This window comes from Pyrus communis, chromosome 9 (assembly GCF_041283825.1).
Source record: "Pyrus communis isolate YQ-2024b chromosome 9, ASM4128382v1, whole genome shotgun sequence".
Taxonomy (NCBI): domain Eukaryota; kingdom Viridiplantae; phylum Streptophyta; class Magnoliopsida; order Rosales; family Rosaceae; genus Pyrus; species Pyrus communis.
In genome coordinates, this window is record NC_142573.1 from 22,356,782 (window position 1) to 22,418,606 (window position 61,825).

Below are 61,825 nucleotides of genomic sequence, written 5' to 3' on the forward strand. Positions count from 1 at the left end.
GCAATCCACCACTTGCATGGGAAGAAATGCTTAATGAAGGTTGAAATTCCAAATATGAGCCGTACGAATATTCTAACTCCTATATTCTATACATATTTTACCTAGATGCATGTACATACGGACTCATCAGGCAGACCAAGAGTCATTGGATGTACATATGAAGATTTACTTTGACCTTCAAACAATTTACATTAGTAAAAATAAATTTATCCGTTTTTATTAACCAAAGTTGAAAATATAAAACATTAATGTACTGACCTATATACATTTAAATTAGGGTAAATTATATAAAATTACCTTAATTATTGGGTCAGTCACAGTTTCATACCCTATCTTTAAAAAATGTTAATGTCATACCTCATCTACGAATTTATTACAATTTCATACCTTTCTTCGGTTATCTGTCAATTCTTTCGTTAAATGTTGATGTGGCTTAAGGCGGGACTCACTTTTTATTAAAAAATTAATTAAATATTAAAAAATTTAAAAATATTATGTTGATGTACAAAATCGGTGAGGACTTTGATACAACAGAAAGTGTCAAGTTTGTGACCTTCGCTAGGTTGCTCTGGTCATTGGTGTGGATAAGTATGTAAATGAATAGAAACAGGGAAGCAAATAACACAAGATGTACGTGGTTCACCTAGATTGGCTACGTCCATGGAGTAGAGGAGTTCTCATTAGTTGTGAAGGGTTTACACAAATACATAGGTTCAAGCTCTCTTTTTGTGAGTTCTAGTGAATAGTTTAGTACAAATGACATTAGGGATTATTGTGGGAGAATGATCCCCTTTTATAGAAGAGAGTTTCTAGTTTTGTTGTGACATTGACACGTGTTGTGTTGTGATTGGCCTCTGATATAGACACGTGTCGCGCTGTGATTGGCCTCTGATACCGACACGTGTCACGTTGTGATTGGCTTCCTAGTTGGAGGAAAAGTCTTGTGGGTCCTTGACGGTATGCTGTTGACTGGTGCTTAGTAGTTTCAGAATTGGTCAAGTATGGTACAAACAGTGCTCCCCTAAGTTCCCGAGTGAGGGAAGCTCCTCGGTTGGGGACTTGCAAGATCCAAGCCATTGAGTAATCACGAAACTCCCAAGTACCGAAGTGTGGTGTCGCCTTCACTTGCCTTCTCTGTCCTGTAAGTAGATGTGGCATCTTCTCTTGAAAGTACTTTTCCTTTATCCAGGAGTGGTATCTTTGGTTGGCGTTGACGCACAAGGTAATGTATCATTTTCATTTGAAGCTTACTTGTAGTTTCGAGTTTGGTCAAGTGCGATACAAACCGTATAGTCGGAGTCCCCCAAGTCTCTAAGCGAGGAGATCTGCCGAAGGAGGTGACAGACAAGGTAAGCAATCAGTCTCAGATCGGTAGGTTGATCTTGGGTTTCGGCTGATTGTAATCATTCTCCCTGTCTCTCATTCAGCAATAAGGATAAAGAGAAGAAACAGGGAGAAAAGATGATATGAGATACTCTTGTTTTTGGAGAAGACGGACGAATTGGCACGTGCTTTATTGTACTTGACTTTCCACAGGTGTATTCTTGAACTGGGCTAGAAGGTTTTCTGGTTTCCTCCAAAGGAGCGAGCCGACTCCAGAATTTGAGGGTCAAAACAAGTCCGTCAAACCTGGAGTATGTTCGATCCTGATGATATGGGATACTTTTGCTGTTTGATAAAGTAGTAGATGTGGTATGGCGAAGCTTTGTTCTTCGACGACGGTGCTAGCAAAAGGCTGTTGAGACTTTTCGATCTCTTCAATTAGAGCAATGATGCCGAGCTTGGATTTGACTTAGACTCTTCCGTCTGGATTGTATGGTTCCACAAGAAAGGGCGTCGTGCTGTAGTGATCTGTTCTAACTCGCCGTTGAACCTTCTACTTCAATCTTTTGTATAGCAGAAATGGTGCGCAACCTTTGCATTTAAATGGTCCTTCAGAGCACTACTTCTCAGTGACTCGTCCACGCTTGGCAGCTTCAGTGTAAAGAGCCAATGTCGTACCAACTGTTCTGAGGTATTTGCCGAAGGAATTCATGACCTTGACAATAGTTGAGGATGAGTACTTGAGAGCAATGCTAGGCAAGCGACCAGGCAAAGGTTCCAGGCAATCAGCTCTAGATCGTAAGTTTGATTTCAGGTTCCGACTAATTGCATTCTTTCTCCTTGTCCTGTAGGTAAGAGCAAGGGCAAAGGAAAAGAAAGGGAAAAAGCATGATATGGGATACTCTTGCTTTCAACCCTGATGATATGAGATATTCTTGCTCTGATGTGGCTGGTTGGCATGGGTATTATCGAAGGAGAAGAAAACGGAGTATTTCGAGAGGCTAGATTGGGAGTGCCATTTCGGATGTGGGGAAGGGTTGAGCATTTTTTTTTTGTTTGGCAGGTCTGCCTAGCTGTGGAGGATGAAGGTCGACATATATAGGAATTGTCCCAACAGCGAGTGGTAATGCTGTTCTTTTACCCTTCTCGGTCAGAGCAATGTAGTGGTCGTTGCAAGGTTCACGTGTTTTAACTTTGTCAGAGCACTTTGAAAAAGTGGTCTGTGGTATCCAGAAAGTTGATGTTGCGTGTGAGAATTGTGGACAAATTTTATCCAATGAAATCTGACTTCTCGAAGTTCGGGGAACGGTGCCTTTTCGATTTCTGAGCAGACAATCTTGTTGGGGATATGGTTCTCGAGATTCGGAGAGCGGTGCCTCTTCGATTTCTGGGCAAGCAATCCTGTTGGGAGTGTTTTTTCAGATGTGAAGAAAGGTTGGGCATTTTTGCAAGTCTGCTTTGCCACGGAGCACAGAGGTTGACACACATAAGGATTTTCCAATAATCAAGCAGTGGTGCTGTTCCTTTATCCTTGTGGGTAAATAGTAGGGTAACTGGGCCTTCAATATTTACCTGTCTTAACTTTGTCAGAGTTCTTTGGCAAAGTTGTCCTTGGTATCCGAGGAACTGATGTCGCGTATGGAGATTGCTAATAAATTTTAACCCAGGAAATCCGCTTCTCGAAATTTGGAGAGTGGTGCCTCTTCGATTTTTGAACAAGCAGCCCTATTGAAGATCTGACTCTTTCTTTTATAGGAGCACCAATTAAGTTCAAGGAGTCCGTTCTGAAAGTTATTGCTTGTAGGAATTTTTCCCTTATCTTCGTACTTCTGAGACTTACTGTACTTCATTTTTTTCTTCATCTTTTCTAAGAATATCTGGCCCCTCCGACCGTCGTTTAGACTTGAATGTTGTAGAAGAGGTAGCCATGTCTCCTCAAGATAACATATGACGCCCATCCTTCTTATCTCCTACTGGTCCCCTTACTATTGGGGACTCTGTGATGAAGAATGATATGACTGTTGCGGTGGTGGCCAAGAATCTTCTTACTCCCAAAGACAACAGACTACTTTCCAAACGATCCGATGAGTTGGCTGTTAAGGATTCTCTGGCTTTCAGTGTTCAATGTGCAGGTTCTGTTTCTATTATGGCCCAACACCTATTTGCTCGAACCCGCCAAGTTGAATCGTTGGCGGCTGAAGTGATAAGTCTTAAACAGGAGATCAGAGGGCTTAAGCACGAGAATAGACAGTTGCACATGCTCGCACATAGCTATGCTACAACCATGAAGAGAAAGCTTAACCAGTTACAGGAATCCAAGGGTCAGATTTTAAATGATCATCAGAGGTTTGTGAGTTTGTTCACAAGGCATTTGTTGCCTTCGTCTTCTGGGGCTGTACCACATACTGAAGCTCCAAATGATCAACCTCTGGTGCCTCCTCTTTCTAGGGTTCTGCCTAGTACTGAGGTTCCAAATAATCACCCTCCAGTGCCTCTTATTTCTGGGACTTTGCCGAGTGTTGAGACTTCTCCTGAGCAGCCTTTGCGAAGGCGCCCTCCTATTAGTTTGTTTTGATTCGTGTGTATGCACGTATTTGTAATTTATCAAAGATATCAATAAATAAGCTTTACTTCATTCAACGTGTTGTGTTAAATACACTAAGGTATCCTTCACTAAATTCTTTGAATTTTTTATTTTGTTAAAGTTTACATGTTGAAACTTCGTGGGTGGACCCTGTAGGTTGAAGTAGTGCTCCCTTAATTTCTTGAGTGAGGAAAGCTTCTCGGTTGGGGACTTGAAAAATCCAAGGCACTGAGTAGTCGTGAAATTTCTGAGTACCAAGGTGTAGTAGTATATGGTAAGAGTCCCCCAAGTCTCCGGTTGAGGGAGTTGACGAGGGAGGTGTCTTGCTAGTAGGCAATTTTCCAAACAAAACTTCACCATTTTCCTTTCTAAGTGGTTGCCTAAAACTCCTCATTCATATATATTTGGTATGAAAGTTGTTAGGCCCAAAGAAAAGGAGGCCTAGGCTCAATTTTTTTTTTTTTGTTTTTTTTTTTTTTTTGAATTTTCGAAATTATTTATTTTTTTATTTTTATTTTTATTTTTTTTATTTTTGAATGGGTGAAGCTTTGATGTTGAAGTTTTGTAGGTGAAGTTTTGGTGTTGAAGCTTTTGTGTTGAAGCTTTGGTGTTGAAGCTTTTGTGTTGAAGCTTTGTAGGTGAAGCTTTTGTGTTGAAGCTTTGGTGTTGAAGCTTTGTAGTTGAGAGTTAAACCTTTGTAGTGAAGTTTTGGTGTTGAAGATTTTGTGTTGAAGTTTTGTAGGTGAAGTTTTGGTGTTGAAGCTTTGTAGGTGAAGTTTTGGTGTTGAAGCTTTTGTGTTGAAGTTTTGTAGGTGAAGTTTTGGTGTTGAAGCTTTGGTGTTGAAGCTTTTGTGTTGAAGCTTTGTAGTTGAGAGTTGAACCTTTGTAGGTGAAACTTTGGTGTTGAAGCTTTTGTGTTGAAGTTTTGTAGGTGAAGTTTTGGTGTTGAAGCTTTGTGTTGAAGTTTTGTAGGTGAAGTTTTGGTGTTGAAGCTTTGGTGTTGAAGCTTTGTAGTTGAGAGTTGAACCTTTGTAGGTGAAACTTTGGTGTTGAAGCTTTTGTGTTGAAGCTTTGTAGTTGAAGCTTTGTAGGTGAAGCTCTATTGTTGAAACTTTGTAGGTGAAGTTTTTGTGTTGAAGTTTTGTTAGGCACCATAAATTGATTTTGCTTCACACTAACTTAGACTTTACTTAGACTTTATTTCATGTTGTAAGCATTCGTGTTGAAGCTTTGAACCTGAGCGTTTCGGTGACAGGGATGTAAAGGAGTTAGGACCAAGTTGTCTCAATCACCTCTTTATTGAATTGATGCCAAATGGCCTTCATTACATAGGATGCCAAATGGTCGTAGCTCAACACTTGTACAGTGTGAGTCTACTTGTAATAGTACTTCAAGTGATCAGCGTTCCATGGATGGCCAAGAGTCTTGCCATCGAGCTCCTAAGCTTGTAAGAACCAGGGCGACTGATGCCAATAACTTCAAACGGTCAATCCCAATTTGGGCTAAGCGTGCCTTCACTCGGGACTCTGTCATAAAGTAGTCTTTTCTTCAATACCCAGTCCCCCACTTTGAAAGAGCGAGGTTTGACTCTTGAGTCATAGTAGTTGGAGATGCACTACTTGTAGGCGACATTCCTCAAGTGAGCCTGGTTTCTGTGTTCCTCGACTAGATCCAAGTTGAGGGTGAGTTGTTTGTCATTTTCACTTTGCATGTAGTTCTGGACTCGGAACGTTGCTTGCTCAAGCTCAACTGGGACAACAGCCTCTGTACCAAAGGCAAGTAAGAATGGAGTTTCTCCTGTTGAAGTCCGATATGAAGTGCGGTATGATCAAAGAACTTGGGGTACAAATTCTGGCCAACAACCTTTAGCCTTGTCCAAGCTGGTTTTCAAAGTGCGCTTGATTATTTTGTTGATAGCTTCAACTTGTCCGTTAGACTGGGGATGAGCTGGGGAGGCAAAAGATAAGTTGATGTTGAACTTAGAACAGAACATCTTGAACTTCTTGTTGTCGAACTGTTGCCCATTGTCCGTGATTATCGCATTAAGAATGCCAAATCTGCAAAGGATGTTCTTCCATACGAAGTTTTCTATTTTTGCCTCAGTAATGGTTGCCAAGGGTTTTACTTCGGCCCACTTTGTGAAGTAGTCAACTGCAACGATTGCATAGCGGACCTTGCCCTTTCCTGCAGGCATTGCGCCGATCAAATCAAGTCCCCATTGGGCGAAAGGCCAAGGGCTGATCATAGGAGTAAGAGGCTCGGGAGGGGAGTGATGAATAGTTACGTAGCGTTGACACTTATCACATGAGCGGGATATTCTAATGGCATCTTGGTGGAGTGTTGGCCAGTAATATCCTTGGCGAAAAGCCTTGTGTGCTAGGGATCGAGATCCAGCATGATCTCTGCAGACTTCTTCATGTATTTCTCGAAGGACAATTTCCGCTTCTGCAGGTGTAAGGCACCATAAGTATGGTAGGTTGAAACCTCGCTTGTAGAGTTGGTCATTAATGATCAGGTAGTGGGTAGACTTATATCGAATCTGTTTAGCTTGGACTTTATCGTTTGGGAGAGTGCCATGAACAAGGAATTTATAAATTGGGGTGATCCAGCTATCCCCCTGTTGCAAGTTGCACACTTCTGTGACCATGGTGCTTAGTGTTGCCAACAATTCGACATGAATTTTTCTCCCAATCTTGTCTTCCACTGCTAAGGCGAGGCGAGCCAAAGCGTCTACATGACTGTTTGCCTCTCGAGGGACTTGGGTGATCTAGTAGTGGAAGTGCTTGAGCAAAAGCTGCGTTTGCGCAAGATACGCTGTCATGGAATTATCCTTAGCATCAAAGTTGTTCGTGACCTGGTTAACCACCAATTGGGAGTCACTGAAGATATTAATTTGTTTAACTCCAAGGTGTTTGGCCAAACGTAAGCTGCTAAAACAGCCTCATACTCGGCTTCATTATTTGACGCCTTGAATTTGAAACGGAGAGCATACTCCATTGCCACTTTGTCGGGGGTAGTCAGGACTAGTCCTGCTCCACAACCCTATTACTTGGATGAGCCATCAACATATAGAGTCCATACTAGGAGTGTTGGTTCTACCTTCCAGGTTTCCAGGGGTGATGATGCCGCTGCCTCAGGTGTAGGAGAAATGTCAACGGGATAAGTGAATTCCGCAATGAAATCTGCAACTGCTTGGCCCTTTTCAACTAGCTTTGGGTGGTTAGAGATGTCAAACTCTCCCAGTGTTATGGCCCATTTGATCATTCGCCCCGAAGTGTCAGGATTCTGAAGCATTTGTCGGAGGGGATGATTGGTAAGCACGATGATGGAGTGTGCTTGGAAGTAGGGGTGAAGTTTTCGAGCAGACATGACTAATGCTAGAGCTAATTTCTCAATGTTGGAGTATCGTATCTCCGCATCTTGTAGAGCCTTGCTAATGTAGTAGACAGGTCGTTCGATACTATTATCCCTACGAATGAGGACGAAACTGACTGCTGAAGCTGAGACAGATAGATAGACAATTAGGGTGTCACCAACTTTAGGTTTGGAAAGCAGAGGGGCTTTACTCATGTACTTCTTGAGGTTCTTAAATGCTTCGGCACATTCATCGGTCCACGTAATATACTTCTTACTTCCCTTAAGTGCTTTGAAAAAAGGAGCACATTTGTCTATGGCCTTAGAGATGAACTTGGTCAAGGCTGCCACCTTGCCAGTAAGGCTCTGGATGTCTTTTGAGGTTACTGGTTCTTTCATGTCCATCATTGCTTTGATCTTCTCAGGGTTAGCTTCAATGCCTCGTTGGCTAATCATGAAGCCCAAGAATTTTCTAGAGCCCACACCGAAAGTGCATTTGTTGGGGTTCAACCTCATTCGATACTTCTTCAGGATGGAGAAGGTTTCAGACAAGTTGGCAATGTGTTGGTCAGCATGTTTGCTTTTGACTAACATATCATCAACATAAACTTCCATGTTTTTCCCAATCTGTTCAGCGACCATGGAATCGATTAATCTTTGATAAGTCGCCCCTGCATTCTTTAGGCCGAATAGCATAACTTTATAGCAATATAGTCCTCTATCAGTGGTGAAAGCCGCGTGTTCTTGGTCCGAAGGGTTCATGAGGATTTGATTGTACCCTGAGTAAGCATCCATGAAGCTCAAGAGTTCACACCCTGCTGTAGAGTCTACAAGTCTATCAATGAGAGGAAGGGGAAAGTTATCCTTCGGGCATCCTTTGTTTAAGTCGGTGTAGTTGACACACATTCTCCACAAGATCTTTTGAAGCAAGAGACTTTCCTTGGTCGGATTTTTCTTAACAAGGACCACATTTGCTACCCACGTTGGATAATTGACTTCACAGATGAAGCCTATGCTTTTAAGTTTTTCAACTTCTGCCTTCATTGCTTCATATCGTTCAGCATCATAAGATCTTCGCTTCAGTCTCACCGACTTGGTCTTGGGATCAATACTCAAGGATGACAAATGATATTGGGAGAGATGCCTGGCATGTCCTCGTATGACCAGGCGAAGACTTCAGTGTTCTCTTGCAAAAAAGAAATCAATGCCAACCGAATGGGTGGTGACAAAGTGGTGCCAATCTTCACTATGCGATCTGGATAATCTTTTGAGATAGAGACCTTCTCCAACTCTTCAGCAGGTTGTGCTTGCTGGGTGAATATTCAAGTGGTGCCAATCTTCACTATGCGATCTGGATCGTCGGGTTGATTGTTACCATCGTGAATATTCAAGTTAGCTTTGTCCGAGCTGGTCTTGATAACTTGGTCATGTATAGAAAGTGTTTCTTTGGGTACATGCAAGTGTTGTTGCTTGACTGAAGTGTTGTAACATGATCGTGCACTAAGTTGATCTCCTCTGATGTAACCATTGCCATAAGGGGTTGGAAATTTCATCAACAGCATATGCGTGGATACCATGGCCTTGAGATCATTAATGTATGTGCGCCCAAAGATGACATTGTATGCCGTTGGGCAGTCGACCACCAAGAAGTTAGTGGTGATGGTGGCTGTGTACGAGCCTGTACCGATGGTGAAGGGTAAATGTACGTTCCCTAAAGGTTGCACAACATCACCAGAGAAGCTTATCAGAGGAGAAACCGAGTGATCGAGCAAGTGTTCAGCTACATTAAGTGTTTTGAAAGCTTCAGCAAACATGATATTGACCGACGCCCCCGTGTCTACCATGATTCGTCGTACATCAAAGTTGGCTACGTGAGCCTCCACAATCAGTGGGTCGTTGTGAGGATAGATGATACCTCTTTCTTCTTCAGGGTAGAAACATATTGGATCCCAGTTAGGCTTTTGATACTTGCCTCCCCTGATGTCTTCCACGTGAAACACTTGGTGGCTAGGCTTCAACGTTCGTTCATTGTTTTTCATGGCCCTGTTGGAAGATTCAGATATGGGTGTGCCACCGCTTATGGAATATATCACATTCACTTGGCGTTGGTTGTGGTTATCCCTTGGAGGGTGAATGAGGAACTGGTCAATTTTTCCTTCACGTGCCAAAGCTTCAATATGATCACGGAGGGTGATACATTTCTCGCCGTCATGGCCATTATACTCGTGGTAACCACAAAACATGCCTGTCTTCTTCGTGGATTTGAAATCTGGCTCCCTCTGCCTTGGCTTTGGTATCAAGTGACCTATACTGGGGTAAATGGCCGTGCATGTGGCGTTCAAAGGTGTGTATGTCTCATACCTCGAGGTAGGACCATTCTTGACACGTGTTTGGCCCACTACATTGACCGCCTGAGGGTGGGTATTATCGTGGTGATACTTTTGGTTATCGTGATAGTGCCCCTTACTCTTTTTATTAAAGTGAGACTGGTGAGGATGGAGTCTTTCCTCTTGCCCTGAGAATGATACGCCTGTTGACTTGACGAGGTATTAGGTAGGGCAAGGGGAAGCGTCGCTGCTGTTTGGAAGGTTGAGGTCTTCTCATTCGGTTGGATTTGGCTTCCACTCCCCATTTGCTGATAAAGGATGGCTATAGGGGGTTTCCCTTGATATGTCCTTGCCTCGGTGGAGGCATGGTTATAAGCATGTGCCATTACCTCAGAGTAAGTCTTCCAAGTGTTAACATTGATCATGTACTTGAAGAAACAGTCGCGTAGGCCTGCCGTGAAGGCTTTAAGGGCGGCTTTGTCATCTGCCTCAGCGCAGCGAGAATACTCATGGCTGAAGCGGCCAGCATACTTTCGTAGTGACTCATCCGGCTTCTGGCGAATAGTGTACAAGTCATTTGCAGAATGTAAGCGATCTATCTAGAAGATGTGTTGAGAGACAAATAGTTTCCTCAGTTCCTCAAATGAGTCTACTGTCTTAGGTGGAAGACAACAATACCAATTCAGAGCTCCGCCAGAGAGGAAAAGGGGAAGAGAAGACATCGTTCTTCGTCAGTGTGCATCCGGTATGCCATGGTGGACTCAAAAAGGTTAAGGTGCTCAATCGGGTCCTCCCTTCCAGTGTAAAGTTGTAAGCCAAGCTTCTGCTTTGTCTTTGCCTGGAGGGGGTGTCGAGGATCCTCCTTGTAAGAGGGCCAGGCCTAAGTTGGTTCCAGTCAGGTATTTCAGCCTGACGTTAGGCCTTCAACTTGTTTACTTCCTCAAGGAGTTATAGGAAAAGGGGGTCCTAAGTGGAGTCAGGTACTGCTGGATCCTTCTTCCGTAAGTTTCCATCTTCTCTTGGAAGTAGGAAAGCTTGGTCAAGGGCATAAGATTTTTCTTTGGACTCATCGTACTGACTTCCAAGACGAGCCTGTCGAAACGCCTCCGAGTCCTCCGTACCTTCATATTCATCTAGGACATGTCGCTCATTCTCTAGATTGGCAATTGGCTTGGGGCATGGTAGAGGACTGAACCTTTCATAAACCCTTGGATCATTGACCTTTGAGCTTATGTGGATGGGGTTCTCTCGACGTTGCCTCAGGAAGTCCCGGCAGTCGCGATACGGCTTTTGATCCTTCTACTCCTTCTGCAAGAAGGTGCCTTCCTCCACTTCTCCTGCTTCGGGTCGAAGCAGCTGGGTCGAGAGAGGTCTCATGTTGATCAACACCTTGATGAGTAACTCGCTCCCCATTACGGATATCCATGTTGAAGGCAGGTGATCCCCCGTGTTGGGGGGCACCCAGGTGGTGGTTGACTTCCCCGGGGGCGATGAGTTCGTGTGTTTGAGTATGCCTAGCTTCATGGAGCATTCCGAAGAGCTTCTCATACTGCTCCTGGAGGATCTCATTCTTTATCGATATCTTGTTGTTCTGAGCCTCTAGCTCATCGACTTTAGCCTGAAGAGCAAACCTTTTTCGTTCCTTCTTTCGTTGCTTTGCACTAAGTGCGAGGGAGGTGTCGTTCTGCGTGCTGTGGCTCCCTTCACTCCCCATGTTGGAGAAGGGTGCCTGGTTGAAAGAAAGTGTGCGAATGGTGGAAACCAGCCTGACAAAGCTGGAGAGAGTAGGAATAAGTGCGATTCCCACAGACGGCGCCAAATGTTGATGCACAAAATCGGCGAGGACTTTGGTACAACAAAAAGTGTCAAATTTGTGACCTTCGCTAGGTTGCTCTGGTCATTAGTGTGGATAAGTATGTAAATGAATAGAGACAGGGAAGCAAATAACACAAGATGTACGTGGTTCACCCAGATTGGCTACGTCCACGGAGTAGAGGAGTTCTCATTAGTTGTGAAGGGTTTACACAAATACATAGGTTCAAGCTCTCTTTTTGTGAGTTCTAGTGAATAGTTTAGTACAAATGACATTAGGGATTATTGTGGGAGAATGATCCCTTTTTATAGAAGAGAGTTTCTAGTTTTGTTGTGACATTGACACATGTCGTGTTGTGATTGGCCTCTGATATCGACACGTGTTGCACTATGATTGGCCTCTGATACCGACACGTGTCGCGTTGTGATTGGCCTCCTCGTTGGAGGAAAAGTCTTGTGGGTCCTTGACGGTATGCTGTTGACCAGTGCTTAGTAGTTTCGGGATTGATCAAGTATGGTACAAACATATTATATATTATATATTGCTTTTCGGATCCACAAAACATGTATGTACTTCTATTATGTACGTATATACAACTTCTAATAATTTATGAAGCCAAAACAATATATATGTATATATATATATATATATATATGTGTGTGTGTGTGTGTGTGCGTATTATATAATCTCTAACGTACGTTTGTTGCCTTCCGGTATGAAGCCACCAGTTCCATGTATCAAAGACCAAGACGTCAAAGCTTCTGCAAAAATTTCCACTTTGAATTGATCGAGCACTTGAACACGCTGGCTTCCCTCGAGGACGATATCTACTAGAAAGGCATTGTGCGAGAGCATGATCGAGACGTCATATTCCTTCAAAGTGGGAGTGTGATAGCAATGCGTTAGGATTAAAATAGGTCATCAATTTGATCCCACTTGGCTTAATAGAAAATTGACGAGAGACAAGAGGAAAAGCTATATATCTGGCTAGCTAAGTCTTACTGGAAATTTGAGTTCAGATAGGCCTCCAATCTTAACTAGATTGTACTTGGCTTCTGGTAGTGATTTGTGAATTATACATGCGAGAGACTGCCATTGATTCAAGCTCAGCGAGTCTCCTACAAAAAGGACGCACTTCCCTCTAAATCTTTGAAGAAAACTTCTGTAATCGATCCTACACGTACAAATGATGATAAAGCAAACATAGTAATAAGTTGCATGTAATGTTTCATTAAGTAATCTGACTTGCAGTTACGGTATAGGCTTTTGATATTTTCTGTTGAGAGACCTTAGATGCACTTAAAAATAATTGGATTACTCTTTATATTGTCAATGGTTTAACGATAGATCCCCAACTCTCTTCAAGATAGGTCTCCAGTCGTACTAGCTAGACGATTATTTGTATTAGAATTGGAGGCAGCGCATGCAATGAAATTACCGCGCGCCAAGACTTCACAGAAGATCAACAGAGATCAAAGAAGCTACCATCTGTATTTTTCATACTCATGTCTGGTCGTCCATTGTTTTGGCAATTAAACTCCTTCTGTACATTCAGTTGAAGTGTAGAGAGGATAAGACCTATCATAAACCCATTTCCCCTGGAAAATGTCACAGCTACCAATCCTACCAAAGGCAATTTTCCCTTGGATTTGATACAAAAGACAGAAAACCAATACTGCTACAACAGTTGCAGAAATGGAAGTCCCCATGTGTTAGAACTGATCAATTGATTTTCCATGTCAGTATAAATAGTGGTTCCTGTTCTGGGTTCGCTCTTATTTTAAGTAATAAATTTGTATATTAGTCTTGCCTAATTACTTTCTTAACTTTAAAAGCTTGAATTTAATAACCAAAGAAACTCCTCCCAACTCAAATTAAACTCCTATCGCACAGGTGCCTTTGTTTTTTTCTCTTAAAGCATGGATAATGACGTACTAAATGTCAAAAACTGTTAGCCTGTAACCTTCGTACTAATGAAGTGAGTAACGGCTAGGTGTCAATAATACTACATTTAGACCCTAATTAACCAATAAAATGTAGTACAAACAGTTTAGTTGCATAAAAGTAATACTGCGCCTACCATGGAGATCACCAGAAATATATTCTCATGAAAATAAATATATTTATTTTCATTAGACCTTACTTTGATCTTTACAAGGGTAAAAGATATTGGCAGAGTGGTATTAGAGCAACTCCAGCGTTGGAGCCCTCCCCCCTGGCAATACACTATTCAATCCACCTAATGAACAGTAACTGCCCTTAATGAACAGTAAGTAGCCCTGGCAATAGAATTTGCATCTCCACCGTTACACTTCAATAGCCCTGGCAACAGGCAATAAAATATTAGTATTTTTTTTTTATAAAATAATACAAAATAATTTTAATTGTAATATCGGATAAGATTTTTAATCGTTCTCGTTGCGCCACGTGTCATTATCCGAAGTATTATTAAATAATACAAAATAATACAATTATTGGTGATGGATTTCTGATAAGATTATTAACCAATCACGTCGCGCCACGTATCATAATCGGTTCACAATCTTTGAGGATAGATTTCCATCAGATTTTTAACGAATGACGGCATGCCATGTGTCATAATCTGTTCACAATCTTTGAGGATAGATTTCCATCAGATTTGTAACGAATGACGGCATGCCACGTGGCATTATGCAGAACCTAATCCTTTCTGAATCCTCTATATAATCCACCATCCATCCTCACAAATCTCACACCAAAATTCTTAAGATCTCTATCATTATTCATAGTTTCTGCTTCCTTATTCACAAAAATTTGTATCATTATTCATAGTTTCTGTTTCTTTCTTTCAATGTCGTCTTCTTCTTCCTCAAGGATGATGTGGGAATACAATCAGGAAGAGGAAGAATTGTTTAACGAATCTGAAGCAATCTTCAATCACCAGAGGGTAAGAAATGAGAGGGAAGAGGATGAGGAGCGTCAAATGAGAAATGACGAAGTAAGAAGGGGCAGAGCCTCACATTCCCGTCGAGTCATCCAAGATGCGGCTCAGATCTGCAAGCCCAGCCGTTCCGTAAACCTTGATAGAAGCAGGCAACGACGAGGTATGGAACTCTTGGATGATTATTTTGTTCCTAATAGTGCATTCCCTGATACGTACTTTAGATGTCGTTTTAGAATGGAACGACATTTGTTCAACAAAATCATGATTGCTGTTTGCAACCATGATTCTTATTTTGTGCAAAAAAAAGATGCTTTTGGTGCTATGGGTCTACTGCCTGAGCAAAAAATTACTGCTGCCTTGCGGATGCTTGCATATGGAGCATCTGTAGACCAAGTGGATGAGATAACGAGGATGGGGCAATCAACCATTCTTGAGTCCCTGATGAGGTTTTGCGGAGCAATCGAATCTATCTACACCGCTGAGTACCTCCGCAAACCTACACACATGGACTTGGAGCGGCTGTTGAAGAAGGCGGAGATGCATGGCTTTCCTGGGATGATTGGAAGCATTGATTGTATGCACTGGACGTGGAAAAATTGTCCAAGTGCATGGCAAGGCGCTTACGGGGACAGAAAAGGAGCAAAAAGTATCCTTCTGGAGGCGGTGGCATCTTTTGATACATGGATTTGGCACTCCTTTTTCGGGGTCCCGGGAGCTCAAAATGACATCAACGTCCTTGCCCAATCCCCAGTGTTCAACGATGTCCTGCAAGGAAAGGCACCAAAAGTTACGTATGAGGTCAACGGACGTATGTACGACGGGCCATACTACCTAGCCGACGGCATCTACCCGCGCTGGTCAACCTTTGTCAAAACAGTGCCACGTCCGCGGAGTGCAAAGGAAAAACACTTTGCAAGCTGTCAAGAGGGGTGCAGGAAGGATGTGGAAGTTGTTTCGGTATCCTCCAAGCTCGCTGGGCCATCGTCAGGGGTGCTGCCAGATTGTTTGATGTAGAGTCGCTTCGATCCATCATGATGACGTGCATTATTCTTCACAACATGATTGTGGAAGATGAGTACGATTATGAAGCTGTTGATGAATATGAGCCAGACCCGATGAACAATTCAAGAACACGTATATATTGTGCTCATGACGCCACCGATGAGCCCGTGCAACATGAGCCATTACAAAGGGATGGACGTTACAATGAAAGGCTCATTCAACGATATACTGCATTTCAAATGCCAGACATGCACAATGCCCGACAAATTGACTTGATAGAGCACCAGTGGGCATTGAAACAAGCTGAAGATAATTAAGTTCATTTAGTGTGTTTTTTTTAATTTGGTATGTTTATGTTATTTTATTTGGTGTGTTTTATTATTTGGTATGTTTATGTAATTTTTTTATGTTTATGTTTATGTAATTCTTAGTATATGTAATTCTTAGTATGTTTATGTAAAGGACTTTTAATTAGAACGATGGACTTTTAATTATTTTATACAAGGACTTTTAATTTGAACAATGGACTTTTAATAAATAACTTACCAAATTAATTTGAATAAATATTCAAGAAATTGGAAACAACATAAATAATACAAACAATAAATAATAAATTACAACCCAAAGTGATTGGAAAATTATGGGCTCCGATTACAAAAAGTACTCTATTCATCATCACTTAACCAATTTGTGGTGCTAGGATGATCTTCTCTTGCGGTGCTAGAACCACCTTGGCTTGCTATTGCTTCTCTTGCACGCTTCCTTCGCACAACGTCCGCTTTCTCTGACTTCCAAAAAAATTTAGAATTTGGAGACTTCCCTTCTAAAGACATGTTCATAATCTCACGATCTTGTTGAGCCCGTTTTTCTTCTCTAACATGTTCCCTTTCTTGCCTAAGTAGCTCTCTTTCTCTCTCATTAGCATAAAATTCTCTCTCAACAGCTGCTTGTTTTGATGCCTCTCTAGCCTTATCAGCCTCATCTTTCGCCAGGTCCCTCGCCAAAGTCAATTCACCTTGGCGAGTAAGTTCTTCCATGAACTTTGCATAATCGTTCTTCGAAGCACTCCCTTTTCTCTTTGAAGGCTTCTTACCTTGAGGCCTAATTGGAAAACGGGTCGAACCCGACGCGCGTTCAGGGAGGGGTGTTTCGGGCACTTCTTCTGCATCATCTTCATGAACATGATCGGGTGTAGAGTGTTGAGGGGTGTTGTTCATGTGCACTTCTGGACCGACTGACACAACTCTAAATTTAGGACAATCTTTGACAATATTCCAACATTCCCACCGGTTGAATGATTTATTTTTGCTTTTGGTTTTGGCAGCGTACCAAGCTTGTGCTTGAAGTTCCTACACAATAAAAATAAGTAACAAATAAATAATTATAATGAAAATAAGTAACTAGCAAATATATACATATATATATAAGTAACAAATATAATGAAAATAAGTAAGAAGGCTTCAAGTTTAGTAAATAATGAAAATAAGTAACAAATAAATAATTATAATGAAAATAAGTAACTAGCAAATATATACATATATATATATATATATATAAGTAACAAATATAATGAAAATAAGTAAGAAGGCTTCAAGTTTAGTAAATATTGAAAATAAGTAACAAATAAATAATTATAATGAAAATAAGTAACTAGCAAATATATACATATATATATATAAGTAACAAATATAATGAAAATAAGTAAGAAGGCTTCAAGTTTAGTAAATAATGAAAATAAGTAACAAATAAATAATTATAATGAAAATAAGTAACTAGCAAATATATACATATATATAAAAGTAACAAATATAATGAAAATAAGTAAGAAGGCTTCAAGTTTAGTAAATAATGAAAATAAGTAACTAGCAAATATATATATATATATATATGTCATGTTAATCATAACATGGGGCTAGAGTTCCAAGTTTAGTAAATAAATAATACAAACAAACAAATAAATAAATAATACAAACAACATAATTATAATGTAACAAATAAATAATACAAACAAATAATTATAATGTAAGTATGTAACAAATAAATAATTCAAACAAATAATTATAATGTAAATTTGGGTATCAAATAAATAATATATTGTTACCTGATCCGAGTAATTTTCCCCACTTCGAATATTACTACTAGCTTGTGCCAAAGCGTCTCTCCACGTACTAAACGATTGGCTAAGTAATTTCCAACGACTGGACATCGATTCTTTGGTTCTTTTCCCACCAATTTTCTCAAGAAAATTGGTATGAATAAGACTCCACATTTCTTGCAACTGCATCTCATTACCCGTAAGCGAACTATGAGTAACTTCAACCCAGCTAGTACACAACGCAACATCTTCAATAAGCGACCAATTCGTACCTGCACCAGTGGTCATTTTGTTGAAAAAAAAATGGATTCAAACTTTGAGACAAAGAAAGGAATGTGATTGAAAGTAGTTGAGAAAATATGAAATTGTTGTGTAAGGTAGATGATAATGAGAAGGTATTTATAGAAAAGTAAAAACAATTTTTTTTACAATTTTTTTCAGATTTTTCAGATATTTTTTTGAATTTTTTTGAATTTTTTACAATTTTTTTTAAATTTTTATTCAATTAATTAATCTCTGCTGTTAGATATAAAAAAATTTGAATTCCAACGCTCCAGATTGTGCCACGTGTCACAACGGTAACTTTTCAAATTTTTAAAACTATTTTTTCATTTATTGTTTAATTTATAAAGCATTTTAATATCCACCGTTGATCTCAGATCGAACGGTGGATATTAAATCTGATTTTTTTTTTTTTTTTTTTACCGTTGAGATCTAACGGTCCACATTAAGTGACCGTTAGGATCTAACGCACCGTGGGAAGCCACGTGGCTTCCCAACGGTAACTGACAATTGCTTTTTTAAATTTTTTTTGTGTCGGCGACGCGCCCCCACGCGCGGGTGGGGTGCACGCGCCTGACACAAAAAAAATAAAATAATGCGCTGACGCCACCCTGGCGTCAGCCTTGCGTCAGCCCCACCTCGGGCTCAAGGCCTGGCAATCCCTCACGAGCCTGGCCCTCGAGCCTCCCCCTACCTTCGGCCTCCCGCACGCTGGAGCATCTCCACCGGCCCTCGGGCCATTGTTTTGGAGCCCGACCCCCGAGCAAAACCCCACGCTGGGGATGCTCTTAGGGTGAGTTCTTTTTTTTTCCCTTTTTTTTTATTTCTTTTTTTTGTCAAAACTTGAAATAAAAAAACAAAAAATCAGTATTCTGCTGGTATGATATCATAACGCTTTGACTTGAGATTAACCGAACTAATCAAATATTCAAATTTGATTTCATTTCTGCCAACATCACAAGCCCATTATTTTTTTTTTTTTTTTTAACAAACTATACACTAGACAATGGGGGAATGAGCTAAGTCTTACAATGAGCTTGCCATAATAATGTGGTTCAACTTCGTCTTTGGCGATAATCGAACCCAAGACCTCTCACTTAGAAGAATACCACTAGACCATATATAGTACTAAGTGGCATCACAAGTCCACCATAACTACATCTTTTCAAATTCATTTCAAGACCCTCCCTCTATAAACTAAGATTACTTGAACTTGACGGCCTAATAGCAAAACAATAGTTCACTTTTCTGGTACTTATAGTATCCCATTAACTGCAATACAGCTAAACAACGAGAGGATTGTTCATTTCTTCATCGGGGCTTCCTGCTTCTTCAACATCCTTTTTGGACTTCCATTCATCAATGTGCGCAACGACATGACAATGTGATAGTTTTCGTAACCTACATGGAACGGCAAAATCGCAAACATAGCACGAGCACTACATGCAATTAATCTCCAAGCCCGATCATAAGAATCCAAGATACTAGAAGGTACAAAACCATACAATAAATCCTACAAGAAACAAAACCAAAAAAAGGTTTTAATCAAAAGAGCTTCTCCAAACTTTTTATTAACTAAAAATCTTTTACTAACTTTTTTTTAATTAAAAAAAACTTAAATTTTAATGTAAAGGACTTAAACTTTAATGAAAAAGGACAAAAACTAAAAGAAAACAGCCCAACAATAAAACCCCACGTGCAAATAGAATAATTTAGAATTAAACTTTCATTTATTTACGATTATGCCATTCCTCATTGAAGCCCAAAAATCACGTAAAATTTTTAAATAAAGTTAAACATTTTCTTAAGGATACGAATCACCACCCACTGTAATTAATTAATTAGCGTCTAATGGTAAACCAGTTGAAACCAACGGAAAGGGTCTGTTTGTGAAAATTAACATGGATGGAGTCCATGTTCCTCTTCAAGTTTTCTGTCATCTAAAGACTCCTCTGCCTTGGAAACTATCTTGAGAGTTAGAGCTAACGGCACCTTACAATTACATAGACATAAACCTCTTGTATAATTATAGCAAATAGTAAACACAATCATGTATAAATTGTAACTTTTACCATATCTTTTTTTCTTTCTTCTACTATAGATATTGAGTGACAAGCTCCAGATTCCGAGAATAAATGTGAAATGCTTTTAACCAACTGAATTACAAATCTTTGTTATTTTAGCCATATTTAAAAGGACGAACTTAGTAAAATCCAGGGTATATGTATACTAGTAGGATGTCTAAATGCTTATGTTGTCAAATTGTCAAATGGTACCATTACTGACTATATATTATTTTTTTTATTAGAGTATGTCATTCTAATTCTCCTTAAAATAAGGAGACACTATATATGAAATTGGATCAATAAGTAGACACTATTTATGAAACCAAATCAATAATGATGCACTATTTCTAAAACTAAACCAATAGGTGGAAACTATTTATGAAATTAGACCAAGAAAAAAACATTATTTATGAAAATAGACCAAGAAAAATATACTATTTATGAAACTGTATCAATTGTTATACACTATTTATGAAATGGGACAAATAACTAGGCATTATTTATGAAATCAGACCAAGAACTAAGCCACTGTTATGAAAGTGGACCAAGAACTAAGCCACTGTTATGAAAGTGGACCAAGAACTATTTATGAAAGTGAACCAAAAACTAGATATTATTTATGAAAGTGGACCAAGAACTAGACACTATTTATGAAACTGGACCAATAAGGAGACGCTATTTCTAAAACAAAACCGATAGGTGAAAATTATTTATGAAACTAGATCAAGAATGAAGCACAATTTATGAAACTGAACCAAGAATTAAGCATTATTTATGAAACTGGACCAAGAACTAAACATTATTTATGAAACTGGACCAATAAGTAAACACTATTTATGAAACTGGATGAACAAATAGACACTATTTATGAAACCAAACAAAAATTAGGCACTATTTCTAAAACTGAACCACTAGATGAATATGCATCACATTACAGAGGATCTAAGAGGAGTGATTTATGGTTTTTTGTGTCTTAAGATGTGGTACTATTCGAGAAATGTCATAAATTCTGGAATTTCTCTCATAAAACACCAAATAAATGTCGGATATAGTACAGCTCCGTAAGTAATCAACTAACCTCTTTTGGCTTTTTGATCTGGAATTTCTCTCATAAAACACCAAATGTGCCAAGAATAAAGATACCATATTTTACGAATGGGGACTTTTTTGCAAGCTTTCGAAATTAGTATAATCCAAAGTTGTCGAGACAAGCAAATGTATGATAAAAATATTATCAGATTTACAATCTTGGAACTGGGCCATCCCATGGCACAAAATAAAAATAAAAGGCACAGGTAACTCAAATCAGAAGTTAGAACACTGGATATGCATATGACGTTTGAGACTAAACAATGCTACAAAATATCCAAAAGACATTGATAAGTCATCGTAATCAAATTATTCACTTTCATCTTCGTTTCAAACTTTTAAGCTCATAACAAAATGTGGCTAAAGCAACTATTAGCATCATCACATCTTTTTTGATATCCTTCAACCTCGAATCTTTTCCCCGTTGATACGACTTTGGAAAACCCATTTTACAATCAGCCTAAATCCCAAAATGGTATTCCAAAAACACAAAATTGAACTCAATTTCCACAAGAAAACAGTAAAACCCATTTTTCACAAAATATAGGAAGAAAGATTCGACCCGGGACTGCAACTTTTTGACGAAGGCTATCTCGGTCGACTGCAATGCCATCGATCGAATCCCCGCCGACGACGGCAGGAAGTTGAACTTGAAGAGGCTCTCGAGCTCGCGGTCGAACGACGTCGCTAGGTTCTTGAACTTGTTTGGCCGGTGCTTCATCGATAGAAGATCCGCGTCGGCCGAGTGCTTCACTTCCCTCCACCCTTTCGACATGAAGGAGAAGGCGTTGGAGGAGGCCGAAGCTTAGCCTTCCCTTCCATGGCGAATGAAGAGTTGGATCTTGATTTAGTTTGAAGAGATATTACCTGGTCAATCGCAGAGCCATAGAATCAAGTGAGATGGGATCTCATTGATTTAACGGAGAAGAAGATTGGCGACTGGGGTGATGAAATGGGAAAATTGCATAGAGAAAAGGAATATGAGATCTGTACAAAATGGGATCTCAGTGCTTGGGCAAATTTTATTGGGTTGATTTTACGGCGGATTTGTCCTAATTATTAAATAAAATTAGTAGATGATTTTTTTGTTAAAATTTAAAATTTTGAAGTCATTTTTATTAATTTTCTTAAAAAAAAAATTTTAAAAACCCTTAAAAAAACAAGTGTGGAGTGCACAAAAAATAATTCAGAAAATTCGGGAGCTAAAACGAGGACTACAATCTTTTCAAGCTCTTCTGCTCATGACAAGGAAATTAAAGGTATAATTAATAACTAATTCCTACCTTTAACCTTCCTACTTGAAGACATATTCCTTTATTCAAGGAAATGCAATCAAATCCAATAAGGGTGCGTTTGTTGCACCAGATTGTCTTGAACTGGATTAGCTGCAGGGACTAAGTTGGACTAGCTTAAGCTAGATTAAGCTGGACTAATTTAGTGAAGCGTTTGGTGCAGTATCGGACTAAATAACTAAAATAATAATTAAATCTTATCTTTTACATTTTTTTTTCTTTTTTTGCCCTTTTCTAGAAAACTCTCCCACTCCCGAAAGCTCTCCATCTTTTTCTCATGCCCATCCAACTCCATCTCACTCTCGCTCTACTTTCCCCTTCTTCATCAAACTCCATTCATTTTCACTATTATCAGAAAAAGCCATCTTTTGGATGTTGAAATTGCAAATCATCAAACTCCATTCCTTTTCACTATTATCATCAAACTCCACCCTTTTCACAACTCAAGCACTTTTGAAGAATATAATATGGGTTTTGCAATTGATTTTTGTTTTCTGGGTTTTGGTGGGAGTCAAAGATTTTGGCGACGGTGTCGTGGTGGATGAAGGCGCGATCGAGCGGAGGTCGAGCAAGCCGAGGATTTGAGAAGAGGAGAATTGTTGCCTCTCGACTGCGAGATCGATGATAAACATGAGATGCGCAGCGCAGTGAGTGACGAATCTGCCTGATTTTGGGTTTAAGTTCAGGGCGAGGAGAGAGGAAAGAAAGAGTGAAACAGAGAGCAGGGAGAGGTCTTAGCTAGTCCCATAGTTTTCGGGGACTCTCGCTAAGAACCTTTAGTAAAGCCTTTAGTGTAGGCGAGTTTGGGCTAGTCTCATTAACACTAGTCCTGGATAATAACAAACACCCGACTAGACTAATAGTTAGTCCAGTCTAGTCTAGTGATAGTTAGTGAGGGCAAACAAACTCCCCCTAAAAGATTCTCCAAAGATAATTCTTAAAATATTATTAATTAACTTAATAATATCTTTAACGATTATTCTCTAGCATCTCTAAGATATTTCAGTATCTTAAAGACATTTCCTTACTGCATCTAATCGTTGACACACTATGGCTAATCAGACATTGATATATGGCATGGGATCCCTTACATAAGTAGCCGACCTCGCTCGTATAAATACCCCACAACCAATTCATTCTATGGTAAGTTGATGCTATGTAATTCAATCCTTAATCACTCACTCTCTTTAAGAGTTTCTGACTTAGGCATCGGAAGTTCATTGGCTAATCTTCCATTTCGGCGCGTTGCTTTAGTAGCTAACCTAAGGTGTCTCTTTGTTTTATAGGTACAAGTTTGTCAAATCAAAAGAAGGCAAAATGCTATCACAAATTGGTGCTTTCATTGATAGCTTGATTCAAATCTTAAAGAAGCTCTAACAATTCTTTTTGAATTTCTAGCTCTTTGAATTTTCTAAAGTATCTAATCTCCAAATTTTTTTAATTCCTTGATTCGTGTGTCCTAGAAGAAGGAAAACATACTAGGAAATTTCGAAATCACAACAAATGGAACCAACAAGAAGAACCTAGCCCCACTTCGTTGTTCCACATAGCGAAATATGGACGTGGGCGACTGTCACCAACCCTGCCTCGGCCACAATCACCATTTCATCACCAGCAACAACCACAACAATTGATGCAGCATAGGCTACCCGAACAGCAACATCAACACTAATGCTACAGTTAAGCACGCCTCCCAGGCTCAAGCCACCTAAGCTCATTATGTAAAAGCTCAATGCTTTACCCAGCTTTGCGCCTCCTAACTAGTCTAGAGTCAGTTCAGTTAAATCGGTGCTGGACTCTTGGCCGGATTCAATATAGAAAATATCGTTCGGTTTGACCCACGAACAAGTAATTGAACCAGAGGTGCTTTCTCCTTTTTTTTTGGCAGATTTTACTCATCCCAACTCAAATTTCATGCCCAATGTCCACTATATTTCCACCACTGGCAAAGATGTCTATCAACCTACCTCCTTCACTCTGAATGGCAACTTAAACATAACCCGACAGGTCGCAGACCTTACAAGTGCACTCGTACAACAAACTACTTTGGTGAATCAACTTCTCAAGCAAATTTAAACAGAGCCGCTCAAACAATCTCAAACCAAGCATTTAGGCAGTGTGCACTCTTACCTTGCCCTTCACGGAAACGTTTTATCCTGCCTTGGTGCATAAAGAAGTGTTTGTTCCCAACTTGGCGCGCATGCGTGTGTACATTAATGGTTGGAATCGGTTCAAAAATGAATTTTTTTTTTTTTTTGGGAGAACCAAAAGGTAGTTTAGCTTCCATTCCAAAAAGTGTTAAAAAACAGTGTCCACGCTCTAAAAGTTACTCAAGGCTTGAGTCCAAGTGTAGTGTCCACTCTCGACTTGGCTCACAAAGAGCTTCTCTCACCACATATAGGAGTAGGAGACATAGAGAACATGAAAAAGCTTGAGAAAACGCAAGGTCAAAACCTGGCACTCAACGACATGCAAACATGAGCAACTCACTCACCAGCCAAAGATGAACAACGTATTTTGTTACTGCAACATGAACAAGAAAGCCATCAGGAATAGTAGTACATGCCTGCAAACCACCGCAAGGGGTAGCCTAAGGTACCATTGCCCCATCAATGGCAAATCTAGGTGGAAGTAGAACGGATATTAATTGAGCGATTTCCAGCGAATTGAGGTTATGCACGAAATACTTGGAAGAGATGTGACCAAATCAGTCAGTCACCATTCATGGATAAGATTGAGCGGACAAATCCACCTCGCAAGTTCATTATGCCTCACTTCACTCTATTCAAAGGAGACGAGAATTCGGAGAGACATCTCAAGCATTACCACAATACTATGATTCTTTACAAGAACAATGATGCACTTATGTGCAAAAATTTTGCTACAACTTTACAAGGCGAGGTGCAAGACTTGTTCTACACCCTGACGCCACGATCCATCCAGAACTTCAACAATCTTTGTTTTCACTAAAGAATACTTGTCCTACAAGAAGTTCGGTCACCTCTTCAACATCAAGAAGGACTCAAATGAGTCAATCCACAATTATGTTAAGAGGTTCAAGGCAAGAAATACTACAATTGTTGGATGTGACGATACGATATCTAAATTAGTATTCACAAAAGCCTTCCAGCCGAGCACCGGTTATTTTAAGCATTCATAAAAGGTCTGTTAACAAAAATCAAAAGAGAAAACTGGAATCCGTGGACCCGTAAGAAATGGGGCGTTTAAAACGAACCGAGTTCAATCTGGCTCTATTCTTAAATAAACTACTGGTTTGGTCCCTCCAATTTTGTGCCGGCCCGGGCCATGCCTATCCCTGGTGCTAATCGCTGCAACTCAAATCAACGGTACTGGTAACCAAAAACGCTAATAATTATCATAACCACTGAAAATTTCCCCCGTTTTAATCAAATTTGTCGCAAAACCTTGCCGTAATTTGTCTTCGAATCGATCAATCCTACCGGAAACAATGGCGACTGCCGACAACGGTATGAAAAAGTTGGAGTACCTTTCGCTGGTCTCCAAAGTCTGTTCAGAGCTTGAAACGCATCTAGGGTTTGGGGACAAAGTTCTGGCGGAGTTCATCATCGAAATCGGACGGAACTGTGAGACGGTGGACGAATTCGACACCCGATTGAAGGAGAACGGCGCCGAGATGACAGACTACTTTGTCCGTTCACTCCTTACTATCGTCCACGCAATCCTTCCTCCGAAGCCGAAGCCGGAGAAAGACATTTCGAAGGAAGACGACGCTTCTGAAGGTAAGAAAACCAAGTTTAAGGCTTTGCCTATTGCTGATAATAGAGATAGAGTTAAGGAAATTGATAAGGAAATTGAGCTGGAGACCAGGGAGAAGCACACCGGCGTAGAGGAGCGGGGCGGCGAGTGTGAAGACAATAGGCAGAGAGGTAGAGATAGATATAGGGATGGGAATGGGGATGGAGATAGAGATAGAGATAGAGATCGAGATCGTGATAGGCACAGAGCTAGGGATAGAGGTGGGAGAGACAGGGGAAGTGATAGGCATGATAGAGACGATAATTGTAAAAATTCACAATATAATGATGATGACGGGGAAAGAAGGAGAGGTAATAGGGATAGGCGGAATGGTCCTAGTAAGAACCTTTCCAATGAGCCTGAATTGTACCAAGTGTGTAGGCGTAGGGTTTCGAGAATGACGGACACTGGTTGCTTTGTTCAGTTAAATGATTTGAGAGGGAAAGAAGGTTTGGTTCATGTTTCACAAATGGCAACTCGGCGAATTAGTAATGCTAAGGATGTGGTGAAGCGGGATCAGGAAGTTTATGTGAAGGTGATTTCGGTTTTGGGTTAGAAGTTGAGCCTCTCGATGAAGGGTGTTGATCAGCATTCTGGGAAGGATTTGCTTCCATTGAAGAAGAGCTTAGAGGATGATGCTCATAGGACCAACATGTCAGTGTCCAGAAACGGACCTGTGGCTAGGACGGGTCTTTCTGGGATTAGAATCGTGGAAGAGGATAATGTTGGTCCATCACGCCGGCCATTGAAGAGAATGAATTCGCCTGAGAAGTGGGAAGCCAAACAGTTAATTGCCTCAGGTGTTTTGGGTGTGACAGAGTACCCAATGTATGATGACGAAGTAGATGAGATGCTATACCAGAAAGAGGGAGCTGAAGAAGAGCTTGAGATTGAGCTCAATAAAGATGAACCAGCCTTTTTGAATGGGCAAACCAGGTATTCAGTGGATATGTCGCCTGTCAAAATCTTTAAGAATCCAGAAGGGTCTTTGAGTCGTGCAGCTGCACTTCAATCTGCACTCATTAAGGAGCAAAGAGAAGTGCGAGAGCAGCAGCAAAGAACCATGTTGGATTCCATCCCAAAAGATCTGAATCGTCCCTGGGAAGATCCAATGCCAAAGACTGGTGAGATGCATCTTGCCCAGGAGCTTAGAGGTGTTGGTTTGTCTGCATATGATATGCCTGAGTGGAAGAAGGATGCTTTTGGGAAAACCATCAGCTTTGGGCAGAGGTCCAAGCTATCAATTCAGGAACAGAGACAAAGCTTGCCTATATACAAGCTGAAGAAAGAATTGGTTCAGGTCGTGAATGAGAATCAAGTGCTCGTCGTCATTAGTGAGACTTGTTCTGGTAAGACAACCCAGCTAACACAGTATCTTGCAGAAGCGGGTTACACGACAAAGGGCAAGATTAGATGTACACAGCCCCGTAGGGTTGCTGCAATGTCTGTAGCCAAGAGGGTGGCTGAAGAGTTTAGTTGTCGTTTGGGGGAGGAAGTTGGCTATGCTATTCGTTTTGAGGATGACACTGGACCAGATACTGTCATCAAGTACATGACCGATGGTATGCTTCTTAGGGAGATTTTGATTGATGAGAACCTGTCCCAATACTCTGTGGTCATGCTTGATGAAGCTCATGAGAGGACAATCCACACGGACGTTCTTTTTGGATTACTGAAGCAGCTTGTGAAGCGGCGACCAGACCTTCGTTTGATTGTCACCTCTGCTACTTTGGACGTAGAGAAGTTTTCAGGTTATTTCTTCAATTGTAACATCTTCACTATCCTCGGGAGAACTTTTCCTGTCGAGATACTCTACACCAAGCAGCCAGAAAGTGATTACCTTGATGCAGCTTTGATCATTGTTCTACAAATCCACTTGACAGAACCTGAATGTGACATCCTTCTCTTCCTGACTGGACAAGAAGAGATTGATTTTGCATGCCAGTCTCTTTATGAGAGGATGAAAGGTCTAGGTAAAAATGTTCCAGAGTTAATTACATTAACAGTGTATAGTGCCCTTCCTAGTGAAATGCAGTCAAGGATATTTGATCCTGCCCCACCAGGGAAGAGGAAAGTGGTTGTGGCTACTAATATTGCTGAAGCATCGCTGACCATTGATGGGATATTTTATGTCATCGATCCTGGATTTGCAAAGCAAAATGTTTATAACCCAAAGCAGGGGTTAGATTCACTTGTCATTACTCCAATTTCACAAGCATCAGCCAAGCAACGAGCTGGGCGAGCCGGACGCACAGGGCCTGGGAAATGTAGCCTGGGAAATGTTACCGTCTCTACACTGAGAGTGCATACCGCAATGAAATGTCCCCTGCTTCAATTCCAGAAATCCAGAGGATAAATCTTGGAGCTACCACCCTCACGATGAAAGCCATGGGGATAAATGATCTCCTCTCTTTTGATTTTATGGATCCTCCTTCACCCCAAGCACTCATTTCTGCCATGGAACAACTGTACAGTTTAGGAGCACTGGATGAGGAGGGGCTGCTGACCAAATTGGGCAGGAAAATGGCTGAGTTTCCGCTTGATCCACCGTTATCTAAAATGCTTCTTGCCAGTGTGGACCTCGGATGTAGTGATGAGATCTTGACCATCATTGCAATGATTCAGACAGGCAATATCTTTTACAGGCCTAGGGAAAAACAAGCCCAGGCTGATCAGAAGAGAGCTAAGTTTTTCCAGCCAGAGGTAGACCATCTGACTTTACTTGCAGTCTATGAGGCTTGGAAAGCTAAGAATTTCTCAGGTCCATGGTGTTTTGAGAACTTTGTTCGGTCCCGATCCTTGAGGAGGGCACAGGATGTCAGAAAACAGCTTCTGAGCATCATGGACAAGTATGTAGTTCTGATTCATCTTGCTGTCGTGTCATGCTTGTTCATCTGGTTTATCTTTTGTGTATGTAGTGGTTGCATGGGTTTTCCCCCTTCTGGTTTAACATGTATATGCAAGGTTCTAAAAAATTTAATGACCGTGTTCTGGTTTGCCATCTTTTCGTAATTGCATCATATAGAAATCCAATTACTGTTACTTGACGGAAATGCTGACTGCTGTTCAGGCCTAGTTTATTTGCTACAATCTAGAGACCTGGTATATAAGGGTCATTATGAATTGTCATGCGACTTCAACTTTGTTTTTTCATAGAGTTATTGCACCAGTACTTTCTGACAGCCATTTTTATAGGGAGTAGTGTTCTATGATCTATCTTGGCAACTTCCGTTTGTCTACAGCTAATTGCCCCATTTGTTGTTCTTAAGACGTGTTCTCATCAATTGTTGATAGAGTTATCTCAGAACATTCGATAGAGGAGGCACGTTCCCCTCCACCATTAATGGACCCTCATCAATTGTCATAACATCATCACGTAAACTCCAGGATAGCACAATGTAGCATCATCATAAAAAGCTTTACACTTGTAGCATCAGAGTCCTTTCTTGTTTGTATCGTAATGTAACGCTCTACTATCACTTCCTTGTTTTCGTTTATTTTACAATGTGAAGTAGAGAACTGGTCAATGGATCGAAGTTCAGTATTAGGATTTGAACATGAAATTGCGATCTGACCACTGATTGTGATCTTCAGGTATAAATTGGACGTGGTCAGTGCAGGAAAGAATTTTACAAAGATCAGGAAGGCAATTACAGCAGGTTTTTTCTTCCATGGTGCTAGAAAGGACCCACTGGAGGGTTATATAACCCTAGTCGAGAACCAGCCAGTTTATATTCACCCAAGCAGTGCTCTCTTCCAGAGACAACCAGATTGGGTCATCTACCATGAGTTGGTTATGACTACAAAGGAGTACATGCGCGAGGTGACGGTCGTTGATCCCAAATGGCTGGTAGAACTGGCACCAAGGTTCTTCAAAGTATCAGATCCTACAAAGATGAGTAAGCGCGTCTTAGTAGGCGTCAGGAACGAGTTGAACCCTTATATGACAGGTACCATGAACCTAACTCTTGGCGTCTTAGTAAGCGTCGTGCTTGATATGTGTTTTAGCATGAACTCGGTCGTGGTCTTGTATTGATTTGCATTAGAGTGTACTGTGTATATATCTTGTAATTCCTCAGCGTAATTTTTTTGACATCGAGTACGGGAACCTGAATGATAATTATGGAGAAGGTATCTGAATTTTGAATTTTGTGGTAAGAAAAAAAAATGTAGCACTTACTTTTTTAATGTCAACCTGTTTCTGCTCACACATGAATTTTCATCTACTATTTATTTTCTTAATGTCTCAACTTGAGTCTTTGCTTTTTCTAACCATGTCGGCTTCCTAATCTTACATTTAATTTAATAAATATATCGCCTGACCCAAAAAAAAAATAAAAAATCAGATTGGATTCTGATATCTAATTTAGGAATTAAAAAAAATGATGTAGCTGATACATAAAATCAAGAGACGTAATTTAAAAAAGATATTATATGTTGTCCGTTTTGCAATGGCAGTCAACTACCCGAGACAAAAATATTTGGCAGAGCAATGCTATTTAGACGCTTAAAACAAACCATATGCTGACATTTTCAAGCTTACGAATGATAAAGAATGTCATCAATCGTGTCAGTTTTATATCTAAACAGCCCCAAGTGTTATTTGGAAAAGTCCGACGAGAGTGAGAGGGCATTGTTTAATGGAGTTAAACTTATATTCATTATTACTTACATTCCATCATCTAGAAATACAATCTCTGCTACCACTTAATACTACAATCTAATGATATTCCTTTTCACTTGTAAGTAAGACGTCTTAGGTTCGATTCTCGCCTATGACGAATTTGAAACACATTATTTCTAACTCATTGTGAGGCTAAGCCTACCTCCTCTCTTAGTGTAGATAACATCATTTGTTGATTAAAATAAAATAAAAACACATGCGACCAGCTGACTTCTTTCTTCTAAATACAATCACAATTCGGTATTTCTACAAACAGTCACAACGTGACCAGCCAGAAACACCAGAAAGCAAACCACAAATTTGCAGTGCATCATATGCGGTTTTATTTAGCGATCCTCCCGTCGAACTGCATTTGGGTCAGTGACCATGTCCATCATCATCTTCTCCGGTGAATCCTCCCAATTCCCGAATGTTTTCAAGTCAACCTAAAAGAGGCAAACAACCGTGGTATTAAAATTAAGATGAAATTATTGACCGTGTCACAAGTATATGGATTACCTTCCGTCTTTGATCATTGAAAAGTTGTTCCCTCTTCTTGTATGAATCTTGCACATCCTTTGCGCCTCTTCCACCAAGCCCCCAAACTTCAACTTCTGAAACCAAAGCTTCAACAGGTAGGAAGCCCTGAGTTGCACCAATTCGATTAATGTTAACTGAGCACACCTTATCCGCCGTGATTTTTTAGTCACAGTTAAGAGTCAAATGCAACAATCTTGTATACCTGATCAGGAAAGAGGGAGCCAGGTTGATACGTTTTGTCAGCTGCATGGTGCCGAATCGTAACTTTGGAAAAATCTTCATCAACAAAAATTCTTTCATTTCCCATACTTCCACCAAATCCTATCCCCACAGGCTTTGGTTTTGGCTCATACGCCCTGCCAGTGGGATGCAGATGGCAATACACAAAGTTCTTTTCCTTTCCTGTCACCAGTCATATTTTGTTACTTGGTTAGCTTCACAAGCCTCAAATCAACAATTTTAAGAAAGGAAAATAAACTAGATCACCCCTCCTTCCGTTTTTCCTCTGCATTACATACCAGTAGGTGGATACACATGAAAGACTGGAGTTACAGCATATAGATTTCCTGGACTTCCATAAAAAGCATCCCTGTTTTCAAAACCTTGATACGCGAGTGTACCTACAATCCATTTTCTTTCATTTTCTCTATCATCATTGGCATCTCTGGAAGTTGCAGAAATCAGCATGAGCAGTGCCCCTTGGTAACCCTCAACATTGGACCAGAATCTATTCAACCCTCTGCCATGAACAGATGACCTGCAAAGTAGTATGCAATCAAACACACTAGACAGTAAAAAAGGTAAAGAACTGCTCACAAAATCTTAGCCTCGTTCCTACTGCAATCTGTCATTAAATAACAGTAAGGATGCTTTATTATTATTTGAAAAGGTGAAACTTTTTTCCAAAACAAAAAAACTGTAAATATAATTGGTCAAGTTAGCCACCCATTAGCAAACAAGAGAAAAATTAATTGACTTAGCTACATCTAAATAAGACAGTCTAGATAATCATCACACTACAACTTTCCAATCTTGAACAAGATCAGATAAAGATGTGTTACTAAGCACAGGAGAAACATGAGCCTAAAGAGCCGCCCAAAACTTGACCTTCTCTCACACCGCCTCCGCTTCCAGCCCCCTAACATCATCAAAGATTCATCAACTCCTTTCTGACCAAATAGCCCAAACAACAGCTATCACCAAACAGTTCCAAAGCACTTTAGCTTTTTTCCACCACCTAAAATCTTAAACTTGTCACTAAAAAGAGAAGCAGTCTTTTGGTACCACCCAGCAAGTATTAACATCATTGAATAAAAAACACCACAATTTCCAGCTAAGAGGGCATGACATGAGACATGATCAGCACTCTCTCCTGAGCTCGAACATAAGATACACCATTGTGGCCACCAAAAGGATCCCGGCCTCCTCCTTTCGAGTAAGTCGCAAGTGTTCACCAGCCCATGGAACCCCAACCAAGCTAAAACCTTAAACCTGGGACCTTTGATTTCCAGATCAGATTAAAGGAAGACTACCCAGAATGCCTCTTAACCGATTAAAGTAGGATTTGCAAGAGATTTTCCTAGAAGACTCTAAACACCATCATTTGGCTGTAAGGATACATGTATGCAAACTTTGCAAGAAAATAACAGTAAGGATGCATTAATGCAAACTTTTTCATAAAAAAATAAAAACACATCTACTACAATGATTGACATCAGAGACCAGAAAACAATGAAAAAGTATGTTTAGGATATTATGCTTGTATATACTGGTATTGAATTAATATTCAAGACTTCATTTAGAATTTAATCATTCCAGAACAGAGTCGAGTAACATGGAAACTGAATGGATTGGCAAGAATTCAAACACAAAAGATCAAGAGGTTAAAATGACAAACCTGTAAAGTAGGTTCTTATCTATTCCATGAACGCCACAGTGGGTGAAGCATAGTTTTGACATCTCATCACTTATTGAGCCTCTCAATGTGAGGGAAATCGCCCATGCCATTCCTTGGGACAAAAGATTGGAACTGTTTGCCATGGTGGAGGAATTATCTGCCACTGAAGAAGTTGAGCATTCCTGTCCATCCTGCCATTAAAATCAATTCCATTCAGGTAATAAATATATCCAAGTTTATAGAATGGTGAAAACTAAGCGTTCTAGAAAAGTAACTCATTGTATAAGCAAGTACCTAAATACATAAAAGATACTCCCAAGGTTATGTGATAATGAACCTTAAACCATGAAAGCATATCGGCAAGGCAACACGATAATGAAATATAAGAGAAATGGAAACATGAAGACCTAATATTTTGTTCAATTGATAAGAGATATTACATACCTTCTGAGAAGCACACTTTTTTATTATTCCATGCGCAAACTGTGTAAAGCAATCTGGGAGACCAGGCACTGTTTTCAAAACCCAAGATTGAAACTTCCCCACAGGAAGTTGAACTCCCAAGCCCGAGAAGTTGCAATCCCACACATTCAAGCCACTGCCAGCTTCAGCGCACGAAACAATAGCAGATAAAACAACATGTTTAACATCGGGCAAGCGTAAATGTAGTTTCTCATTTGAGATTTTCGAATCCCAAGACATGGCCCAACACATCCAAAGAAGCATAAGCACGTCCGCCGGCATAAGCGATCCGGTAATCTTACAATCAGCATCATCAGATTCAAATTCCAAGTTCGAAGGCGAACCCGCCTTTCTAAGTGTCACGGAAAAAACTCTCAGCAACTTGTTAAGTGACACAGACGCAGACATTCTTGCACAACACTTATTATATCCCCTAACCAACTCAACCCAATTCACTCCGCCTTTATCCGACACGAAAAACAGGTCCGAAATCGACCCACCAAGATGATCCAGCAGTGCCGGAAACGAATCAGGCATTGGAATGGCTTCACATGCTACTGGGTTTTTGTAAGTTAAACGGAAACATTGCTGAAAAACCGTATGATTCTTTGTTAAAGTCAGACCCAAAAGCTTCAATTTCTGGTTGATAGAGGCATAAAATGAAAAAGGGCAACTTTACCTGCAGGGAGTGGAGGGGGATTGCATTGGATTGGGGATCGGCGAGGTTGGAGAAAGATTTCTGGAGCATCGGAAGAGCTCCGGTGGAGGCTGCTAAGGCTTCCGCCTCTCGTTGTTCGTTCGGCACCTTGTGCTCCGTCGAAGTTGAGGCCCCCATTCTCGCTGACGCCGGCTTGCTTCACCCAGTATCCTCGATATTCTGAGATGTCGGCTAGAAATATCGGTGAGACAATCGAAAACAACCGAATTCTGTTGCAGTCACTACAGAAGGCGGTGGAGTTTTGTATTCCTAGGGACTGGCGTAATGTCGTGTGGCCTTCGGAGATGTTGTAAGGCCAAATGGCCAAATGTCCTTGTTCGTGTGGCCTTTGGATATTCTGAGATCTGCACGACGAATAATGTAGGATCAACGGTTATGGTTGAAGGATTTCCGAGATCCTTACTAAGAGGGTGTGACGAAGATCTTCTCTCTGTTGTAAGGTCAAATGGTCGGAAAGAGATTCTCTTTGGATTTCTTCTACCAAAGTTATTTGATTAAGTGATCTGGATCTTTCAAATTTTATCAAACAGTCCTTTTTTTTAACCTATTAAAAACTGTGATAATTTTTAACCGTTAGATGAAATTTAAAAAACATATATCACTTGATCTGATTTGATAATCTTAATGAAAGAGTTTCAGAGATGATCTCTTCCTCAAATGGCCAAATACCCTTGCTCGTGGTTCAAGCAATGTTTTGACAGGTGTACTTGCTTTTTTGTTTTATAAGCTTTAAGCTTCTAACAAGTACGTCATACGCATGTTTGACAAAGATATAATTTTTATCTCAAATTTAGTTTCCTACATAATTTAGTCTTCTGAGACATTTCTATCCAATGTTTAGCATTGAAAGTTGTATAAAAAATGTTTAATGTTGAAAGAGACCTCGGACCGATCTCATTGATAAACATATATGTTTGTTTGTTTGTTTGTTTTTTTTTTTTTTTTTTTTTTTTTGGTATTTACAACTCAAATACTCTAATTAATACACATTTATACTAGTCTTTGTGTATATGATGTTTGTCCTTAATTATTTGCAAAAATAATGTAAAATATACATGAGCTGTATTACCTGTGTATAAATCTTTTGGAGCAGAGGCACCAATTGCCCCTTCCCTACCTTTGCTAGTGGCAACATCGTTTTAGGGTAACGATTTCTTCGCCCTCTTCTTTCTTTATGCACTCATCGCTTTGTTTTTATCTCTTGAATTTCTTTCATGTTACAATGCATGAGAATTATACTTTTGATGACGTCCACAATCTGATTAGACAGGCCGCACTAAAGATACCAAGGCTTAGTTTGACATTGATGTGCTATGAAAAGAATCCTTTCAAAATTAGTGTGTGAGGAATCAATTGTGGAAGAAAGTCCTATGATCTCTGGTAAATTATATATTTAAGGATATATTCAATTCAGACTTTAAAAGATTTTAATAAATTATAAATTCATGAAGTTTGATGGCATTTAATTAATTTTTAGAGATTTCATGTAAAATTTAAGTAAAATATCTTAAAATAGAAGAAGAGTAGGAGAGATTCGTGAGTGCCTAATGGTTTTGGAAATGACTAATAACTTCAAATATATATATATATATATATATATAGAAAAGAAAAAAAGAAAAAAACAGGAACACGTTGGGATAGTAGGAATTTCACAATAATAATGGGCCAACATCTTTTATATAGTAATGGCTCACTCAGGCCTACTAGCAATTTACGGGTTATTGATAATTATATTCCATAATTTCTCGGCAACAAAATTACAGAAGATACCACATAAACAAATGAAACTATATATTCGAAATTCCAATACAGGCTACGCAACCTTCAACTTACAAACTGCAGCCCAAAGCTAGCTTTCAAATGGAAAACATTATTAGTAATTAATAGAAAAAGAAAATGATTATTTAATCTCAAGGAAAAAGGAAGGATGCAACAACATAAATATATACATATTAGCTATGGAAGAGTGCTGCAAACAGAATTTGATTCCAACTATCCGGAACGCCGGGAAGACACCAATGGGTGCAATCCATGTTCCGGTGGCCGCCGAAACCATAGACCGAAGGGTGGCCGTCTTTTCTTAGTTGTGAAAGAGTTGTTATGTTGAGCAAATGAACTGGCTTTGACATTGTCCGCAGCACGTTTTCTAGAACAACTTGTGCTGGATGTGAACCTCCTGGATATTGTGCCCCCATCACTGGTGCCCTTTGTCCAAAACAGTTCCCTGATTTTGCATCATCGCCCCATTCTCTTGGACTGGCCATTACCACAAACACAAGATTAGATCACAATTAATTGTACGAGGGAGAACTAATCGTCATTGCTTTTATTTTTGGAACAAAATTAATGGTCAAAGTTTTTTATTCGAGCAACAATCTAATCTAATCTCAGCTACGGAGAGGGTGATTCAAACTTGGATGCAGAAGAACTTGTCTATGTCAACTTGGCAACGACTAGGTCTGCAATATTGTCAAAGTTGAACTAAGCGGATGATGTTGTTTAATTAGGAGGTCCAATTGCTTAACTACCTCATATGATCTGGAGAAACACCTTGAAAGAAGACCTTAGTTTTACCAGGATCCACACTCGAGTCCACCCACCTAGCCCATGTCTTCAAAGCTTTCTCATATGCCATCATGCGATCAATGTCTTGGTGTACGTTGTTTACGCCATATCGAACTTCCTCCCACCTGCATTGCTTTAGTTTAATTAATGTAAAAACTTGAAGAAGGCAAAAGAAAAATAAAGGGGGAAAAAAGAAAAAAAAAATAGCAGAACATTCATGCGCATACATACGGCTGTTTTCTTCCAGTATGAAGCCACCAATGCCAGGTATTGAAGACCAAGACATCAAAGGTTCTCCAATAACTTCCATTCTGAATCGAGTCGAGCATTAGAACACGTCCGCTGCTCTCATGCACAATATCTACTAGGAAGGCATTCCGGGACAGTACGATCGAAACGTCGTAGGCCTACAAATTAGTGCAAGTGAGCACGATCACATCTTGTAATTAACATATTTCGTGTGATTAAGGGGACCTGATTAGTAACATGACGGGTGTATTAGATGGAAATGAAGCTAGTTAGCCTTACCGGAAACTTGAATGTGGAGACACCTCCAACCCTGTTTGAGGTGTAATTGGTTTGTGGCACTGATTTATGAAGTAAACATGTGAGGGACTGCCATTGATTTATGCTCAATGAGTCCCCTACAAATAGAATGCGCTTCCCTCTAAATTTTTCCAAAAAGCTTTTCCCATCCAACCTACATATATACGTACATAATTATGGGTTAATGTTAATTCTAAGAGTATAAATTAGTATATGAATGCGTGAGATGACACAATTTTTTTATAGGGAAAATGACCCTTAATTAGGAATAATAGAAATGCAAATTATGACGAAAGGACAACTCGCTACAATAAACATATTTTAACATTTAGTTTGTAGAAATATGTTTATGATCAATCTGTCGACATTATTGAAAATTGACCATTTGTACAACGAAATACCATAATTTTTTTTTTTTTTTGACGGTCAGAATATGTTTATCGTAACTATTTCCCCCCCCCAAAAAAAATCCACATTCTGCTATAGTGGCAAGAAGGACTGGATAGAGAAGATGAAGAGAGAAAAAAAAATGATGGATAAGAAATGTACGTTGGTAATTTGCATGAAGTGGGCTGCCATCTGTAGTTGAGATACTCATTGTCTGGTCGACCATTCTTTTGGCAATCGAATTCCTTCCAAATGAAGGGACATTCTACTGAATTGTAGAGAGGGTAGGACTTATCATATACCCATTCCCCAAGGAAAAGGTCACACCCAGACCCAGACCCAGAACCAGCACTGTTTACATGTTTTATTGTCCCTTGACTCACCACCCTTCCTCCTATTTGACACAAAAGAGAAAATATCAATGCTGCAGAAAATATAGAGGAAGCACCCATGTGGCACAAGAGGGTGATAGCTAGTTACAATAATTTTACTTGCTTAGAATTATAGTCTTGCTTTTGTTTAAATAAGGGGGCTTCCTCTATATGCATAATCTTTTCTTAATCGATATGGCAATTAAGGGCTTGTTATATATTAGCTTTTCTTGGCTTGATATATTAGCTTTTCTTTTATAATTGAACACCTTAATTAAGAAGAATATATTTTGATTGCTAGATCAGCAGTTTAACAACATAACATTAGTAATTAGTTAGACCATTGATTGGATGGTTTGTGTCTTCATATCTAGAGTTAAATTCTCTGTTTGACGACATATTTGACAAAAGTGAACTGATCACTTTATATTGAATTTTCCCAATATAGCTTTTGTTCAAAACAAAGGCTCTAATACAAGTAAAGGCCCTTTTTCAACCCCACAAAAAAGCTAAGGTCTTAAGCCTCTTCATATTAATATTTAAGTACATTAGCGGTAAATAATCATGTTGTCATAGACAAAATAATCCAAGAAAATTCTAATAGCGTTTGATCTTTATCTAATGGTGAATGAGAAAGTATAACAACAAAAGATTAAATCTGATCCACTATTGGATAAAGATTGAATGGTAGATGGCCACTTCCTTAAGTCCTGTGGTTTAGGTAAATACTAATATACTATATTGCGATATACAATGGAAGGCAAATAATCTCCATATACCTATCTAATTGAATAGATATTGGCCTTTGCAAGTGGCAAAATTAGTGGTCGAGGCTTGAGTAGTTTAGGCGTATAGAGGACCTCTTTGTTTGGATTATTCCAACTTCTGAGTGGTTTTTCTCCGCTCTAAAATGATAAGGTTGGAGGCTAGCTACCTTCGATTCGTCACATTTTTCTGTTTCCTTTAATTTTGTCATTTGTGTCGACCGAACCTATACAATATACATGCAGCTCCTCAGTGTGGTCTTCATCAAGATTCCAACTTGCAGAAGATAAATACTGAACTACGGTCGCTTCAGTGATTGCTGCGGCATAGGATTTACTTCCCTCTAAATTTCCTCTTTTTTTTTGTCCCATCTTTTCACACTTTTTATTTATGTATTTTTTTTTTTTTTGTCCTTATCTCTATAAAAAAAAGGCAATACAAAATATTGACGTGACTTAATCGTAACCATTACCACGTTGGCTAGCTGTTGGAAGGTTCTGTGATATATGCTGCATTGGGACCCATCGCTGCAGTGTTTGTCGGGCCACATGTGGCTGTCATAAAAAAAATTGTCTTACGACTTTTGCGGAGACCTGTATTTTTGTTAACAGTCGCTCGGGCTAGTCACTATGACCCCCCTTGTGAGGGAGAGATTTGATTAAGCAATCATAAGCCAGTCAGTGACACAATCATTTGATTAAGAAGTTTACTGACACAATCATTTGATTAAGAAGTTTACTTGTGGCACAAGCATCACATATATAATCTCGTATAAAATTAATACATATATTAACTATTCTAAAATTAATTCATCTTTTCTATTGACAGAAATCAATAGTGGGATGCCTTTATAACAACAATCAAACAGATTCACTAGGTTCACCAAAGGCTTTGAGTGTCAATCCTCTGAAAACAACTGAAAATCCAACTTACGAAAGGGCCATTGTGTTTTCAACCAAACAGGATTATCTTATTCTATTTACAGTACGGTAGCTTCCTCCACTTGTTGATTACTTTAAGTTCATCTTTTGAAGGAGAAATAAATTTAGTTGAAGTTTTCGAGCCTAATAATACAATCATTTATTTTTTAGGTCTGTTATAAAAAATTATGTCTACCAAAAATCGTTCAGATAAGAAATTATATGATCATTGGCTTAAATGATAGTCATTTTTAGTGTTTTTTTACAAAACCGTATTAATTCATTTTCTTCACTACAAATGCATGTCTTATTGATTTTAGATTTGTCTAAATTTTTGCAAGGAAGATTTGTGAATGATGAATTGAAATCTAGACGATTCGAATTCTTGAAAAAATTACAGAGTGACCTAGAAAATTTGTATCAAAATTAGACAAAATCCAAAACTAGTAAGTCATTCATTTGTAATAAAGAAAATAGACAAATATGATTATGCAAAAAAAAAAAAAAAAACACTAAAATGATTATTATTTTACAGCCATATGGTTTCGAATTTTTTGATGATTTTTTGGTAGACATAATTTTTTAGGGAAGACCTAGAAGATGGATTAGATCGTTGAAATACAATACAAAGTGAGCCAATAAAATATTTGTCAAAATGGGTGTAAAAAAGTGTCATCCTAACCTAAACCTATATAATATATGTGTATATGTGTATATATATTTATGGTAGATTTACCCTAAGGGGTGAGAGGATAAGTAGGTATTGAACTCGTCATCCATCCACGAGACCTGTCACTTATAAGTGAAAAAAATACTAATTGACTGTATTAGTAAGTGTCTCTTTTTATAGTATATATGTACTTGTTCATAACTGTGTTACTTTTGATGAATAAAGATGATGATGATAAGTAGAAATCGCATGCTTGCGTATGTAAACCATATTAATTGGATGGAATCGCCAATTGGACTAAACCTGAGGGCTTACATCTTACTTTCAATTTTCCGAGTCCACATACACAGTTAGTAACTGATTTTGCTTTCTATCAGAGATGCGTATAGAAGCTGATTCCAAGTATCAGGAACTCCGGCTAAACACCAGTGGCTGCAGTCCATGTCCCTGTGACCGCCGTGACCGTACACAGATGGATGCCCATCTTTTCTTAGTTGTGAAAGGGTTGTGACATTTAGCAAATGAACTGGGTTTGACATTGAACGCAGCACTCTTTCTACTACTACCTCTGCTGGAAGTGAACCTGCCGGATACTCATCCCTCACCATTGGTTGCGTTTGCCCTTCACAATGCTTTGAGGCTGCCTCTCCCCATTCACTTCCACTGACAAAACATTGCACAACTAGAATGAGACAGGAAAACAAAAGGTTGCAGAAGAAATGTAAACAAAATGAACAAACAATTGTGTTAAAATAAGGTAAAACACTAGCTAATTGATACTAAATCCTAAACCAATGTAACAATGTTTCCTTATGTGATGAAAGCCACAAGATTTCTTACAGGATAACCGAACATGTGCATTTGAATAAAAGTTCGTATTGTAAAGGTTGGCGTTCATAATTTGATAACATGTTGGACCTTATAAAATAATGCGGCAACATTACAAACAATGTGCTACATGAAATTAGCCTTACTTATTATGATCTGGGGAAACGCCTTGGAAGAAAACTCTTGTTTTTGTCGATTCCAAATTTGTATCAACCCATCTAGCCCATGTCTTGAGCGCTTTCTCGTATGCAACCAAGCGATCCATGTCTTTGTATGTATGGCTTCCTTCTTGAATTAGATCCCAACTGCAACACATACGTTCATTTACTTAACGATGTTAATTAACCAAATTTTTACAAGATAAATTTACAAATTCAATTATTTAAGCAGTTTTGTATCTAGCACCGGCCCATAGGGTGTTGGAAAATTGAACTTACGGTTGCTTCCTTCCGGTGTGAAGCCACCAATGCCATGAGTTGAAGACCAAAACATCACTATTCCTCCACAGTTTCCCACTTTCGATAGAGTCGAGTTTAAGAACTCGACCAGCAGTTGTGCTTATTGTATCAACCAGAAATGCATTCCGAGAGAACATGACCTTCATATTGTATGCCTGTAGCCAGATGTGGAACAATACGGTTTTAGAATCACTTGATGACATCAAATTACTCTAGCTAGACCATTAATAACTGACGTGTGTGTGATTGAAAGTTGATGTTCTACTCTAAAACTAATTAGCAATAAGGGAATTAACTTGATTCTTTATAATCACATGCAAGATCTCTTAATTCTCTGACGTGGGACAACACTCTACATCCTCGCATGCCTCCTCACACATGACGATACTCAAGTCAAGCGCATGGCTGACACATATTAGATCAGAGTAATGATGCACTTGCAAAATTTAGTTACCAAATTTTGTTCACCAAATAATATGCGGTACTATGTCGTTATTTATTCAAATCTAGCATGTTTTTAACCTTATCTATAACCAAGGAGGCCTTAGTCGTCATGTACTAAACAAATTTAATTAACGTAATAATATTCTGGTAGCTGGTAGCTAAAGATTTATAGGTGGTCTCACCTTTTTTTATATCTTTTTGTCAAGTTTTGACGCTGAGAGGCTATATTTTAGGGAAGAGATTTGAAACTAAGGAATCTCTAATTAAAGAAATCTATGATTAATATTCCATCCTTGCGGTTGCTCTTTCCAGTTCACATGCATTAAGCTTACCTAATTTCCAAAATAATTGCTGGTAGAGTAATGCATGAATCATTACAGCATAATTGTCGTCTTTTCTACTATTTTTATAGTTAGGTGGACCACTACATCTACAGTAATATACTTATATGAGACCCAAAACATAAAAATAAAAAAGGAAAAATCAGTATCCAATTCTTAATTTTTAATGTTTATTAAGATCTTATTAATTTTTAAATTTTGATCAAAATTTCTAGTGTTAATATATTAATGAATTACATGTAAGTTACATAATTTTTTATAATGAAAATTAGTAATTGATTTACAGTTTTAATACTCATACCCTTATTAAACTCCTAATTAATTTTCTATTCAAACATTTCCAAAATATAAAAAATAAAATTAGAATAAGTTTTTACCCATTAAATTTTTATAAAAAAAATTAGATAAATTACAGAAAATTACCTTAACTATTGGACTAGTCGCAATTTCATACCCCATCTTTAAAAAATGTCAATGTCATACCTCATCTTACGAATTTGTTACAATTTCATACTTTTCATCAATTTGTCTGTCAATTCTTCTGTTAAATAGTGAAGGGACCTACTTTCAATTCCAACTAAATTAAAAAATTAACTAAATATTTATTTAAAAAAAAAAAAAAAACCAACAACAGCAAACCCACATCCAGATCCCTTTCCTTCCCCCCTCACCTCTTTGCAACTCCCTCTCTGCAACTCCTGCTCTCTCTTCCTCCATCTCCACCTCCGCACTCCTCCCCCTCCCCCTCCCCCTCCTACACACCCATCACCCTCACCACTACCCATAACCCTCTCCATATACGCCCACTCTCCTTCCCCGTCATCGTCGTCCGTACGATTCATGAACCACCCCGGATCTCCCGGCCGTTCAATTTTGATGAAGAATTAGTTCGGCAACAGCAAGAACAATAAAGGCCAAGCCGTCATCGGTGAGATTCGGAGGAGTGGAAGGCGATTTGGTGAGAGGGCTTTGTCGGCGATGGGTGTGTGGTAGGGTTCACAAATCATACGAACGATGACGATGGGGAAGGAGAGTGGGCGTACATGGAGAGGGTGACGGGTGTGTAGGAGGGGGAGGGGGAGGAGTGCGGAGGTGGAGATGGAGGAAGAGAGGGCGGCAGTTGCGGAGAGGTGAGGGGGAAGGAAAGAGATCTGGGTGTGGGTTTGTTGTTTGTAGTTTGTAGTTTGTTTGTTTTTGTTTTTTTTTTAATTTTTTAATATTTAGTTATTTTTTAATCTAATTAAAATTGAAAGTAGGTTCCGTCTCAAGCCACATCACTATTTAACGGAATAATTGACAGACAAACTGACGGAAAGTATGAAATTGTAACAAATTCGTAAGATGAGGTATGACATTGATATTTTTTTAAAGATGGGGTATGAAACTGTGACTAAGCCAATAGTTAAGATAGTTTTATATAATTTACCCAAAAAAATTCAATTTTTTAATCTTATATGTATCCATTCTTCAATATACCAATTTGTTATATTAAAAATGTACCCTTTTTTTAATATAAAATGTACTCAGTTTTTATATAAAATTCATATTCAATCTTTTCTCTAATCTATTTTTTAAACTTATATAGGTACATTCTATTTCGTTGATTTGAGAATGTATCCATATCAAAAGTTTAATAAAAGAAATTTAATAATGTTATTAAGCCTAATTTTTTTTTTTTTTAAATGTACCCATATTTTGGTACAATAATTTTTTGGTTAGTTTTGATGAACGTACCCATGTGTGTGTATATGTACACACACAATATATTGGAGAGTATAATTCATCTTTAATATTTTTAATCCTATAAATTATGAGTTTTGTTAAAATCTCATTAATATAAATAACTGTAAATTTTATTTTTAATGTAAAAATATAATAACCTACATAGAAATACATTATTACATTAATGTTAATGTAAGTGACTTCAATCAAAAACTAAAAACCACAAAGATTTCATTCAAAGAACATTGATAGTTAAGGACCGCATTTAAAATGTCCTAATAAAAAATTATGCATTACTGTGAAGGAAAAAGATTCTGCACTTCCTTTTTATCTTATTTTCTTGTTTTGTTTATAGCCACATGATTGAATAAATCAACCGTGAATCAGAGGTCAAAAACCAACACACATTATTTCCCTAATATAAGAAATGCAATAACAATTAAAAAGAAGGTAAAATATGTAGGTATCAATGGTCTCACTGGGAATGCGAATGTGGATAGTCCTCCAGTCCTGTACAGGTTATACTGAGTCTGTGGATTTGCTGTATGAAGCATACAAGTGAGTGACTGCCACTGGTTCAAACTCAATGAATCTCCAACAAACATGATGCTTTTCCCTTTAAATCTTTGCAAGAAATCTTCACTGTTGAACCTATATATACATCAGTATTAAAAAAAAAAAGAATTAAAGAATTAAAGTATTTATAATTTCTGAAACTAAAAGTTGAAGAAAGCATGCGGCAAAGGCCGGGGTATCTAGCCATTGATACTAAGGGAGGGGGAGGTTTTGGACTCAAACGTAGTGAATTGAAGAGGAAGACTCTAATCACCAAAGCAATCCACCACTTGCATATATTTACCTTGTTAAGTTGCAGTGAGTAGGCTGCCACCGGAATTTGAGATAGAATTTGTCGGAACGACCATTTTGTAGGCAATCGAATTCCTTCTCTATGAAGGAGCATTGTGATGATGTATAAAGGGGATATGATTCATCATAAACCCATCTTCCTTGGAAAATATCACACCCTTCACTAGAGTACTGGCGACTTCCGCGTACATGATGGTGCAGAATAGAAAGCACCATAATAAATGTGCCAATGGCAATATTATCCATGAGAGAGAGAGAGAGAGAGAGAGAGAGAGGAGGAGGTTGGAGAGTCTCACAATGTATGTGACTAGCTAGGGGGTGAGAATGCATGTATATATACGTGTGAAATTACATGTTTCTTCTTTTTGGGAGGACATTTTGTGGATTAGAGATGAAATGTAACCCAATAAATTGAATGTAAAGATTCGGATTTTTGTTATGATTGGGTGGATGGAAAGGACTGGGAGAGAGTTTTGTGTAATCTCCATTATCAACATATATATGACACTTTGGATGTGGTCTCTAACTATCAATATTCTTTGACTGAAGCCTTGTCTGTTTTTAGTTTTGATCGAAGTCCCTAACATTAATGTAATCGTGTAAGTTACTATATTTTTTAAATTAAAAATTATGAATTGAAATTTGTATTTGTTTATAATAATGAGATTTTAAATATAACCCATAATTTGTTGGATTAAAAATAATAAAATATAAATTATACTCTCTATTATATTGTGTGTGTGTGTGTGTGTGTGTAGGTACATTCATCAAAATTAACAAAAAAAAAAATTATTGTACCAAAACATAGATACATTCTTCAAAACACAAAAAAAAAAAAAAAAAAAAAAAAAAAAAAAAAAAAAAGAGAAGATATTAGGCTTAATAACATTAGTAAATTTCTTTGATTAAACTTGACATAGATACATTCTCAAATCAACCAAAAAAAAAAAAAAAAAAAGTACCCATATAAATTTAAAAACGGATTAAAAATTTTGAATGGATTTTATATTAAAAATTGGGTACATTTTATTTAAAAAAATTTGTATGTTTTATATTAAAAAAAAGGGTACATTTTACATATAACAAATTGGTATTTAAGAATGGGTACATTTAAGATTAAAAAAATTGAAAATTATATGAATGGATACATTTAAGATTAAAAAATTGAGAATCTTTTTATAAAAAACTAATGGGTACAAACTTATTCTAATTTATTTATTTTGGAAATGTTTGGATTGACAATTAATTAAGAGTTTAATAGAGGTGTGTGTATAATATATTAAAGCCCTAAATCAATTACTAATTCTTATTTTAAAAAATATGTAATAAACATGTAAATTCATTATCATATAAAAGCTAGGGACTTCAATCAAAATTTGAAAACTAATAAGGTCTTAGTCAATGAAGATTAGTAATTAGGGACTGGATAATAATTTTTCCTATATATATATTGGTAAACGTTGGATGAAATAAAAACAAGCTCTTATGCTCTAAAATTAAAAATTAAAAATTAAAGTTGCACGATTTAATCCCCTTCCCCAAAACCGAGCCTTCGATTTAATATGGATCCCCTCCCTCAAATTAATGGCTGATGGATTTTAGTGTTAGCTACAATCAGGTACAAATTAATCTACCAGTTTTCGTTCCTTACGCCCTAAGGCAACCATTTTGCTTCTGTAATTCAGTTAACACGGAGAAATATGTCTAATGTAACCAAATTATAGCACAAGATGGTGAGTATATTTTTAATTGACAAAGGTGTGATAAAATCTGGATAGATAATGGACTGGTAACAATACGTGTCGGTGTTTAACTCATACTAATAAATTTCACAATGCATGGACTCTGAATACATAAATAAAAAAGCACAAGGAAAATTTCAAACCTAATTTGAATACCAACTAGTATATGCCCACACACAAACCAGTGTGTGAAATTTTTTTTTATTTTTGTTTTTAAAATTGAAGGAGAGAGGTTTATTTTTTATTTTTTATTTTTTATTTTTTAAAATTAGAGATGTTAAAATCACCTGTAGGTGAGGCCTAAACAAAAACAGCAAAATATGTTTTGTGAAATCATGTTACTGCCCTTAACTATTTTGTTGTGATAGAAGACTAAATAGTCTTTTCACTATCTTTTGGTTAACAAAGAAAGTTCTATTAATATGTAGTTTAAATAAGCTACCTAGTGGACTAAGAGAGGAACATATTAAGGGATTGGAATGTAAGTGATTAAGTTTTGTACAGTACGATATTGGAATTATTGTGTTTTTTTTTTTTTTTTTTTTTTTTTTTTTTTTTTTAATGTAACGATATTGGGATTGGATTTAAGTGATTAAGTTTTGTAAAGAACCATGGTGGAATTAATGTGTTTTTATTTTTTATGTAACGATATTGGAAGTAAAGAGAGATTCGGCTAAACCAAATTGTTGATTAACTATAAATTAAGCATTGAACTCGTTAGTTAGAGGAAGCCGGACTTGAGACTTCCAATTTAATAGTGGAGAATAATACGATTAGGCTATAGTTTGGAATCATTGTGTTTTGATTTTTTGTGTGTAAACAAATACAATTGAAATTAGTAATTTAAACCACTAAAAATTGAAAAGGACTAAGAAAACTGCCAAAGTAAAAAGAAAGCGAATCATTTTTTAAATTAAGAAAGGATCCCAAAATAATAGAATAATCATGCAAAACCAAATAAAAAACTTATTTGAGCAATGCTACATGAATTGTACACAAAGTTTTACTGTAACTCTTATAAAAAATAAAAAAAAAGTTTCCTCTCATTTTAATTCATGTACTCATCCTCCATGTTCTGCATTATCCTATTCAGTCAACTAGGTTAAAAGAAATGTTAATTTCACATACAATGAACACCAAAAAAAAAAAAAAAAAAAAAAAAACAAAAAAAAACCCTAGCTAGACCAGTAAACTAATTAACAATAACCGAACCCTACGCCAATGTTAACCCAAGTTTCATCCAGGTCAATGCTAATGGTTCAATTTTTCAAAGATTGTCATTGAAAATCAAAATTCCTTTGGTGTATCCTTAATTGTATGCATGGTTAAAAGATCAGAGAGTTATTGCCACTTTAACGAAATTAACATCTTTGTCAATCTAGGTGAAGAAATAGGGTAACGTAGGGCAAAAATGAGAAGTATATGCGATTAAGTGATGCAAAACGTGTAAATGGTCAAATATTCTAGTGGATAGAGTGTTAGATTTTTACCCATGTGTTCTGAGTTCAAAACTCTCATTTCAAAATTATTGTAATAGTTTCGAACTCTCACTCTCATCTTCATAAATTTACAAAAAACAAAAAACAAAAAAAACAAAAAGGTGTAATGATTGTTCGAAGAGTACATGCCTACACAAGCATAGACAAAAATAAGCTAAATAAAAAGAGTTTGTTTTGCCACTTAGTACTATAGTCTAGTAGTATTCCTCTTCAATTGTAATTAAGTGAGAGGTTTTAGTTTCGATTCTCCCTAAAGGTGAATTTGAACCACATTATTACTAGTCCATTGTGAGTCTTAACCACTCCTCCACCCCTAGTGTATATAATATTGTTTTTTTCAAAAAAAAAAAAAAAAAAAAAAAAAAAAAAAAAATCTATTGCTCACGTAAGCATTAAATTTGATATTTAATTGCATGGTTATTTCTTGAATTTTCTACATGATTATATATAGCGATTAGACTCTACTTTTCGAACATATGATGAATTTCCCTAGTGGTTAGAGTCTTCCTTTTCGGCTCATTGTTTCACGTGTTCAAATCCTCCCCCCTCCTTAGTGTAGCTTAGATTAGAAATATATTTAGTAAGTAAAAAACATAAGGAAACCAAACAGAGAGCACAGCACAAGAAAACTTCAGCGAACTATTTTGCATTTTTTTTCGTTGAATCTGTAAAAACTAATGTATTTTACAAATACGAATAGCTAACGAAAGATTTAACATAATGAAGCCTTATTTGAGAAAAGCTTAATCAATGATTATTAATCGCCAATTTGGTATAAAAAAAAAAAAAAAAACAATTCTTTGAGATATAAAGAATGCCTAATTTTGAGTAAGAGCTGCATGAAGAAGCACATTCCAAGTATCAGGAACTCCAGCTAAACACCAATGGCTGCAGTCCATGCCCCGGTGCCCACCGAGGCCATAGACCGACGGGTGCGCATCCTTTCGTAGTTGCGAAAGAGTTGTAATATTGAGCAAATAGACCGGCCTTAACGCGGCGCGTAACACTTTCTCTAGTACTTGCTCTGCTGGATGTGGTTTTCCTGGAAAGTCTGGGCCTGGCAGTGGTTCTGTTTGCGCATTGCAGTTAATTGCTTGAGGATCACCCCACTCTGTTGCACTGATACAAACAAAAAGATTGAGTTTGATTAGAAACTATCAGAAACTCTGCTCAATATTTCAATTCTACGAAATGGGTTGTGATTCAGGTTCTCTCGGGTGGGTCGTGTTCGTACGGTGTTCATACTTGCACAGGCAGTTGAGAATACTTACTTGCTATGATCGGGAGAAACACCTTGGAAGAAGACCTTGGTTTTGTTGGAGTCCACTTTGGAGTCAACCCATCCAGCCCAAGTGGTCAACGCCTTCTCATATGCACCCAACCGATCCATGTCCCTGTAAGTTTGATTCCGCACTTGAATTAAATCCCATCTGCAACACATTTGAAAACAAACATTCAATTTCTTGCACAACAAGCAAACTCAAAGATTGAGTGGAATTCAAATCAATAGGCGTCTTACGGTTGCTTTCTTCCGACGTGAAGCCACCAGTGCCATGAGTCGAAGATCAATACATCGTTTTGCAGCCACAGTTGCTCGTTTTCGGCTGAGATTGAGTCAAGTTTGAGGACACGGCCATCAGGTGTGCCTACAATGTCGACAATGAAGGCATTTCGGGAGAAGGACACACTCAGATTGTATTCCTGAAATTTTTTGAATTGCCATTCATCATGTAAGTAATCCAACCAAATCTGTCATGTAAAACTAATAAATGGCAACTTCTTGATTTCGAATTAACAAAAAAGTTTGGAACACAAAGCAATCATTGTCATAGGACCAAAGTGCAGCAAACATGATCATTTCGAAACTGAACCTAACAATATCATCTACTTCTTTATGCTGAGTGAGACATTATAACAGTATCTCAAACCAATAATACGTTACTATATGAAAATTTTAAAAGATATAATGTGTTATTAGTTTGAGATACTAACCACATTGGCGTACCTAGTTTAAGTCTTCTCTTTTATAGAAATAATTATAAGAAAAATAAAAACATATATAGATCATCATTTTGTGCATCTAATATACAGATTATAATTAGGTGTAAGTTGAGACTTGAGAAGTAATGCATCTTCAATGCACATAAGACTTAAAACTTGAGGCAAATATATTGAGACCTAAATTTGACTTTCAATAGGAGATTTGGGTCATTGGTGGAGCCTATGCCAACAAGGAAAAATTTTAGGGTTCGAGTTTTGACTCCAATCATTTCCAATGCACATACCTAAATTGTCAAAACTTAAAATTTGAGTTTTGAGTTCATTGTTTCTCATCCGATGCAAAGACTCAAAACTTAAAACTCAAAATGAGTGTTAGGATTTGAGTCCTTGCATTGGAGATGAAACCCAAAATACATAAATCTACAACTTTTTTAGGATCCAAATATAAGAATTTAGGTCTATAATTTGAGTACGAGATGCTCACCAGGAATGTGAATGTAGAGAGTCCTTCTTTCCTGACCAATGTGTATTTGGTTCCTGGAACAGCTATATAAAGCATGCAAGTAAGTGACTGCCATTGGTTCAAACTCAACGAGTCTCCGACAAACATGATGTTTTTCCCTGTGTATGTCGACAAGAAATTACTTCCATTGAATCTACATCATCAAAATTCAAACACACAGGTTAATATCAAAGTTTTATAACGTGTTAAGTAGATCTAGCTTGTTACAAAGATAAGTAAATTGTGTGATTTGTGCAATGTTCCCTCGTACTAAATTTATGTTGTTTTATCACAAAATTGTTAATCTGAATTGCACATTCAAATTCCGATCGTGCCATATATCCATTTTGGAAATTTGGAATCTCCTCTTATCAAGAATATGGCCAGAGAAATCAATCTTCAGATGTGTTAATTTCATGTTCAAATTAAGAAAAATGTATGACCAACTACTGTTTATTATTGTTTTTGCAAAGTATATTTCTCAATTACGTGACAGCGACTTTCACTTATAAAAGCAAATATCCACATACCATCCATCAGGCCATTGTCCTCATACATACATACATACTACATACATATATACATACATACATACATACATACATATATATATATATATATATATATATATATATATCTCTATGCAACATAGCGTTGAAAAAAAAGGTAAATACTAGTTTGATATTGTTTTTGCAAAGTATATTTCTCAATTACGTGACAGAGACTTTCACTTATAAAAGCAAATATCCACATACCATCCATCTGGCCATTGTCCTCACACACACACACATATACATACATACATACATACATACATGCATACATACACACGCACACACACACATATATACATACATACATACATACATACATATATATATATATATATATATATATATATATATATATATATGTGCAACATAGCGTTGAAAAGAAGGGTAAATACTAGTTTGATATTGTTTTTACAAAGTATATTTCTCAATTACGTGACAGAGACTTTAATTTATAAAAGCAAATGGCCACATACCATCCATCTAGCCATTGTCCTCATATATATGTATATATGCACACACACACACACACACACACACACACACAACATAGCGTTGAAAAAGGGTAAATACCATATAGAGGTGCTCACAACTTGTAAACCAATCTCAAATGTGTTGTAATGATGCAAAAATCAACCCAACCATAAAGTTTGAAATTAATATAAATTAAATAATAAAATACTTTTACATGTAAGGAAGGGTAGAAGAACTTTCATTTATATTGTTGTTTTAATGAGAAATATTTAAATGTGGAAAAATTATGTCTACGTGTAATCAACTAAACAGTGTTATGAAAACAACATTCAAAAATCCAACTTTAAAGGAAAAATTACAGCAGAGCAAAAATTAGTTGAACAAATTCAAAACAATAAGCCATACCACATCTCTCACATGGGCTTTAAGTTTGCGAGTCTGTCCAGAGTGGTAATATCAGACAACACAAACAACAATAAAAGAAGGGGTGTGCTATCCACACATCTCATTTTACTTCTCACACACCCCTTGATAATTTCTATCCGTTGATCTTCTTCAATTCATCTGATCCAACGGCCGAAAATTAAAAAGGTGTCTGAGAAGTAAAATGGGGTGTGTGGATATCACACCCCTAAAAGAAACAAAAGCATATACATACGAGGACAGAAGCTATTGAAAGTTACTTGAAATTAATTTTTAGTTTTCTAAGCCAAAACATCAAAGGCATGAATTCTTTTTTCTAGGACAAGGTGATTCGGAGTATCGAATATTTCAGAATTTATAATCGTTTTTTAGAAACTTATTTTGACTAAATAGTTAAAACCTTGGTCAAAAATACAAAATTCAAAATCTAAAAATTAAAAAACCCAAAATAATCAATACTTAAGAGCACCATAAAATATTTTACAAATTCAAATGCCTAGTAATAAGGACCAATGCCTTTTCAAAAAAAAAAACTCATCAATTTTAGAAATATCATTGTAAATTGAAACGGAAATCAGATTCCTCATTACTAATGCGATGTGACATTGCTAAAACTCGTGAGGTATTAAAAAAAAAATAAAGGATTTTTTTTCGCCGAAAATGCATTCAAATGATTAAGGACCACCTAACGAGCAGTTCATAGATAGAGTCACGCATGTAACAGGGTGTGGGGACACATAGTTAGACCAAGAATGCAAAATTAGAAGGTGATAACTCAAAAAGTTTTGGACCAATAAGTTTCTAATTAGTTAACCCACATTAGCAATCTAATTATTTGCTCGGATGACCAAGTTTTATTTGAATATGTGTGATTCAAACTGAGACTCTCCTCACACAACATGTAAGAAGTCGGGCAAGAGAATATTATCTGCGTATGTATGCAATATGCGTGTATAGTATGGAAAATCGTAGCGTACCTTGGTAAGCTGCAGGCAAAGGGTTGCCATCTATACTTGAGGTAGTTTTTGTCCGGGCGGCCATTCCCTACGCAATCAAATTCCTTCTCAATGAAGGGGCAGCTGGGCGCGGCATAAAGAGGATATGAATCATCAAAAACCCAGTTTCCGTGAGAAACATCACAGTCTTTGATATCGATCCCTACGAGTCCTCCATGCACTTGGTGATGCAGAAGAGGAAGTAGAAGCAGAACTACTGCAGCTCCAATTGCAAAAGAAGCCATGAAAACACAGAGGGATATTAGAAGGCTGGTCCAACTCACAAAGTATATATATACATAGATCATAGAACTATGAAGCAATAATATATGTGGTTAAAATTAAGGTAATGTGGAAATAATGGAGACTGGGATTTGGTTTTTCCTGGTAAACTAAATATGGAGAGGGAGGGAACTGAAAGAGAGGGAGAGAAGTTTCAAAATGGTTTGGTGGAGTTAGAGAGAATGTAGATATCTAGGAGGGTACAATTTGGAGCTGCCCATTGGTTAGCTTCTGTGGGCTCACCAAATAAAATAAGGGAAAACATAACTTTTCAGTTTTCACAACCAAAACTTTACACAAATGATAATTTCTAAATGATTTGTTGCTTGACAGTTGCTTCTCGACCAACAAACGAATTGGCTTCTAAATATTTTCCTTAGTAAATGCAAAAAATAAAAAATAAAAAATTCTGTGTTTAAAATATAGGGGTGTGCTATCCACACACCCTATTTTACTTTTCACACACCCCTTGATAATTTATGTCCGTTGATCTTCTTCAATTTATCTAATTCAACGGCCGAAAATTAAAAAAATATGTGAGAAGTAAAATGGGGTGTGTGGATATAAAAGTGAGAGAATCTTTGTTAGAGATTGAAGTAAAACGCAAATGATGATTACTCTGTTTACGTCTTTATTTATATACAAGTCAGTATAATGGTGCGGAAAGAAGGAACAATGATACTGAGAGAAAGCAGTGAGATAACTTGATTTCTTCTGGAGTGTCTAAAATGGTAGCAGAAGGACCCTTTATACAGAGTCCTACACGGTTATCTACAGTGTACAAATTGTATAGAGTGCATACACATGGACCACGTTAAAATTTTGTCGGAAATATTCAGTCTTTGTTGGTGTCTTAAGATAATTGATTTGGCGACTACGAAGGATTCAGAATTCTATCCCATGCAAATGCGACCTGTGCAAGTAATGGCTTCTAACAGAAAAGAGAATTGCCGTGCAAGATAAAATAACCTTTTTGTTTCGTTACGATTCGACCTTCCACTGCACCTAAATTTTAAATTGAAAAAAAATAATATTCTAACAGCATTTGGGAGAAAAATAAACTAAAAAAATACTTCAATATTCATAGGAATGCTCGTTATATTTGGAGGAAATATATCACTATCGACCATATAAAGAGAAGATAAATCAATTGAACGGTTTTAATTAATTCTCATGCAAGCAACAATACAGAAACAAAAAATCTGGACGCGAAATAGAGAAAAGGCCACAAAGAAGAAGAATCAAGGGACAACCTAGTTCAAATCGAATCAATCTACAGTTTAGGGGTACTACTGTCCCTATTGTGAAAGGGATTGCTCTCAGGGAAGCTTCAAAATTAGCAAGACCAAAGTTTTAAGCCTGTCTCTGTGGGGGGTGATGCTAAGTTGGTAATCGATGGAGATTCAAGACTATTACAAAAGATATTAAGCATTTTGCTCACCAATTTGAATCGATTTCTTGGAGACGTGTTTAGAGCGACAAATTTTCTAATTGCTCTCACAAATATGGATAACATAGCAATCAAACATCAACGACAATACTTCAATTTGAAAATTGATAATTTTAACTAATTTTTCCTCAAAAGTAATACGCAAGGAACTTACTCATTCTCATTCCACTAGACATATGCATTCTAAGAGATGACCGGCTCTTGCTACTACTTGAACCACTAGATCGGATCACTTCACCTTCGTATTCTCAACAACAATATGATGTTAAGGAACCAATTAAGCATAAAGAGATGTCAACACAGAACAAATCTCTAGATTTATCCCAATGAAAGGCTCCAAGAAGAAGTAACAATATGTCCATATCAGCCCTTGCTTTTATATTAGCCTATTGCCGTCTTGAATAGGTATATAAGATTATTATCCTACTAATTAAGAAAGTAAATCGGTCGGATTCTTCCCTTTTTGGATATGGAGTATGAATTAATACTACAACTCAATTCGGGTAATAAAAAAAATTTGTAAAAGAAGAAAAATAACGCACTAGAAAAGGAAACGCCTTCTCTTCTCCACCCAAAAACTGATACATGCATTCGTCAACGATCCCCTACGTGAATGGGTAGGAGTCCTACGTACTGACATAGGGATTGGATTAACAGTCCTACGTACTGAAAGGAATCGTCCTCCGTTTTTTTTTTTTTTTTTTTTTTATTTATTTATTTTTTTTTATAGGCAAGTTTTTTGTTTAGAGAGGAACCCTTGCCAATATAAACTTGTGTGAAACTTGGCTTGCACTAGAGGCTTGTCATTGGACTTCGTTGAGTGGCACTATAATATACTCAAAACTTGTTTTATATTAAAGTCCTAAATCAATTACTAATTCTTATTTTAAAAAATATGTAATAAACATGTAAATTCATTATCATATAAATACTAGGTACTTGAATCAAAATTTGAAAACTAATAAGGTCTCTGTCAATGAAGATTAGTAACTAGGGACTGGATACTAATTTTTCCTATGTATACATTGGTAAACGTTGGATGAAATAAAAACAAGCTCTTATGTTCTAAAATTAAAAATTAAAAATTAAAGTTGCACAATTTAATCGATCCCCTCCCTCAAAATCAAGCCTTCGATTTTAACCTCTTAAGAAAAAGGAACAAAATAATTCCTCAAATTAATGGCTGATGGATTTTAGTGTTAGCTACAATCAGGTACAAATTAAAGAAGGAAATATTGGATGAAGCGCATATCTCAGCTTATGTGATGCATCCCGGAAGTACCAAGATGTATCATACCATTCGACCCTTCTACTATTGGCCTGGTATGAAAAGAGAAATTGTTGAGTATGTAAATCGTTGTGCAGTTTGTCAATAGGTCAAGGCGAAGAGAAAGAAGCCATTTAGGTTGCTACAACCACTTCCGACACACCAGTGGAAATGAGAAGATATTATGATGGATTTCGTGTACAAATTACCTCGTACGTGAAATGGTTATGATGGTATCTGGGTGATAGTTGACCGACTTACCAAATCAGCACACTTCATACCCGTTCATGAAAATTACTCGTTGAGTCAATTGGCCGAACAGTTCATCTCTGAAGTTGTTAAGTACCACGAAGTTCCAGTTAGTATCATTTCTAATCGAGACCCCCGATTTACTTCGAAGTTCTGGGTAGCTTTCCAAGAAGCTTTGGGATCAAGATTACTCTACAGCACCGCCTATCTCCTCAAACTGATGGGTAGTCAGAGAGAACTATCCAGACATTGGAGGATATGTTAAGATCATCAGTTCTACAGTTCGAAGACACTTGGCACAAACGCTTACCATTGATAAAGTTCGCCTACAACAACAACTTCCATGCCAGCATTGGTATGGCACTATTTGAAGCGTTGTACAGAAAACCATGTTGTACCCCTCCATGTTGGTCAGAAGTTGGTGAAAGAGTTTTGGTGGGCCCTGAGATCGTGGATGAGATGACGTAGAATATTCAGGTGATAAAGGCTAACCTGAAAGCAACCCAGGATCAGCAGAAGAGTATAATCGACAGACATTCCACCGATAGAGTTTATAAGGTTAATGATTGGGTATTCTTGAAGCTCTCACCGTGGAAAGGTGTTGTACGATTCAGAAAGAAAGGGAAGCTCAGCCCTAGGTACATCGGACCGTACCAAATCGTTAAGTGAGTCGGTGAAGTTGCCTATCGACTCGCTTTACCACCAGAGTTGTCGAAAGTACATAATGTGTTCCACTTGTCGATGCTATGGAGATACGTCTCTGATCCGTCATATGTCATCCCTTCTTAGCCACTAGAGATCAATCTAGATTTGACTTATGACAAGGTACCAGTGACGATTCTTGATTGGAATGACAAAGTTCTCAGAAATAAGACTGTTCGATTGGTGAAAGTCTTGTGGAAAAACCACTCAGTTGAGGAAGCTACTTGGGAGACAGAGAAGCGCATGAGAAATTTGCATCCACGTGTGTTCTTTAATTATGATCTATAGTCAGTGTTGAAATTTCGGGGATGAAATTTTCTTAAGGGGGTAGGTTGTGACGACCTATCCTTAATTTTCTATCTAATTTCTCCTCTAGTATGTGAATTGACAATTATGCCCTTGTTGGCAAGTGACGTGGACGTGTTTATTTGATCTTAAATTATTATTCTCGCCATCATAATTAAATAGTACTCATTGATATGATTGTGTGAGCGCAAGTTCGACCCGAATTAGATTCGTACGGAAAAAGTTACTCTCCGTTAAAGTACGTTGACCATGGGTATTCTTGTACACGCACGTATGGATTTACAGTGTACATGCGCGTATGGATTTATAGTGTCTAAAACATTTGAAGAAATCTAATTTTATACATTAAGGGTTGTATGAACTCTGAAAGTCAATCAATCATACAAAAAGGGGATCCGTGTTCCCTCTCCCTCACACAATCAGCCAATCACTTTTCACAAATCACCCTCCTCCATTCATTTTCCCGGTTTCCTCTCCTCACCACCCAGTTAGATTCTTCCCTCCTTTACATAACCAATCAGTGAGCTTCACACTCACACCAGTCGCCACTGAGAAAGTCAGAACTCTCTCTCTACACTATTTTTCCCCGAACTCTCATTCTATCTGCAACACACAAACTCGACCTGAAAACTACCCCATTGTGTTCCCCTCACCACCACAAACATAGCCACGCAACCAGATCGTGATTTAGTTAAGGTTTGACTCACCAACTCAGAAGCTCCAATTCAATAAGTTTGAGTCCAACAAGTTTCAGGCTAAGTCAAGGAGTTTTAAAGGTCGGGGAAGTTTTCTTGTAACTCCTCGAGGCTCCTAGGACGAGTTTGAGGAAGTTTTGACGTGAAACCACCCAGTTTCAAGAAGTCTCAGTTTTGGCTTGATCTTTTAAGCCATTTTCAGGCCACCTCCGTCTACTTTTTGGACTCCAAAAAGGTATAACGTGATTTTACTCTTCATAAGCTTCATTTCCATATAAATTTTGTAAAAAAAATGGTTGAGAAATGAAGAAGATATGAAGGTTTGAAAATTTCCTAGAAACCGGCGACTTTTTCCAGATTTTGGCGAATAAGACGACGACGACTGGCGAGGACCATTAGAGAAGACAATGGAATATTCCGTCAACTCTGACGGTATATCCTAACAGCGTTACGTAATGGCGTTACTATTTAACAGAATATTCCGTCACTTTAACGAAATATTCTTAACGGCCGTTAGGGCCTCCGTCAGCTTTGCCTGCAAGTGTGGTCATGCCATAGCTGGCTCGTGGAGGCGCGTCCGGTGTCCAAAAATTATTCTGAAAATTTACATAGGTTCGTGATGTTGAGTAGATCGATTTCATATAATTAAACCCTAGGTTTGAGCAAACTATGGGGGTCTTATTTAAGTTTCCGTATATGTGTTTAATTAATTCAAATATAGTTATTTCACATATAGGAGAAACGTATCCCGAGGACTTAAGGGGTTAGGCAAGGATTGGGGGCTACAATCCGACAACGTATTTGTGAGTGGGCAGTTTGTTTTATACCTATACATACTTATAGTTTCCATAAATGCGTATTTACTTCATTTTTATGCTTATATTGCCAAGTATTGTTGTTGTGATAGTAAATGTGATAAATGTTGTTGTATGGTTGGGATATTACTGTCATGATATTTATACATACTTGTACATGCTCATCTTGTTGTACCCCGGTGTTAGTACTCGCCCTAGGGCTAGGGCCAGGGCCAGTCGTTCACGTGTATGTTCACATCCGCACCGTTCGCTCGCCTTGGATCCAAGTTTAGTGCCAGTCCTGTCATTTAGATTGCATTAGGCAATTGCAACTTGTATGTGATCGTGTTTCTGCACCAACCTTCACGTGATCGTAGTACTAAAGTGTATTGATTATACCCAGTCCTGTTCGTGTTAGAATTTATCTGTACGAACTCGTGTGTCAGCTTAGATGGCACTTAATTATACTTGATTATCGCATGGTTATATTACTGTAGCATTTGATATATCATGACTTGGCATATTTCTTGTTATATTGTTGTAATATTGTCGTTTACATACTTACATAGTATGTTTTAAGGAAACTATACTTGTTTTACAGCGAGGAGTTAGTATGTTCGAAAATAAAGGTTTTCTTACAAACATTGTTTTGCTTACCCACTCAATTTTGTTTTTTGCCCTTACAGAACCTAGATAGTTGTACTCTTTATGGCGTTCAAGGAACCTTCGACAGTTCTGACATTATCTCTATTTAGAAGTATGAACTTATCCACTGTTGTGTAATAAGTGTACTTCAGCTACTTTGACTACTTCACTGTAATCTTACTGTCTATTATGCTCTGAATAATTGTAGTGGGTTTTTCCCACGACTGCGCACTCTTTCACTATTTAATTTAAATTAGTTCTAGTTTAGTTTTAATATATTCACTTTTTCACATCACTTATCCTTTATGATTACGTTACCTCACGGTGACGACTATCATGCTCTGACCTCCTAAGGTCGGGGTGTGTCATAAAAGATAAATAGATCTAGAATGAAGAAATAATATGTCAAACATAAAATCAAAACTCATATGCGTAAAATCCAAAAGGACACATCAAATATAAACATTTGGCTCTTGATACCACTTGAAGGGAAATAATGAGATTTCTATGGGATTTCTAGTGACTAGTATGCATGTATAATTCAAAATTTATATACATAAGCAACGGAAGCATATTATCACATATTATCAAAGCTATAGTCATGCAAATCCCTTTCAAGAAGCACAGGTTCATATATGATGCAACAAATAAAATATTGAAGAACAAAGTGAAGGTTGAGTTTTATACCTCTTGATCTAGACTTTAGACCAAGGATGGACCACCTCCAAGCTCTTTGTTCTTGGAACTCCTTGAGTCTAGCCTCCCTCCTTGTTTCCTCCACCTTGATAGATTTGGAACTCCTTTGATTCTCCTTTAGTCTCCAAAGTAGAAGACCTCTAAAGATCCACACCCACTAGTGTAGTGGATGGATGTTGGAATAACCAAAATGAGAAGAGATGATTAGCTATTTCCCTTCTTGGTGGCCGTCTATGTGTATGTGGAGAGAGTGAGAGACTTGTTTTTCTCTGGTTGAAAAAAAAAAAAACACACAAAAGCCATAATGAAACTTTTTCATTCAACTCTCTTTATAAAGGTAAAAGAAGTAAGTCAACTAATGGACTCTTTCTCTCTCTTCTTTCCTCATCTTTGGATGGCCCCTTAGTGTAGGTTTGGACTGTGGGTTTTTTATCATTTCAAGTCATCCTATGCTTGAATAAAAAGCCCAATGGGTTTGGGCCCGATGGGCTCGAATGAACTCGAACTTTTCTTTAAGCTCGAAACGATCTTTCATCACTTCTATGATTTCTTTAGACTTTCTAATTAATCATAGAACTTAATTAATCCAATTAATTAATTCCATCAGCCTTTAGTTGTCTCACCACAAGAGTGTATCAGTGTACAATTGTTTTAGGTTCTAATTAGTGAGGCAGTGAGGTGATTGGTACCAATCCAATTGATTAGTATTTATCCAATCACTCAGTGAATTAAAACTTACTTTTAATTCTCCTTCTTCCTTGATGACTACTTATTTAATCATCTAGAAGAACCCATAAGCCATGAGTGACATCTAACCATATATCTTGGCTACCCAAGCTAATGTAGAATTTGGTCAGATAACCTATTTAGTTGGAATTACAATGTAATTCGATCCTTCTCTAATACAATACTCACAATCATATTACTAGGGTAAGGATACTAAATGTCAAACCCCTAATGTGATTATACCAAGTTATATGATTCAATTGAGTCGTATAGGAATGCCTTCCATCATTACGCTCGATACTTCGGCCATAGATTCCCGAATCATATATAAGAGTATTCTTCCTCTCATAACAAGGATTAGAGATCCCTTGTTGATCATTCACATGCATCTGAGAATAAATCATTGACCCCAATAATGCATAGAACACATCCAAGATGAGATATGGTTACGTCTCATTATCAAATGATCAGCAACGTATCCCCAAGAAAATTATGATGTCTCAGGTCAAATGATTATTTACATTATTCCAATCAGTAGAGTTACTTGTTTGACATGTGAGTAGACCTCCATGCAAGTACTATTGTTTGATTATGTTCAATGAACTCATTCCCTTAATGAGCACCTTCATACTTGTCTCAGTGTCACTACACGAATGGCTTGAGATTTTCCATCCTTCCCATTTGAAGGGGACATAGTATGTACTGGTCTATGTATTGTCAGTGTCCTTCTAACAA

General features: G+C 37.8%; 4 protein-coding genes and 2 pseudogenes across 6 annotated transcripts; 2 read left to right on the top strand and 4 right to left on the bottom strand.

Moving 5' to 3' along the window:
- The window catches only part of LOC148694418 (uncharacterized), a 4,417-nt pseudogene extending 519 nt beyond the window's left edge, over positions 1-3,898 (top strand).
- A 21,632-nt stretch (positions 3,899-25,530) lies between these two features.
- LOC137740221 (putative pre-mRNA-splicing factor ATP-dependent RNA helicase DEAH5) lies at positions 25,531-30,135 on the top strand (annotated as a pseudogene). Its single transcript, XR_015966740.1, has 2 exons — positions 25,531-28,776; positions 29,522-30,135. The product of XR_015966740.1 is annotated as a putative pre-mRNA-splicing factor ATP-dependent RNA helicase DEAH5 (transcript).
- Positions 30,136-30,708: 573 nt separating this feature from the next.
- Positions 30,709-34,898, bottom strand: LOC137740302 (TLD-domain containing nucleolar protein). The gene is made up of 7 exons (XM_068480163.2): positions 34,169-34,898; positions 33,472-34,077; positions 33,028-33,218; positions 31,649-31,887; positions 31,333-31,532; positions 31,110-31,235; positions 30,709-31,036 (listed from the first exon to the last, which is right to left on the bottom strand). Exons 1-7 carry the CDS (start codon positions 34,322-34,324, stop codon positions 30,938-30,940), a joined length of 1,617 nt encoding a protein of 538 aa, XP_068336264.2. The 5' UTR covers positions 34,325-34,898; the 3' UTR covers positions 30,709-30,937.
- A 1,019-nt stretch (positions 34,899-35,917) lies between these two features.
- Positions 35,918-38,230, bottom strand: LOC137741140 (protein trichome birefringence-like 43). 2 transcript variants are annotated; one of them, XM_088699518.1, is made up of 5 exons: positions 37,868-38,230; positions 37,301-37,472; positions 37,000-37,179; positions 36,736-36,905; positions 35,918-36,463 (listed from the first exon to the last, which is right to left on the bottom strand). In XM_088699518.1, exons 1-5 carry the CDS (start codon positions 38,155-38,157, stop codon positions 36,160-36,162), a joined length of 1,116 nt encoding a protein of 371 aa, XP_088555644.1. In that variant the 5' UTR covers positions 38,158-38,230; the 3' UTR covers positions 35,918-36,159. The 2 variants fall into 2 exon arrangements, with proteins under 2 accessions (XP_088555644.1, XP_068337045.2); XM_068480944.2 differs by having other exon boundaries at positions 36,736-36,897; positions 37,004-37,179; positions 37,868-38,224.
- A 2,436-nt stretch (positions 38,231-40,666) lies between these two features.
- On the bottom strand, positions 40,667-45,388 carry LOC137741037 (protein trichome birefringence-like 43). The gene is made up of 5 exons (XM_068480845.2): positions 45,084-45,388; positions 44,704-44,875; positions 41,697-41,872; positions 41,406-41,564; positions 40,667-41,094 (listed from the first exon to the last, which is right to left on the bottom strand). Exons 1-5 carry the CDS (start codon positions 45,335-45,337, stop codon positions 40,782-40,784), a joined length of 1,074 nt encoding a protein of 357 aa, XP_068336946.2. The 5' UTR covers positions 45,338-45,388; the 3' UTR covers positions 40,667-40,781.
- A 3,577-nt stretch (positions 45,389-48,965) lies between these two features.
- LOC137741077 (protein trichome birefringence-like 43) lies at positions 48,966-53,543 on the bottom strand. Its single transcript, XM_068480882.2, has 5 exons — positions 53,261-53,543; positions 50,818-50,989; positions 49,852-50,033; positions 49,604-49,762; positions 48,966-49,451 (listed from the first exon to the last, which is right to left on the bottom strand). The coding sequence occupies exons 1-5, from the start codon at positions 53,521-53,523 to the stop codon at positions 49,151-49,153; spliced, it is 1,077 nt and encodes a 358-aa protein (XP_068336983.2). The 5' UTR covers positions 53,524-53,543; the 3' UTR covers positions 48,966-49,150.
- Between the last annotated feature and the right edge of the window lie 8,282 nt (positions 53,544-61,825).

Coding starts and splice junctions, on each gene's coding strand:
- LOC137741140 (XM_088699518.1), bottom strand. CDS start 38,157: ATGGGTGCTTCCTCTATATTTTCTGCAGCATTGATATTTTCTCTTTTG. Junction 37,180..37,300: donor TCTCCACATTCAAGTTTCCG/GTAAGGCTAACT, acceptor ACTAATTTGTAG/GCCTACGACGTTTCGATCGT. Junction 36,464..36,735: donor GTTTCTCCAGATCATATGAG/GTAGTTAAGCAA, acceptor GGTAATGGCCAG/TCCAAGAGAATGGGGCGATG.
- LOC137741037 (XM_068480845.2), bottom strand. CDS start 45,337: ATGGATAATATTGCCATTGGCACATTTATTATGGTGCTTTCTATTCTG. Junction 41,565..41,696: donor CACACCGGAAGGAAGCAACC/GTAAGTTCAATT, acceptor TATGTGTTGCAG/TTGGGATCTAATTCAAGAAG. Junction 41,095..41,405: donor GTTTCCCCAGATCATAATAA/GTAAGGCTAATT, acceptor ATGTTTTGTCAG/TGGAAGTGAATGGGGAGAGG.
- LOC137741077 (XM_068480882.2), bottom strand. CDS start 53,523: ATGGCTTCTTTTGCAATTGGAGCTGCAGTAGTTCTGCTTCTACTTCCT. Junction 49,763..49,851: donor CACGTCGGAAGAAAGCAACC/GTAAGACGCCTA, acceptor AATGTGTTGCAG/ATGGGATTTAATTCAAGTGC. Junction 49,452..49,603: donor GTTTCTCCCGATCATAGCAA/GTAAGTATTCTC, acceptor TGTTTGTATCAG/TGCAACAGAGTGGGGTGATC.
- LOC137740302 (XM_068480163.2), bottom strand. CDS start 34,324: ATGGGGGCCTCAACTTCGACGGAGCACAAGGTGCCGAACGAACAACGA. Junction 34,078..34,168: donor TCCCCCTCCACTCCCTGCAG/GTAAAGTTGCCC, acceptor ACGGTTTTTCAG/CAATGTTTCCGTTTAACTTA. Junction 31,888..33,027: donor GATAAGAACCTACTTTACAG/GTTTGTCATTTT, acceptor ACTACTTTGCAG/GTCATCTGTTCATGGCAGAG.